Source organism: Lycium barbarum, chromosome 6 (genome assembly GCF_019175385.1).
Source record: "Lycium barbarum isolate Lr01 chromosome 6, ASM1917538v2, whole genome shotgun sequence".
NCBI lineage: Eukaryota > Viridiplantae > Streptophyta > Magnoliopsida > Solanales > Solanaceae > Lycium > Lycium barbarum.
Window position 1 is genome coordinate 1,594,113 of NC_083342.1, and position 72,089 is coordinate 1,666,201.

General features: G+C 36.0%; 3 protein-coding genes across 5 annotated transcripts; 2 read left to right on the plus strand and 1 right to left on the minus strand.

Annotated features, from left to right (window-relative positions):
• Positions 1-11,458: 11,458 nt before the first annotated feature.
• Positions 11,459-19,764, plus strand: LOC132600409 (CASP-like protein 5A2). 2 transcript variants are annotated; one of them, XM_060313560.1, is made up of 4 exons: positions 11,459-11,676; positions 11,772-12,004; positions 14,607-14,739; positions 19,371-19,764. In XM_060313560.1, the coding sequence occupies exons 2-4, from the start codon at positions 11,793-11,795 to the stop codon at positions 19,560-19,562; spliced, it is 537 nt and encodes a 178-aa protein (XP_060169543.1). In that variant the 5' UTR covers positions 11,459-11,676; positions 11,772-11,792; the 3' UTR covers positions 19,563-19,764. The 2 variants fall into 2 exon arrangements, with proteins under 2 accessions (XP_060169543.1, XP_060169544.1); XM_060313561.1 differs by lacking the exons at positions 11,459-11,676; positions 11,772-12,004 and adding an exon at positions 12,677-12,959.
• An 11,601-nt stretch (positions 19,765-31,365) lies between these two features.
• On the minus strand, positions 31,366-58,381 carry LOC132600410 (homeobox-leucine zipper protein REVOLUTA). Of its 2 annotated transcripts, none has more exons than XM_060313564.1 (18): positions 56,789-58,381; positions 56,147-56,303; positions 55,730-55,815; positions 55,541-55,631; positions 55,345-55,440; positions 55,150-55,263; positions 54,979-55,062; positions 53,975-54,130; positions 53,817-53,891; positions 53,469-53,575; positions 53,167-53,341; positions 52,881-53,069; positions 52,384-52,464; positions 52,182-52,316; positions 51,750-52,084; positions 51,526-51,631; positions 51,036-51,185; positions 31,366-31,479 (listed from the first exon to the last, which is right to left on the minus strand). In XM_060313564.1, the coding sequence occupies exons 1-18, from the start codon at positions 57,019-57,021 to the stop codon at positions 31,432-31,434; spliced, it is 2,418 nt and encodes an 805-aa protein (XP_060169547.1). In that variant the 5' UTR covers positions 57,022-58,381; the 3' UTR covers positions 31,366-31,431. The 2 variants fall into 2 exon arrangements, with proteins under 2 accessions (XP_060169547.1, XP_060169546.1); XM_060313563.1 differs by lacking the exon at positions 31,366-31,479 and adding an exon at positions 50,010-50,454 and having other exon boundaries at positions 56,789-58,377.
• On the plus strand, positions 37,150-48,603 carry LOC132599418 (CASP-like protein 5A2). Its single transcript, XM_060312791.1, has 3 exons — positions 37,150-37,276; positions 38,199-38,431; positions 48,211-48,603. The coding sequence occupies exons 1-3, from the start codon at positions 37,150-37,152 to the stop codon at positions 48,400-48,402; spliced, it is 552 nt and encodes a 183-aa protein (XP_060168774.1). The 3' UTR covers positions 48,403-48,603.
• Positions 58,382-72,089: the final 13,708 nt, after the last annotated feature.

Here is a 72,089-nt window from a genome sequence, read left to right on the forward strand (position 1 = left end):
CGGGCATGAACACAGCGTCCCCAGGCAAAAGGACGTCAGTACGGACAATGTACTGAGTATGTAAGGTGGTAACAAATCATAATCATAATTTGATTTAGGATAGAAGAAATCACAATCTAACTCAATACTTGCAGCCTTCGCTGGAAGAAACATAAATGTATACACGAAGTCTCAAAACAATCTTTAAGTAAATAATGCAATCCAACACACATTTTTATAAGTAAATAATGCAATCGAACACACATGCCGCTTCCGACATGTTAACGAAATGGTCCCTTCGGACAGCCGCTTCCGGCTAGTATCATAATAGTCCCTTCGGGCAGCCGCTTCCGGCTTAATAATAATGATGGCCCCTTCGGGCAGCCGCTTCCGGCTTAATAATAATGATGGCCCCTTCGGGCAGCCGCTTCCGGCTTAATAATAATAATGGCCCCTTCGGGCAGCCGCTTCCGGCTTAATATCACAATCATGTCAACACAAATTTAATCCACAAATATCAATACAAAGAGATGATGCTATGGAATGTAAACATAAATCGTAAATGAAATGAAATAGTAAAATCCCGCACCCCCTTCGGAGTGGTTTTGAAAATATAACTTTATGTTTTCTTTAGTATAAAACTAATTTCCTCGAAATCATTAGTAAAACCATATACACAACTCAACTGGCACCTTATGGGTGTTCCCTTCGGAACAGAATAGGAGTACAATATCAATAAACCATCACAAGAAACATTTAGACCTTACTCGTCTAAGAATGGAATCATATGGAGTACATATAGAATGAATAGCACAAGAATCATGAATCACGTTCGGAACCTATGAATAGAGTTACCCAAAAGTTCATATCATTCATCACTTACATCTAAGACATGCCAAAAGAAAGAAGGGTTAGCCTTACATACCTTTAGCGCTTATCCGCCACACAATATATATACGCTACCCAATAATGTCTCAACCTATATTAAGACGTCAAGAGCTACGGTTAAACTACGGGGAGATTCAAAACGTATTCTAACGTTAGTAACTCCTTTCTAGATGTTTAGACGTCGTTTTCCTTATATCCAAACCAACTACATACAACCAATCCAACATCAATTATCATACGTTCAATACCAACCCGGACAGCCCATATAACATTCCAAACAACCCACATTCACAATATTTAATAACGATTCACATACGGCTACTACATTCTCAAGTTACTCCTAATAGTCCGTAGTCTTAACGTTTTCATGTAACAACTTTACAACAGCCCAAACAACATAAATGCAGTATATATTCTTAGCTATCATTAATTTTCCAAGTGCAACAAGATCAACAACAACGTATCAAAACAGCCCATACCTTCCAACACTCGATAATAGTTTACATGCGATTATGACACATCCAATTCATTTTTGTTAGTCTATAGTCATAATATTTCGTCAAAACGATTATATAACAGCCCAACCAACATTCAATACAATGCATAATATCAATTATCATCAATCTCCCAAGCTCAATAAGAACAACAACGACACACCCAAAACAGTCCCTAACCGATCAACATAGAAGTGCCCGAAATTCTTGCAAACGTTTACGAACATACCAATCAACCACACACGATTCTTACACATTATTTCTTATATTCTTTTCATATAATTTCAGTGAAATACGACCAGCAGTCACACGACAACTACATCATCAATTCATACGCAAATGAGCTACATTGTCATCACTATAATCTTTACAACAACCCACAAATAATTTTAGTTCCAACTCTAACCATTAAATACCTTCATTTCCATCATAAAATTCATGACAACAACCATCAAAATACCAAGTAAAATCAGTTCACTATCTTCCACACAAAACAGTCCACTACGCGGCTTCAATTCAACAAAAATAACAACATGTTCATATCAACACAACTTCACATTTAACCTCCCAATTCTTTTCATTATTTTTACCATGCAATATATGATAGCAATGACCATAATTAATAAATAAAATCAGTCCATTATTCCACACCAAATAGCCCCCTTCGGCTTCCACAATGCTTCAACATCAACACACAATTTCATACATGCAATTCACATTTACACATGCACAACATATCCAAATCACCTTAAAACAGCCCCTATGGCTTCAACAACATTCCAACACCAACATTCATAATTTCATACATGGAATTTATATTTACACATCTACCATACGTTTAAATCCTTACTAAAACGTGTAAAAAAATGAGCAGCCCTTACCTTAACAAATTGGCTTCTTAGCTTGGCTAGAATTTGATGACTTGAACTAATACTTGTTCTTGTTGCTCCAATGGCTACTCCACGTTGCTATGCACCTTCCTAAGGGTTGAAACACCTTGTTTTTTTTTTAATCAAAATGGAGAGCTCAAATCTGGCTGTGAGCTTATAGGAGCTTGCATGGCATGTTTATGGTTTCTCCTTCACTTGAAACATAATGGTGAATGTGTAGAACACTTTAGGGGTTTAATGGTGAGAAAGAAATGGAAGAGATGGTCGTGTTTGGTGGTGGAACAGCCATGGATGGCCGTGGCTCTCTTTCCTCTTCACTTGGTGAAGGTGAGAGCCTCTCTCTCTAAGTTCACTTTGTGGGATTGGGAAGTGAGTTGTGGCTGCAACTTTGGTCAACAAAGAAACCATTTTGCTGCCCAAGAGGGTCTTACACGTCCCCCAACCCAAGCATGGGCAAAAAATCTGATTTTGTCATGTGGTAGTGGGGCCCACATGGCCACTAGTGCATAATTAGTGAATATTTAAGTCTTAATCCCCACTCAGCCCGACTTGCATCGTCTATATCTCCGTATCCCGATATCATTTTGACGAGCGGTTTGTTGCGTTGCAAACTAGACTCGATGAACTTCATTTTAGGATTTTGAAACACCTTAAAACTCCTCATATACTAGGAGATATTCCTCCTACAATATAAGCTAAAATCGGGTCCGAGATTTTACTGAAGTTGTTCCGATTCATTTCGTTTAATTTCTAATCCTCTTCCAACCTCATGTAACCTCTTATACATACATATACACACTCATATACATCCATAACAATCCATATACGCATCTCGAAGGGTCCGGAGAATCACAATAACCTTAAACATAACTAGAGAACTCACAAGGCTTCGACGAAACTCCAATCGCAAAAGTATATTCATATCTTTTGTCCATCTTCTATATCATTACTAATAATCTCAAATACTTTAAAAGGTCACTCACATTACCTCATATAAATACTCATAACGCGATTTCAAATCCTTTAGGTTACCATGTCACCTCGGGATACTTAAGGCAACTATATATATAACAATATTCTTACTAACTCGATTAACTTTCCTTGAACCTTCTTAACTCATTCTTTCTTGTTTTAATTCAAGTAGCACGGATTATTATGGAGTGTAACATATTCAAATCAGATAAAACGACGGCGCGCCGTCACAGATCTGTAAACCCTGAAATTGAACCCTAGCTTTTGGGAATGAAAATAGAGAAAACAAAAAAAGCTAGCTTTTTTTGAAGATCAAAACAAAGTGAAGCTGTAAATAAATATATATATATATATATATAGAGAGAGAGAGAGAGAGAGAGAATTTTTTATTTTATTTTTTTGTAAAAAAATGGCAAAGAGGAGTTATGAAGGCTATAATGTTTTTGTTGAGATTGGGACGGAAAAGTACAACTCAGAAAGTTACACAGTAAAATGTTAATTAAAATTAATTACGTAGGGGACAATAGCTTGTGATTTGTAAATTCTAATTTTACTTGTATAAAATACTTTAAACCTTCAATTAATTAAAATGTATGGTTTTCGTCCATGGAATATGTTATTTTCAAACTATTCTTAAAAGTACGTTAGCTCAAATATACGATAATAGTACAAACTTAAGATAATATATGGGTAACTAAATGGTGAAATGACTAATAATTATGGATATTTTTGAAAATTTACTAGTAAACGGATAGAAAATGCAAACTTTTATGTAATTAAAGGTTAAAAATGCGTACTTAGATATCATAAGGGTTTAAAAAAACAAAACCTATGTCTTTTTGAAGATCAAAATGAAGAGAAGCCTTAAATATCGATATAGAGAAAGAGATAGACAGAGAGAGAATTTTACTTCTTTTTTTTTGGCGCATAAAAATGGCAAAGAGGAGTTATGAAGGCTAATGTTTTTATTGAGATTGTGACGGAAAAGTACAAACTCAGAAAGTTACTTAGTAAAATGTTAATTAAAATTAATTACGTAGGCCGGGGCAATTTTAGGTGCCAAAAATGGGGCACGTGAACACACGGTCTCTTCGTAAAACTAGGTATTTTATGCATATATTTTCTAAACTTAGCATAATACTATCTGCTAGACCACATGCTACAAACCAGTTAAATTGTGCACTTGGTTGAAGGTTGAGTTATTTACCTAAAAGTCTAGGAATTAAGTCTCACTTAATACATTCTTTTTTTTTTTTTTTTAGTGGTGAATCCATATTTCAGAAATTCTAGATTTGCCTCAGACGTAGGGGACAATAGGTTTTGGTTACTCTGGTAGTGGTAAATTATGATTTTACTTAGTGACTCAATCGTTTAACCTCCAATTAATTAAAATGTATGTTTGTTGTAGTGCAGAGGATGGGCTGCTCCTCCCTTCTTCGGGTTCTAGTTGGGCTTCAATGCGGGTACCGGACACCGAGTGAGAAACCAAAAAAAAAAGTGTTATATATGAACTATTTTTAAGTTGTTACAAGGTTAGCGCCCGTTTTGAACATGATTTGAAATTAAAATTTTGTTTGGACATATAATTTAAATTTTTTATGTTGTATCTTTTTCTCATAAATATGAAAACCTCATAATCTTTAAATTACCAACATTTACCTACAATCTTATCAAATGAATAAATCATAATTGATAAACAAAATATTAGATATCTTAAGACACCATAAATATAGATAGATAGAGGGAGAATATTTTTTTCTATAAAAATGACAAAGAGGAGTTATGAAGTACAAAACCAACGTTTTTTTTTTAGATTGGGATGGAAAAGTACAAAACTATTAAATTCAGATTTATTAGAATTCACGTCAAATCAAAAAGTAACTTGATTAAAAAACAATTAAGATTAATTACGTAATTAAGATGAAAAGTTTCCTAGCAAGTGACGGAGGAATTTTTTTGCGAAAATGATAAAAATGATCTTCTATGATTGCAGGTAGGCTCAAAATAGTCCCTTAAGTATGCATTAAATAGTTTTGATCCTATAAAGTTTCCCAAAGTTAACATTTTGAGTCTCCGTGATATATTTACTAAACTCTATCAGTTACATTTGACGTGAACTGTGAAAAAAGTGGAAATTAGCAAGAACTCACATTTCGAGGAACAATTTTGTGGTTTCGGTTATTTTTGATTTATTTCTAGAGTATGGTGCAGTTTTTTGAGGTGTCATTTCTGCTAATTTTCATGTATTTGTTGTGTTGTATATTTCAGGATTTGATAGGATTTTCTTGATGTTTATGGTTAAATCATTTTTTTTAATGTTCTCGTCAAATATAATAAGCATAAACTGTTAAATATTTGACGAGGGGAGTAGAAATGTTAACTTTTGACAAACTTAAAAGACCAAAATTGTTCAATGCGTACTTAAGGCACTATTTGACCCTACTCTCAAACATAAAGGACCTCTTTTCATTTTCCCGAAAAGTTACACCTCTTACTTATACTTTCATTGTTTAATTATATATACGTAATAGTATATTTGCATTTTAATCATAAAATTGATGTGATCTGGTACAACATTTGAATCTGAATAATTATTTTCTCTCTGACGATTGTGTATATACATGTGACAACTGTGTACCAAGTATCATGTACCTCGCATTTGAATTGCGATTCAAAAAATAGCACTTTATTTTTTATTTATAGAAAAGAGCAAAGATGTTCGGAGTACAAGATTAAAATTGATAAATAAATGACCATTTTTTAAGAAAAAACAATAATTTCATATATTTAATAACAATTTTTTCAATTCAAATCATTTAAAAAAAATTGAATAGAATCATATTAAATTTTTTTATTACTCTGCAACTTTCTACTTAATTTTTTTAAACTAAGACCTGCAAAACATATGTTATTTCTTAAATACAATGAGTAACAAAATTATATGGAAAGACCTCATTTTTTAAGGATAGACTATTATACTAAGAGGCGAAATCTACCAGGTATATGGATTTGATTTTTAAGACTTTTAATATGAAATTCATTATATTTGATAATTATAGGTTTAAACCTATTGTTTATTATAATGTTAATGAATTTCTATATATAAATTTAAGGTTTGCTTTAAAAGTATTATTAGATTCAGATGAATTGAATATCGCAATCCACAATCATGCATCCGCTTCCATTTATACCAGAGAATTTTGTATATGTCACAATCCATTATAGACTTGTGGTTGAAAACAAAAAGATTCATGTGGTATTTAGATATGCTAGTCTCTACTTACATGTGTTGTCACGTCATTTATCAGCTTGTTGTGTTAGGGAAAATTTGTAGAATACCGCTGGACGAATACTGCGATGACGCGTGCCAGTAATGGTGAGTCCATTCCAAGTCAACACTCAAGGACTCCAGAGGTAATCTAGTGACATCGGAGACACGATAAAATTCCGGTCCTCAATGGTCTGTTGAAATGACATGGTACTGGTTGAAGAGGCCAACGGTCAACAGGTACAAGAAGACCATGCACCTTCCACGGAGCATTAATAAGCGTTATTACCCTCTTTATTGTCCGTCATTACTGTAATAGTAATTCGTATTTTGATGGGGGCATCATTCATGGAATGTGTACCCTTAGCACGAGTATAAATAAGGCCTATCACTTCATTGCAAAGACACGAATTACAAGAGATATACAACACACAAATTCAATATTCACTTTGATTTTTTACTTTCATTTCTGTTTGGCTGAATTAATAGTGTAACTAATGATTAGCTCGGAGACTCTAGCTCAAAGCTTCTCTAAGGATCAGACATCTACCTCTTTATTTTAATTGCATTTCATTTATATTAATTCTGACTGCAAACTTTATCATCATCTCCTCATATTTGATCCACGCATCCTTGATCATGTAAACAAATTCGACTGTATCAATTTACTGGTAAACATTTGTGTAATTTATTTGAAATTTATTAAGCGAGAAAGGGAACGAGGAAGAGGTATACAAACATGCTATCCCGCCAAACAAGACTCAATCATTACTCGAAGCTTGTTACCAAATCAGTCTTTACATCTCGACTGAAAATTAAAAAATTGGAAAGCATCGTATTTCTTTTTGATAGATCAAGAATAGATATTTGTTCAATTGAAACGAGTGTAGTTTGAGTATATAAATAAAATTTGATAAAGAAAAACATAACACATTAAGACAGAAATGACTTACAAGTCCAAGGCTGAATACATATGTAATCCCTTAAATTTATCCAAATTTTCCATTTAGAGACTTATACTCATTGTTCTTATTGAACATCTCAATCCAAGTCAATATGCGTTTATTATACCCAAAGAGTTGACATGGCACAAAAAGTGAGACTCACTTATGTTTGGGCGGGTGAAGATGTTGAAATCAGCTGATATGGACTTAACAAAAATAAAACCCACCTAATATCTAAAAAAGAAAAGAAAAGAAAAAAGAATGAACTTTAAAGTGTTTATCTCGTCCGACGGCGTAGTGAATTTCTGGAACGTGAAAAGCAATAATCTCATGGTGAAATGCTCAATTAAATTTATGTATCTAATTCTTGCAAGTAGTTATCCTATGGATTCTTAGTTCTAAAGATTAAAACTCACCCAATCGTATTTTTGCTTTTTGACTCGTCGTTGCATGTAGATGGGTTTTCAGCAGATCACTAGAGATTTTATCTTGAATCTCTCTTCCTCACATTTATGTTACCTTCTCTTTGCATTCTTTGTAAAGAAAACTTGCAGAAGCCTCAAGTAAACTAATACCCAGAAAAAAAGGGAAGCATAGATAAAGTGCAAATGGCCAAATCACATAAAAAAAAAAAATGAGAATCGTCAATTGCTTCAAGAAAAACGGTCGAAATTCAACAAAGATAAAAAAAAAAAATAGAAGGCTGGGAATTTAATCGGCGACCAAGAATTGAAGAGAGGGGGAAATTCTGGAAAAAAATTAAAAAGAGGTTTTCAAACAAACTAGTATACTTGTCCGCGCCTCGCGTGATCGTAGAAAAAAATTCTTTGACAAATTAAATACAAAATTATAGATTTAAGGAAAACACATGAAAAATATAAATAAATAAATAAAATTGGCGTAAATAAATAGAATAGAGTTATAAATATTAATTCACACATTTTTAGTCAAAAATAATTGTTTCTACTAAGGAAATGAAATTTTACATATAAATGCGTAAAAGTAGAATTAAAATGCTAATAAGCATAACAATTATAGATTTACCGAAAAGTAACAAAAAAATATGGAGAAAAAATGAGAATAAGAACATAGTATGTGTTTGTTAGCATCAAACCTTTCTCTGAAAGCATCGACTCAATATAAAAACGAAGAAAATCAAGATCTAAGAAGAATTACAACCCCAAATATAGAAAATTACATGCTGATTAACAAAATAAAAATAAAGGCACGCTATAAAAGTAGTCCTCCTACTCTCACTAACGACTAAAGCAATAATTTTAAAGCCTATCCAAGTTTCTTGAAAAGTCGGATGTTTAAACACATAAAGGTATCAAATAAAATATTCTCTCTGAGCGCATGAGCCTGAAACATAAATAAAAAATATTAACAACAAAAACACAAAAGGGTTAATAGAAAAAAATAAAGGCATACTATAATAATAATCCCACTCTTAATAATGAATAAAGCTACTACGTTAATGCCTCCAAAAAAAAATAAAAAATTAAGCTTCCTCATTATGTTCAAATACATAAAAGCATTAAATTAGGGTCGCTCACGTTGATCTGCCACTAATTTACTTTTTGGAATTTTCAGTGTGTAAAAATTGCATATAGTCTTTCTTTAGGTTGATTTATATCAGGAAAGTACTTTTTTTTTAAAATCATTTATTTTCTCTCTACTTTATTTGATGAGTGTGTATTCTTGTAATACAAAATATTTGTGTCAAAATCAATAACGAAAATAAATAGAGAATGTTTGTCCCTAGAACTTGAACAATAGCGAAGATCTCCCGTATGAATCAACTCTCAATCTTCAGAAAATGTTGAACGGAAGGAAAAAAAGAAGAAGCATAAACGATTCTCTTTATACCACAATCAAGATTTAATGCATAAAGGATAAAATTCATTCTAAAGAAGATAATTTGAGAGAGAGGGAGCATCAAAAGCTTTTCATATATTTTTGTGTTGCAAGAATAAAAAATTACTCGGAAACTTCTATAAAAAAAGGTTGGGAATATACAAAGACATGTTTATGAGCCTGTTTGGATGGACTTATGCTTATAAGCTGTTTGCAGCTTATAAGCTAAAAAAAATAAGTTGGGTAGTCTAACTTTTTTTTTTTTGCTTATAAGCTGTTTTCAGCTTATAAGCTGCTTTAGATAAGCTAAGTCAAATGAGCCCAATTATTTTTTTGAGCTTATTTTAAGCACAAAATGACTTTAAGCTGGCTAGCCAAACACTCAAAAAAGCTTAAAACAGCTTATAAGCAACTTATAAGTCAATCCAAACGGGCTCTATGGAAGCTTCTTTCACTAAATCAATAACACATGTTACCTTAAATTCTTCCTTTCATGATCTATTTCGTGCTCCGCATTTATGCTTCATGATAATTTTGTCCTGCAAAATATAAAATCATAGTTCACACTTTATAGAGAAACATGTTTGTCACTCAATTTCTGGAGAGTGTATATAAAAGTAATATCAATTGAAGATTTCTTGTGATATCCGTGTTGAAAAGCTTAACGGAGGTGATCGAAGTACACCTAAATGCTGTTCTTCGTTGTGTACCATAATGTGGTGTGGACTGTGGGCTGCTGCTCTTTCTATTCTCCTCTTCCTTATATTTCTTTTTCTTTAGCAGCAGTTACCATATCAAAGAGAAACTGTTAGGGAAACTATAAGCCAGCAACTGATCACATTCTTTCTTCTTTCATTTCCTTGGATGTTTGTATATTAATTGAGTAATGAATGCAGCAACTCACGTCCTTTCTTTTCATTTCCTTGAATATTTTTTACATTAACTGAGAAATGAATGTAGCAATTCTCAAACTCTTTAAAATAAGATAAGTAGGAAAAATAAGAAGAAAATATCAAAAAAAGGAGGTAAAAGATAAATAGAAATGCTAGCCATAGAGAGGTGTCACATCACCTTATCTATGCCTGCCACGTATTGATTCGCCATATTTGTCATGTCACCGCATGTGAGAATCACACATTTTATTTTCTTACACTCTGTTTGGATGGTTGTTTCCTGCGGTTCATTAATGTACAGTATGGTATGGTACAATATGATGTTGTATAGTATTGTACTGTATTAATGAACATAATGTTTGGATAGATTGTTTCGTTTGTCACGGTTTAATAATATTTTTATTGTTTGGTTTGATTGTATGATACTGCATAATAACATGTAAATTTATTAAACTACCCTTAATATTTAATTAGACTACCCTTAATATATATATATATATATATATATATATATATATATATATATATATATATATATATTAATAAAACTTAGGTAAAGAATAAAATAGAAACTTTAAAAAATAAGTAGGTGGTAGGTGGGGGTGGTCATTGAGTGACGGTGGGGATGGCGGAGGGGAGAGTGGTGTGAGATGGGTGGCTGTAGGATGAGAGTGCGAAATGTGGGTGATAGGGTGGAGGTGAATGGTTGTGGCGTGGGGTTGGGTGGTGGTGAGGGGTAGTGGGTGGTGGTTGGGATGGGTGGCAGAGCGGTGGGGTAGTAGAGGGTAGGGGTAAGTGGTGGGGTGGGGCAAAATGAAAAAATAAAATACGTAACCACACAAAAATCATCAAATCTATGATTACAAAAATTAAACTTTTTCATCATTATATAGTCACGAAATTACAATAGGTTTATAATATCATACAATATAATTTTAAAAATAATTGATACATACAAGATTTTATAGAAAATCATACATTAATGAATCACAGGAAACAACCATCCAAACAAGAGAGTCAAAGATTATCAATTAGGTGTTTAATACATACATATTGACTTGAGTTTAGATATTCCATAGGAACAACTTTAATATAAATGTCTAAATGAAAATTTTGAACAAATACTGTACATGTATTCAGCCAAAGCTTAGGATCTAGTCGCTCAATTAATTGACTATTAAACCTTTAACTTGTCGGTGAAAAAAAAGGTAAAGGGAAAAAGGAAAAAAGTTACTGTAATGAAAAGCATGACGGAGAAGAATATTACAGCCCACTTGCATCTTTCAACAACTTGTGCCCAATTGTCCGTCACTTTCCAGGCCACATCTATACATACATCCCCTGCTCCGATCAGTCTTTGCCGGATCTCTCTAATTGAAGTAGTTGTGGATCGCACAATTAATTAATCAATTTAGGATGATGATTTATTGGTAGCAACAGTGAATTAATTGAACTTGTTGTTTTACTAGTGGTGGTGACAAAAAAAAAAAAGGTACTCTCTCTCTCTCTTTCGCAATTTATGCTACGCAGCTCGAGTAAAACTTTTTAATTTTGATCGTGAATTCGGACATATTGGTAAACTATGCAGGAAATAGACAAATTAAGAAATGAGTGTGAGCAACGCGTCAGTGCATCCAGTTGATGCGCCACCGTTACAAACGGAAGCAGCGAACGTGCCGCGCGTGAGAATGAAAGATGTACAAGGCATGCCTGGCACTATTGGTGGATTCTTCTTACGTTTCGCTCAGTTTGTTTTTGCTGTTGTCTCGCTTTGCGTCATGTCTACTACCGGTGATTTTCCTTCCGTTACTGCTTTCTGGTAATTTATTTGTCTCTTATAACTACAAAATTTTCAGTTTTGATCATGTTTAGATATGTAAATTAAGGCGTAATTGCAATGTTTAGATGATTACGTTTTTGCTTTTGTTTCTCTTTGCGTCGTGGCTATTACCTGTAATTTTTTTGGTTTTTTCTTCACTTTTTAAAAGGACAAAAGCAGAAACTACAAATTTTTAGTTCTGATCATATTTATATAAGAGATAATAGTCAAAAACACACCTGATGTATCACTTTTTTGCGAGTTTCCTACGTGAACTATCAGGTGTCTGCGTTTTCTACCTGCATTGTCACTGACTATTTAAACACACCTAGAAGCTGACTACATCAAGTGTTTGAATACAATCGCCAAAATGCGCGTGCCAACTTTATTTGCCCGTAAAATTTCGTCTGACTCATTAATTTCAAGGTGTGCTTTGATAAATAGTTGGTAATTTTTGTCTCTTTTTAAAAGCACAAAAGCTATAACTAGAAAATATCAGTTCCGATCTATTTGAGCATTGTCTCGCTTATCTTCCATACTAGCAGTAGTAGTATTACTCTTGTAGTTTTTTGTTCTTCGATTTCTATTACTATCTGTTGTTTCTTGTACTTCCATTATCGTATTATTTTGTTGCAGTTACTGTTCCTTTTTTCAGAAAGGCTTTGTCATGCTATTTTAGTATTTTATTTCTTTCACAGCTTTCTGGTAATTTTTGTCTCTTTCTTCACTTAACATTATTACCATTGACAAACACGAAGACTCCTACAAAATTTTAGTTCCGATCATGTTTATATTATCATATATGTGAGTCAGATGCTTAAGTTAGGGCGTAATCGGAAATGTTAGTATCTATGATCAGCGGATTCTTCTTACATTTCGCTCGGTTTGTTTTCGCTGTTGTCTCTCTTTGCGTCATGTCTACTACCGGTGATTTTCCTTCCGTCACTGCTTTCTAGTAATTTTTGTCTCTTATAACTACAAAATTTCAGTTCCGATCATGTTTAGACTTTAGATAATCATATATGTGAGTTAGATGTTTAAACTTTAAATCATATGTAAGTAATTGCAAACCATAGCAGCATTACATCAACATTTTTGTAATTTTGCTGTTGTTTCTCTTTGCGTCATGTCTACAACTGGTGATTTTCCTTCCGTCACTGCTTTCTGGTAATTTTTGTCTTTTATAACTACAAAATTTCAGTTTTGATCATGTTTAGATAATCATATATAAGTTAGATGTTTAAGTTAAGGCGTATTGCTGTTATTTCTCTTTGTATCATGTCTTCTACCAGTGATTTTCCTTCTGTCACAGCTTTCTGGTAATTTTTGGCTTTTTCTTCACTTTTTAAAAGCACAAAAACTATAACTACAAAGTTTCAGTTCCGATCATATTTAGATAATCATATGTAAGTTAGACGTTTAAATCATATGTAAGTACAGTTAGACCTCTCTATAACAACATCCTTATATTAACAACACTTCACTAACCTACCTTTATCTTATTAAAAAAAAAAAAAAAAACAAAACAACACCACTATAACAAACATGTTTTTTTTTTTTTTTTAAATAAACAATAACAACCATGTTTTTCGTGGAATTGATCGTTTATGTTATGTTATACATTGTATGTTCTCTATAACAACATTTCGCTATAGCAAACAAAAAATATCGGAACAAACGACACTGTTATAGAGAGGCTTGACTGTAATTGCAAATATAGCAGTATTACATCAGTTCATACTGAACTGACATTTTTGGATAAAATGAACTGAGAATGTGCTGAGTTTTAGATGATGGTATAGTAAGTGATTTCGCGGTTTATTATGTGGAACAATTGTGCCTGGCAGCTTAATATTTCATACAATTAGAAGTCTAGCTTTTCTTAAAAAATAATAATCTTTGATTGGAGATGGGCTGTGGCCTTCTGATGGAGCAAGTGTTATTCTCCAGTGGAGATGCAAAAATTTTCAGCCTACTGAGCCTATAGCTTATATAGGAAGTATGGATCTACTGTTAGCAAGTTGAGGTGGAATTTGTGGAGACCAAGAAGTCTCAGGTTCAAATCCCGTTGTAGTATGCTGACAACCAACTTATGTACCGGTATTTCCTCACTAGTGTGTGCAAGAGGATGTTAATTTGTACTAGTTGGTGCTGTGTAAATATGAGCAGTTGTTATCCTCCTAGAAGAAAAGGGTAATTTGCAGGCAGAGTTAATGGTTGTCCTGTCAGTAAAATTTGCAGATCAAATTAAGATTTTGTAGTGGTAGGGGGGAATTTCATTTCTGTCTCATTATCTCACTGGATAGTTGTTCGAACTTTATTCAATTCTGTTTATATCTAGTATTTCCTAAATGTGCTAGACAATCATTTGAAATTTAATTGACTTGAAGTTAACTAATTGGAGACTCATCATATCCTGTTAAATATTTGGATGTCTTCTTTACCATCTCAAAAAAAAAAAAAAGGGATGTCTTCTGTATTTTTGAATGAAGGAAATTTAAGAACTCATCATTGTTGTTGTTTTGGCCTCTGATCAAGCACATGCTTATTGGAAGTTGTGTTGCTTTTATGGTGAATTTTTTCATCTTATCTGGTTTCCCAGTTACCTTGTTGCTGCTGCTGGTTTACAGAGCTTATGGAGCTTGTCTCTAGGAATTCTTGATGTTTATGCCCTTCTTGTTGGACGGTGCTTGCAGAATTCTCGGATTGTGAGCTTATTTGCTGTGGGTGATGGGGTAAGTTGCCATTGATTCTTCAAAAACTTGATCACGTAATAGTAACTGAGCTAATTAATGAATGAAGGCATTATTGAAGTAGTATTTTTAAACCATAAAAAAGATGTATGTCAGCTTGTCAAACATTCTGATTTTTTCGTGCGATATCAAAAATGAATCTTCATAGAAAGTTGATAGCTTTTGCTCAGATTGGTACAATCAGACATGCAAGGACTTGATACAACAGGGAAAAGCTAGTTATTGGAATCAGTTCCAATACATTAGTTCTGTAAAATTGTATCGTGATGAGTAAAATATTGAAAATTTCAACTTTCCTCCTTGCAATTGGTACTAAAAAGCTTAATGCGGATATATTGGAATTTGAAAAATATGACTTTTCATTGTATGGTATCAGTTTTTACTTGAGATAGCTTCTATGCTAATACACGATGGACCAACTTCCTGTTTATGCAAAATGTGCCTTTTTCTAACAACTCTACGATCTTCTTTCAAAACGTTCAGTTAGTTTCCTTTATTCTTGGAAGTTAGAACTCATGTAGGCTTAGCGAGAAATACAACACAATGAAAGTAAAAGATCCATATAGGCAATCCAATTTGTTGGGTTTTAAGTTTTAGTTATGTTAGGTCATTTACTTTAAGTCTAATGTTCTCTAGGCTAAGTTACGCGGACTCGAGTGCGGATACCGATACAGGTACGGATTCAAGTGTCGAATTCGGCAAAATCTAAATTTTAGGATTCAGGGGTGCGGATCCAGTTATGGATACGGGTGCGGGGATTCGGCTGTAAATATGAAAAAATATAAAAGGCATATGAAAAAATACGTTCCAAGAATAATCCGTTGTACAAAGGGGTCAATTTTATTATGTTCAACCAGTAAATATGTCCGTGCTTTTGTGCGATTAAAAATATAAATTAATTATCAAAAAATTGACATGCTAATAATTAATTTTAAAATTTCCCTATATTGTATAAGAAAGAAACATTTATAAATAGCATAATTAGGTGCCTTTCAATTTTGTGTCACAAGTATCATATAATGAACTCCGCCTGTGTGAGCTCGCTCACATTGCCGGTCCCAAGCCCGGATAAAGGAGGAGGGTTGCCGAGGGTCAATCGGAAACAGCCTCCCTACCCAGGTAGGGGTAAGGCTGCGTACATATTACCCTCCCCAGACCCCACTATTGTGGGATTACACTGGGTAGTGACCACCAAGACCAAGTATCATATAATGGAAAATAAAGGGGATAAAAATAGCACATATGAAGAATAAAGGGGTCATTTTTGTACGTTAATACAATTAAGACTTTTAAGAGTCCTAATTCAGCTTGTACACGACTACATGTCTCCTCTAGCTGTAAGCAGTCGTTTTCTTCATATTCCCCAAATTTCCTTTTCAAGCTTTTACAGAGCAAAGTTTTCAAGCCTTTAGGTCGTCTCTTTCACAGTCTTTCATTCTTTCCTCAAATAGAAAGAGAAAGCCATTCAAGGCCGAAAATAAACCCTCCATCTATATCACTGCTTCTCCCTGCCATCCGAACTCAACACAACCTTGTATTCTTGGTTTATCTAAAACATGAAGCAGCAAACATGAGATAAAAGTACTATAATATTGAAGGTATGTCATTTTCCTTACCTTAAATCTGTTTGATTTTTAATTTTGAGAAATCAAAATCTCAAATTTTCCCCCCAAATGTCGACGGACTCGGGTCAAAGTATCCGTATGTAATTGATAGTATCTCGGACGTTTGCCGTCACCGCACCCGCACCCGACCGTATCCCGGATGGGGACGGCACCCAAAATGGCGAGTCCGTGTAACTTAGGAACTAAGTCACAACGCACAAGTACCTCAACCTGTGCAACTTGAACTAAGCCTAGGGAAAAAGTTCAAAAAGAATAATGATTCCTTCAACTTATGTTTATAAAAACGGAAAAGGGCCAAAATTACCTCTGAACTTTGGAAAATAGTTCACTCATACCCTTCGTTATGCTATTGGGCTATTAATGCCCTTAACGTTATACTTTGGGGCAAATATGCCCTTATGTATAACGGCGTGCCATGTGTCAAACTCACGGTGGCCAACCCATTTGCCCCTTATATTTTATCCGGATCAAATAAAATGCGGATCCGACCCAGCCAAATTATCACCCAACCCGTAAATAATATATCAAACCCAAATAACCCTAAATCAAACCCAACTATCTCTCTCTCTCTACAAAACAACGCCGACACCTCTCTCTACAGTAAATCGCCACCCACCTCTCTCTACAGTAAACCTAACTTCATGCCTTCAATTCACCGAAATCATGACATAAATGAAGTTAGGTTTACTGTAGAGAGAGGTGTCGGCGTTGTTTTGTAGAGAGAGAGATAGTTGGATTTGATATATTATTTACGGGTTGGGTGATAATTTTGCTGGGTCGGATCCGCGTTTTATTTGATCCGAATGAAATATAAGGGGGAAATGGGTTGATCGTGGCACGCCGTTACACATAAGGGCATATTTGCCCCAAAGTATAACGTTAAGGGCATTAATAGCCCAATAGTATAACGAAGGATATGGGTGAATTATTTCCCAAAGTTCAGGGGTAATTTTTGCCCTTTTCCGTTATAAAAATCCATTTACTAATAAAAACAAAACCGATTTGCTAGCAAGACCTGAATAAGGGTAAAAGATTACCTCCTGCTTCGTTCTTAGGCTCTTGCCACTCAACTGTTTTAATCAATAGTTATCATTGATGCATAAGGCATCATATGGCAAAAGTTTCGAAATAAGACATCATTTCTCTATTTCCTTTTTTCCCCATAATTGACATCATTTCTCTATATCTTTAGTGACTAATCTAGTAGTTGCTTCGTACAATGGGCCTCTTGTAAGTGCGGATTTTCCGGTAAACAAACCTTATCTAAATTTTATGTGCCACGTGAAAGATGCTTAAAACCTCCCGGTCGGCTATGAGGGGGATTATCGTTCATAAGATATTTCTAGTAATGTCGTCTTAATGTTATCTCTAGAAACTTCCTCATGGCTACGAGGAAGATATTTTGCTGTTGGTCACATCTCAAACTATTTTTCTTAAGACAACTTGGAGACAACTAGTGGTCACATATATCTCTATATATTCTCCTAATATTGCAAGAGATGAGAAACTCGAAAAATGTTGCTAACTACTCTATAACAGTCCCAGAAAGAAGGGCACAGCCTCTGATACTTGACTAGTCTTAGTTGTTTCATGAATTCGGGAGTCCTATAAACTTTTTTGTTGGGAAATAATTCAGGAGTCCTATAAACTTTATGATATTTAGTCCTTCCATCCCATTCAATGAGTTAGTTTAATTGGATATTGAATTAGAAATGAAGGACTTTAGACATTTCTTATCAAAAAAAAGTAAAAGAAAAAGGACTCATAAGCAAAACAAATTCAAGTTTCCACATTGCCTTTCTATCACCTAATACTTCGTCATGAGTATGCTGATGCATCCCTCTTGCAAAAGATGAGAATTAAATATTTCCATCTTTGGTTCTTCTTCCTTTTTTCCTTTTTTTATACTTGTGGAAGTGAAGGGCATAGTGTTGAGCGGGTAAAAGCTTCAAAGCATAGTTTTCTTAGATGAAAGTACTTCAATCTTTTCAGGATGCATCAAAAAGGAGGGAGGACAAAGGGAGTAACATAGAGCCTGTTTGGATGGGCTTAAAAAGAGCAGCTTATAAGCTGAAAACAACTTATAAGCAAAAAAAAAAAGGTTGGGGTGGCCTAACTTATTTTTTTTTGGCTTATAAGCTGTTTAACAGATAAACAGCTTATAAGCTGCTTTAGATAAGCTAAGCCAAACTGGCCCAATTATTTTTTTGAGCTTACTTTAAACATAAAATGGCTTTAAGCTGGCCAGCCAAACACTCAAAAAAGCTGAAAACAACTTATAAGCCAATCCAAATGGGCTCATAATCTTATACCGGAGTCATATCTGTAAAATAGTTACCAAAAAGTTATATTGTATGTTCAATTGTATGAAATAATAAAATTCTCTTGGTAGCCTTCACTGTGAAAGACGGTCACATCCTCTTGGTTGCCTTTTACACTTTAGCATGCCCTCTCTCTCGTTGTCTCTCCAAATCACACATACCATTGGTATATCTCATGGGTGATTTTTGACTTTAAGATGAATACAGATGATCTTAACTGTATTTTATTTTGGAATAAAAGTGACGCAATGTTAGATTTAGTGTAGAGCGATAAACTCTTATAGAAGAATAGATTACAATAGCATGCTATGCTTGATAAAGATCAGGGATCCAGAAGATCTTAAGATCTGTGAGCTCAGCCATAAAATTGCTCCTTAACATGGTTTGTTAACTCGTGTGGTTTGATGTGCAAATTACCTTGTAGGAAAGATAAAAGTTCAATTGTCTTTTAAATATCTCATAACGCGTGCCATTGGAGTTCCTTCTAACAGCATTCATCATTTTGTTCTTTTATTTACCCCAATATTATGACTTCTTTTTGAATTAAGCACTCACACACATTTAGCTTTGTGCATATAACCTAAGTTTTTAAATAAGCTTATCATGAAGCATGTCTAGGGTCATGACTCCTTGCCATTAATCTCCTTCGTGAATATCTTTATTGCAGGTCACTTCTACCCTCACGTTTGCTGCAGCGTGTGCTTCTGCTGGAATTACTGTCCTGATTGGCAATGACCTTGGTGTCTGCTCTCAAAATCACTGCTTAGAGTTCGAGACTGCTACCGCCATGGCTTTTCTAAGCTGGTTCTGTGCTTTGCCATCGTTTCTCTTAAACTTTTGGTCGCTTGCGTCCCGGTGAAGAGGGGCTCTCATGGAAATTACTTGAACGACGTCAAAATATCTTGTGAGAGTACTGTTTTTGTTTTGATATTGCAAATGTTTGTCCAGATGATCAATGTCCAAAAAACAAAAAAAACATACAATTGGCTGCTGCGGTGTGTAAATACAGATTGCGTGAAACTGGTTAATATGAAAAATTGAGTTGTGTGTCTGTTGCTAGATATGAAGGATTGCACAAAATTTTGTAGCAGGCACTATTAGCATCACATAGAGTATCCAGACTTTATTTCCTTGAGATCTGAAAGCTAATATTTAGGTTGCTTATGTTTAAGCTACCAGTCCAGGAGATCGTTAAACTTTCGTCCGTACGTCTTATTGCAATATTTTATTTATCCTAATATATGTGACGTATTTGACGAGTTTAAAAGAAAGAATACAAGATTTTAAATCTCATGATCTAAAATAAATTTTAGACATTTATAAGATAGGTGAAATTGCAAATTTACTATAGTCTCACTGAATAAGTAAACAATTGATTTTTTTTTAAAAATTTTTTATAACATAGGGGGTAGGGAAAGGAAAAAATGTAAAGGGGATTTGAACCCTCCCCAATAAGATAAAAGTTCAGTAGCCAACCAATTGAGCTACTAAAATTCACACTACACAGTTGAATTGACACAATTGCACGATCCAATAAAATTGAGGGTTGTCATTGTAAATCATCTCATTAGGAGTCAATAAAAAATTTTGAAGTTCATATTATGGAAATGAAATGTTTTTTTTTGAGTCAGAACAAAAAAAGTGTCGCATAGGAATGACGATAAAACAAAAAAATTAGCACACTGGTACTTTAACATTAAAGTTACCAAGGCCTCATTTGTTTGTACTTATTGGAGGTCTGAATCTGAATGACTCAGACTTTAAGCCATTAAGTGTATTTATTTGCATTAAGATCTAAGCACTTATTGGATCTGAATATGTCTTAATCATTAAGATATTAAATCAAATCTTAATATCATTAAGAGATATTTTTGTATGAAACTTTTTTATCACTAGCTCTAACCCCAACCCCAACCCTCCACCTCAACCCCACCCCCACGCCCACCCTCTCCAGTCCAACCCCACCCCACCACCCACCCACCCTCCACACCAACCCCCCACTCCCCACTGCACCACCAACCCCAATCCCACCCCACACTATCCACCCCCACTCCCTACCACCAATCCCTACCCCACACCCACACCTCCACCCCCACTCCCCACCACCAACCCCACCCCCACCCCTCACTCCCCACCAACACCACCCCTCACCCCTCCACCCCCACTCACCACCCACCATGACTGCAAAACATCTCCACCATTACTAGTGAATATAAATATTTCATTTTTTTTATCAAATAATATTTTTTTTATTAAATTTGTATTTATTTTCTACTATTTAGTTACTTTTTAATTTGAATTGTGTATTTATTATGTTTAAATAAATATATTATGCACATTCAGATATTGAAAAATAAACAATCTTAATCATTCAGTGTTCAGACCTAGAGATAACATCTTAATCATTCAGATTCAGACGTTTAATCTTAATGAAAACAAATGAGACCTGAATCTATTGCAAATGCTAGGAGCTAAATTGATGATTGTCAGTTCTTTTGGACTCGTAAACAAGCATCTTCAATCAAAAAAAAAAAAAACTGCACTAATAAGATTTACAAACAGTATCAAGAAAACAAAATACAACTTTCAGTCTAATTAAATTAATGCAGAAGAAGCTGGGAGTTTTACATATTACAAAACCTTCCGTTTGTCCCAAGATCTTCCAACACTCAACTGTCTTCCTGGCTGTCAGTGTTCTTTGAGAAAGAGGTCAAAAAAAAAAAACACAAAAAGAAGTGACAGCTGTCACGACCCAACTAGGGGCCGCGACGGGTACCCGGAGCTAGATACCGAGCACTGCTCACTCTACTACTCATTTAATGATCTTTTGCCAGTTTTACGCATGAAAGTATAGGAAACATAATTTGTATCAAAACATAAGTACTTTATATACATATGCCTCTCGGCCATCAAAATAATATATATATAATAATAGCATCTTTTGGGACCACCTGACCCACACTACGCATCTACGAGCCTCTACTATCATAATGAATACATAGACGGAACAAGACTCCGTCGTGCCCAAAATATATACACATATATACCAAAGAGAAATCATAAGCACCTCCGAACAATGGAGTGCTCTCAACAGCTGACAGCTCCTAAGTATCTGGATCAAGCTCGCCTCCCTGTCTACCTGTGGGCATGAACACAGCGTCCAAAGAAGGGACGTCAGTACGAATATTGTACTGAGTATGAGAGGCATGAACAATGAAGAAAGGCATCAATAATATAATGAGAGCATCAATATAAAGCATATGAATCTGACCGATAATCATAAATGGAATAATGCATGCTGTCTTACTCATACTTATCATCATAACATGTATGCATCATATGCAAGCTGCTCGCCCATGTCGGAACGGTGTGATAATCAGTAATATAAGCCCGCGTCCAGGCCTCCCGCGTCCGGGGTACCATCTCATGCCGCCCACTAGTGGTGTCTGCCCACGCCCGAAGGTCGTGGTGTATCCGTATCGCCGCCCGCCGAAGCGGTGTCTGCCCGGCCAACTAGGCCCGGTATGCAATGCTCATGCCATGCTTATCATAAAATAATCATCATAATGTACTCATTGTAAAATACTTATCTTATCATAGCACATGCATAAGGTTTGAGAACAACTTTACTCCATCGGGGTGACGTAAGGTCGTGACCCCCCCGATTGCTTTATGGAGAAATTACGAACATTCTGCCTCACCTTGAAAGAACTAGTGCATAAGGTGAGTGTAGGCAAGGACTAACATCATCATCATCCTAGCATCATCATATCGTATAACTTATCTCATATAGGCATTTAACTTTTTGGAATGTAGGAGCTCATGGAAAGATGGTAATTCAGACTATAAGATTCATGCCATTAGAAAGAAAGGACTAGCCTCACATACCTTGCCGTTTAGCTAAGTTGTTGTCCACTTATTCTCCTTCGATACCACGTCGTCACCTTCATGAGAGAATTCGTATTACATTAGTTAATTAACTACAAGAACGAATCGCTAGTTCTAGGAAAATTTGGGCAGTACTTCCTTCGTTTATACTACTTTTCCCATGTTCTATATCTACCCCCAACATTCATAATGCTATTCGCAATATCGCAATCAAAATCATCATTTATGCACCATTAGCAAAATCCACCATTTTCCTCCAATTTTCCCATATTTCTCCCTATAGCTCACCTTAGTGCTTTCGTGCATTTACTACTTGTTTCACGTTATAAACATCATTTATATCGTATTTGTACTCACAACACTTCAACATTCATGATTCAATTCTACTATCATTCATTTATGTCACTATTCACTCCATAATGACCCATTCCTATGTTCTTTTACATTTTAAGTATCGAAGCCTTCCAATACCTTGAATCACGTGGTATAGTCATGAAACATACCTTAAATGATGATTGAACAGGCCTTGAGTTGAAATACTTCACTTAGCCAAAACCCTAGTTCCACCCTTTTAAGGATTTCTTGACTTAGATGATCCTTTGATGTGTTCTTACACTTGTTTTCATGAATTTAGTGGTGTTGATCTTGATGTTCCCTTTGATTCTCTTGAATTCTCATGGAGGAAATATTTGGAATGTTCTAGAGGTCTCTTGAGGTGTATGGATGAAAAATGGAGTGAAATGAGGCTTAAGTCCCTTTTAGTGATCACAAAATCTGATCTTTAATGAAAAATTGTCGGGATGAACAGTGGTCGTAAACCACAGTTTACGGACCGTATTGTGGTTTACGGTCCGTCCTCCGCGATCGTTTTTAAGCATTTCAAAAACAGAAAGTTTGGCTAAGGGACATGGCAGTTTACGACCGAGGTTTACGGACCGTAAACCAGTTTACGGGCCGTCCTCCAAGTCGTTTTTAGCCATTTCAACACTTTGACAGAACTTGAAATTTTTGGACAGCTGGAGGACGATTGCACTATACGGTTCGTAAATCACTTTACGAGCCGTATAGTGCCCTTTACGACCACTGAGCTGAAAATTCTCCGCCACTTCCTTATTTCCAAAAATTCATAATTAGCCATTCCCGACGTAGTAAAACATCATACACTCAAGCCCTTCATTGTTCTACTCATCACCCAAGTACGGAAAAATTTCCGAGGTGTAACATTTTTCCCCCCTTTTTAGAACATTCGTCCTCGAATGTTCGACACTCGGGAGTTCTAGAAATTTTTTGCCAGAGTCTCCTTTGTAATTTGACTCTACCAACCTGTCACAGCAACCCACAATATCATGGCCTTACAGGGCTATATCACACTATCAACACATCCATGGCCACACACGACTAAAAGCATAATACTAAAGTGTACATACCTTACATCTTCGACGTTTCATCTTGAATCCCTTCCGGCGGTTGGAATAAATGCGGGTATTTGGCTTTCATCTTTTCTTCCGCTTCCCAAGTCATTTCTTCCCGGTTGTTGTTTCGCCATCGAACCTTGACCGAAGCGACTTCTTTATTTCGAAGTCGTCGCACCTGTATATCTAAAATGGCAATAGGTACTTCTTCATATGTCAGCTTCTGTATCACCTGCACATCGTCAACCGGGACTATTCTTGTAGGATCCCCGATACACCTGCGGAGCATCGAAACATGGAACACCGGATGGACCGATTCAAGCTCCGAAGGTAGGTCCAATTCATATGCTACCTGTCCCACCTTACGGACAATTTTATAAGGTCCGATGTATCTTGGACTCAACTTCCCTTTTTTGCCAAATCTCATCACCCCTTTCATTGGCGATACCTTCAGAAATACCCAGTCATTTACCTGGAATTCTAAATCTCGTCGGCGGTTGTCCGCATAAGACTTTTGGCGACTTTGAGCTGTTAACAGTCGGTCTCGAATCACTTTAACTTTTTCAACTGCTTGTTGGATTAAGTCGGGGCCTATCAATTGTACTTCTCCGGTTTCAAACCATCCAATTGGGGATCTGCATTTTCTTCCGTACAAAGCTTCATATGGGGCCATTTGAATACCGGAATGGTAGCTGTTGTTGTAGACAAACTCAATTAATGGCAAATGATCATCCCAACTACCGCCGAAGTCTAGTACACACGCTCGTAACATATCTTCTAAAGTTCGAATGGTACGCTCGGCTTGCCCGTCAGTCTGCGGGTGAAATGCCGTGCTGAATTTGACTTCAGTACCTAACCCTTCTTGAAAAGATTTCCAAAACTTAGCTGTAAACTGGGCCCCTCTGTCTGTAATAATGGCTACAGGAATTCCATGAAGTCGCACAATTTCTTTCAAATACAACCTCGCATAATCTTCCGCCGAATACGTGGTTCTGACTGGGAGGAAATGAGCTGCTTACGTGAGCCTGTCCACGATCACCCATATAGAGTCATATTTGCCTCGGGAATGGGGTAATCCCACAATAAAATCCATATTAATCTCTTCCCATTTCCAGGTAGGAATTTCCATTGCTTGCAATAAGCCCCCTTGCTTCTGATGTTCTGCTTTCACATGTTGGCAGTTCGGACATTGCGCCACGAAATCTGCTATGTCTCGTTTCATGCCATCCCACCAATATAGAAATTTAAGGTCATGATACATTTTGGTCGTACCTGGATGGATGGAATACCGAGAATGGTGCGCTTCCTCTAAAATTCGCTGGCGTAAAATTCGCTGGCGTAATTTTGCCACATCCGGTACACACAGTCTGTCTCGGTATCTAAGAACCCCATCTATGGAAACTGCAATTGGAGACTTCTCTTTCCCACGGGATACATCCCTGTGATGACACATCTGTGGATCTTCGTACTGGCGTTCTTTTATCTCCGCATTCAAGGGCGAGACTGCAGGATCATTAACACTAATTCCTGCCTTACCCGAATCAATTACACGTACCCCAAGATTTGGTAGTTGATAGAGCTCACGAACCATTTCTTTATTTTCTGAAGGGACTTCACTTAAACTGCCCATTGATCGACGGCTAAGCGCGTCTGCTACCACATTCGCTTTCCCGGGGTGGTATAAAATATTCACGTCATAATCCTTCAACAATTCCAACCACCGCCTCTGTCGTAGGTTCAACTCCTTCTGCTTAAAAATATGTTGAAGACTCTTGTGATATGTGTAGATATCGACGTGCACACCGTACAGATAATGCCTCCATATATTTAAGGCATGAATAACCGCAGCCAATTCGAGATCACGAGTCGGATAATTCTGTTCATGTTTCCGCAACTGTCTCGAAGCATATGCAATAACCTTGCCATGCTGCATCAGCACACATCCTAGTCCCACACCGGAAGCGTCACAATACACGACATAACCATCCGGCCCTTCTGGAAGTGTTAACACTGGAGCTGAGGTCAATCTATCTTTTAGCTCTTGGAAACTACGCTAACAAGCATCATTCCACTGAAATTTCGCTGACTTCTGGGTTAGCTTCGTTAATGGGGCTGAAATAGATGAAAAGCCCTCTACGAATCTTCGATAATAACCTGCCAAACCCAGAAAACTACGAACTTCTGTAGGCGTCGTAGGCCTTGGCCAACTTTTCACAGCTTGTATTTTCTGAGTGTCGACTCGGATGCCATCATCTGAAATAACATGGCCTAGAAATGCCACAGAATTTAGCCAAAACTCGCACTTTGAGAACTTCGCATATAACTCTCGGGCTCGGAGAACGCCAAGAACAATTCTTAGGTGGTCTGCATGTTCTGACTCTGTGCGAGAATATACCAGAATATCGTTGATAAATACTATCACGAAGAGATCCAAAAATGGCCTGAACACATTATTCATTAAATTCATGAACACCGCCGGGGCATTTGTCAATCCAAACGACATCACTCAGAACTCGTAGTGACCATATCTTGTCCTGAAGGCAGTCTTAGGAATATCTGCTTCTCTGATTCTCACCTGATGATAACCCGATCTCAGATCTATCCTGGAAAACCACTTAGCGCCCTGTAACTGATCAAACAAATCATCGATTCTGGGAAGAGGATATTTATTCTTTATTGTCACCTTATTCAGCTGCCTGTAGTCGATACACATTCGTAGAGATCCGTCTTTCTTCTTTACGAACAAGACTGGCGCTCCCCACGACGAAGAACTAGGTTTTATAAACCCCTTCTCAAGTAAATCTTTTAGCTGTGCTTTTAGCTCTTTCAGTTCCGCCGGAGCCATTCGATAAGGGGGAATAGAAATAGGCTCGGTATCTGGTAATACATCGATAGCAAAGTCGATTTCCCTTTCTAGAGGAAGACCTGGAAGTTCATCCGGGAATACATCTAGAAATTCATTTACTACCGGGACAGATTGGAAAACTGGTGGCCTTGCCTCCGTATCATGAACCCGAACTAGATGATAAATATAGCCCTTGGCTATCATCTTTCTCGCCTTGAGGTAGGAAATAAACCTACCCTTAGGGGATGCTGTATTACCCTTCCATTCAAGTACGGGCTCTCCCGGAAACTGGAATCGAACCATTTTCGTTCGGCAATCAACATTTGCGTAACACGACGCTAACCAATCCATACCCATTATTACGTCGAAGTCTATCATTTCCAGTTCAATCAAATCGGCCCTTGTTTGTCGGTCACATATAACGACTACACAATTCTTATATACTTGCCTCGCTATTACGGGATCACCAACCGGGGTGAACACCTCGAAAGGTTTAATCAGCTCGGGTTCCACCGCGATACAATTAGCAACATACGGGGTAACATAAGAGAAAGTAGAACCCGGATCAATCAAAGCATATACCTCTCGGGAAAATATAGTCAAGGTACCTGTGACAACATCGGGGGAGGATTCAAGATCCTGTCGCCCTGCCAAAGCATATACGCGGGGCTGTACAGCTCCTGAAGTAGATGCTCCCCCTCTGCCTCTACCTGCTGTAGTCTGAGAAGTCTGTGCTATCGGACGCACTGAAGAAGAACCCGCTGCTGAACCTGTGGGCTGAGTCCCTGCTCTATCTCTCACCGAAGGGTAATCCCTCATCATATGACCAACTTGCCCGCAGACATAACAAGCATCGGTACCCTGACGACACTTTCCGGAATGTAATTTACTGCACTGGCTACACCGCGGTACTGGGGGTCTCCTCTAGCTAAAATCTCCCTTGAACTGAAAATCGGAGGCCCTCGAACTCTGGCCTTGTCCCGACTGAAAAGAACGATCGGACCTCCTGTTTGAGAACCTGGGAGGCGCACTGGCCGCTGACTGACCTGAGTGCCTAGAGTGCGTCTGCCTCGGTCCCCCTCTATACTCGCTACTCGCTCCCATCGATCTAGCCCTCTTACCTTGTTTCCTATCACTGTCACGCTCACTCCTTTGCTGTTGTTGTCGTTCCTCAAGATTTTGAGAGTGAGCCTGTATCCGGGAAATATCCATTCCATCTTGCAAAGAGGCCGTCAAAAAATCTCTAAACAAGTGGGGTCCTAAACCACTCACAAATCTGTAGACTCTATCTCTCATGTCGGCCACCATAGTTGGAGCATATCTGGCCAACGAATTGAACTGCATACTATACTCTCGAGCACTCATGCTTCCTTGCTTTAAATTCAAGAACCTGTCCGCTCTAGCTCGTCGGACCTCAGGCGGCAAGTAATGACGAATAAAGGCATCCACAAATTCTTGCCAAACGGGAGGTGGTGCATTCTCTCCTCTTAATATCATCCAAATTTTGTACCATAGCACCGCCACATCGCGGAGTCTATAAGAGGCCAACTCTACCGATTCGGTCTCAGAAGCATGCATAAGTTTCAGCATCCTCAACATCTCATCAACAAAGCCTTGGGGGTCCTCATCCGGCTTCGACCCAAAAAATTCGAGAGGATTTAAAGTCAAGAAATCACGGGCTCTCGTACTGGCGGAACAGTCACTCAGGCCCGCATTCGGCCGCTGTGCCTGGGTGGCAACCAATTGTGTCAGTAGGTGTATGGCCTCGGTCACTTGTTGACCCGAAGCAACTGGCGGAGGAATTGAGACTGAGGCTCCTCTCTGCTCTCCTACATTAGGCGAGGCCTCATTCTGTGATTAACTTTCCTCTACATTCGCCGGAGGCTCCCTTTCTGCCCGCTTCTTCGTCGTAGCTTTGCCTTTCTGGGCAGCTGTAGCTTTTCCTTTCGGCGGCATTCTGAAATCACAACGCACTTTCAGGGAAGGATAAAATCCTATGCATGGCTCTATCGCACGATCTAGTAAAAAGAAAGATGGTCATTTTCCTAAATACCCAGTAGCCTCTTGTTTATTGATGTGGCGCGCAACTGCTCTGATACCACTTCTGTCACGACCCAAATAGGGGCCGCGACGGGTACCCGGAGCTAGATACCGAGCACCGCTCACTCTACTACTCATTTTATGATTTTTTGCCAGTTTTACGCATGAAAGTATAGGAAACATAATTTGTATCAAAACATAAGTACTTTATATACATATGCCTCTCGGCCATCAAAATAATATATACATAATAATAGCATCTTCTGGGACCACCTGACCCACACTACGCATCTACGAGCCTCTACTATCATAATGAATACATAGACGGAACAAGACTCCGTCGTGCCCAAAATATATACACATATATACCAAAGAGAAATCATAAGCACCTCCGAACAATGGAGTGCTCTCAACAGCTGACAGCTCCTAAGTATCTGGATCAAGCTCGCCTCCCTGTCTACCTGTGGGCATGAACACAGCGTCCAAAGAAGGGACGTCAGTACGAATATTGTACTGAGTATGAGAGGCATGAACAATGAAGAAAGGCATCAATAATATAATGAGAGCATCAATATAAAGCATATGAATCTGACCGATAATCATAAATGGAATAATGCATGCTGTCTTACTCATACTTATCATCATAACATGTATGCATCATATGCAAGCTGCTCGCCCATGTCGGAACGGTGTGATAATCAGTAATATAAGCCCGCGTCCAGGCCTCCCGCGTCCGGGGTACCATCTCATGCCGCCCACTAGTGGTGTCTGCCCAAGCCCGAAGGTCGTGGTGTATCCGTATCGCCGCCCGCCGAAGCGGTGTCTGCCCGGCCAACTAGGCCCGGTATGCAATGCTCATGCCATGCTTATCATAAAATAATCATCATAATGTACTCATTGTAAAATACTTATCTTATCATAGCACATGCATAAGGTTTGAGAACAACTTTACTCCATCGGGGTGACGTAAGGTCGTGACCCCCCCGATTGCTTTATGGAGAAATTACGAACATTCTGCCTCACCTTGAAAGAACTAGTGCATAAGGTGAGTGTAGGCAAGGACTAACATCATCATCATCCTAGCATCATCATATCGTATAACTTATCTCATATAGGCATTTAACTTTTTGGAATGTAGGAGCTCATGGAAAGATGGTAATTCAGACTATAAGATTCATGCCATTAGAAAGAAAGGACTAGCCTCACATACCTTGCCGTTTAGCTAAGTTTTTGTCCACTTATTCTCCTTCGATACCACGTCGTCACCTTCATGAGAGAATTCGTATTACATTAGTTAATTAACTACAAGAACGAATCGCTAGTTCTAGGAAAATTTGGGCAGTACTTCCTTCGTTTATACTACTTTTCCCATGTTCTATATCTACCCCCAACATTCACAATGCTATTCGCAATATCGCAATCAAAATCATCATTTATGCACCATTAGCAAAATCCACCATTTTCCTCCAATTTTCCCATATTTCTCCCTATAGCTCACCTTAGTGCTTTCGTGCATTTACTACTTGTTTCACGTTATAAACATCATTTATATCGTATTTTTACTCACAACACTTCAACATTCATGATTCAATTCTACTATCATTCATTTATGTCACTATTCACTCCATAATGACCCATTCCTATGTTCTTCTACATTTTAAGTATCTAAGACTTCCAATACCTTGAATCATGTGGTATAGTCATGAAACATACCTTAAATGATGATTGAACAGGCCTTGAGTTGAAATACTTCACTTAGCCAAAACCCTAGTTCCACCCTTTTAAGGATTTCTTGACTTAGATGATCCTTTGATGTGTTCTTACACTTGTTTTCATGAATTTAGTGGTGTTGATCTTGATGTTCCCTTTGATTCTCTTGAATTCTCATGGAGGAAATATTTGGAATGTTCTAGAGGTCTCTTGAGGTGTATGGATGAAAAATGGAGTGAAATGAGGCTTAAGTCCCTTTTAGTGATCACAAAATCTGATCTTTAATGAAAAATTGTCAGGATGAACAGTGGTCGTAAACCACAGTTTACGGACCGTATTGTGGTTTACGGTCCGTCCTCCGCGATCGTTTTTAAGCATTTCAAAAACAGAAAGTTTGGCTAAGGGACATGGCAGTTTACGACCGAGGTTTACGGTCCGTAAACCAGTTTACGGGCCGTCCTCCAAGTCGTTTTTATCCATTTCAACACTTTGACAGAACTTGAAATTTTTGGACAGCTGGAGGACGATTGCACTATACGGTCCGTAAATCACTTTACGAGCCGTATAGTGCCCTTTACGACCACTGAGCTGAAAATTCTCCGCCACTTTCTTATTTCCAAAAATCATAATTAGCCATTCCCGACGTAGTAAAACATCATACACACAATCCCTTCATTGTTCTACTCATCACCCAAGTATGGAAAAATTTCCGAGGTGTAACAACAGCGTTACACGAATGACCAGTTAATAAACGAAAAGGCCAGGCAGTGGACAATATTTTCTTCAGATGATTCAAAGACTTTCCATGCAATAGCTTGTTCATAAGAAATATGTCATCCTATTGCTGACATGCTGATACCACCAGGCAAACACGCGAAACCCTGAGATCAAGTATCAAAAAATAGTTAAGACCAAAACTACCTCAATTTTGGTTTAGGCTCCGCAATAGCCTGATCACATTCTTAGCGGTTGTTTCGTTGTTGTTAGGAAATGAATTATTCATGTATTAACAAACATAACTAGTATTATGTTTGGTAGTATTTTAGTTGATATGTAGAAAAATTCAACACAAGTACGGTGTTTGGTTACCAATTTGTAGATGATACTTAGTGAATGATAATTAAAGATAGAAGGACATATTAGTCTTTGTATGAATATCAAGGTAGTTAAAGGTAGTTAAAGAATTAGAGGTTTCTAGAAGATAGAGTTCACATAGTTAGTTATAACTAACTCTAAGCTTGTGAGTAGTTATAAATATGATTCATTGTATTCGTGGTTTATTCATCACATTCTAATGATAATTACTTCTTCATCATCTCTTAACCTTCACACGATTACCTCCATTTTTATAGTTTCTATTTTTCTCAGTTTGTGATCATTGATACACTGTTTATCCAGTGTATATTCTGTGTATATTCACACATTATAACATGGTATCAGAGCAGGCTGTTTAGCTTGTCAGTATACTCATATTCATTTCTATTTTTCTTATGAACAATTCAAGATTTTGAGTCTTGCTTCCGCAAATCAATAGTGTTTCAATTTCTTTCAAGAATAAATGGAAAACTTGAATCCTGCAAATGGTGTCTCTGGTGTCTCAACTGGAGATGGTTCTGGTGCGCAACCTGGATCTTTAAATGGTAGTTCATTACCAGGAAATTCATCTGGTGTAAATGGAGTACAACAAGGATCTGGAATTGACTACAATCATCCACTATTCTTGTCACCTACAGATGTAAGTGGAATACAGATCATTTCTTTTCAACTTACAGGTATTGAAAATTACTCCATCTGGTTTAACTCCATGAAACTTGCTCTATTAGGAAGAAATAAGTTGGGGTTTGTTACTGGTACTTGTAGCAAGGAGAATTACCCTGAGACTATGTGGGATCATTAGGAAAGAGTAAATGCCATAGTTCTTTCTTGGGTAATGAATGCTGTTTCAAAGAATTTACTAGGAGGAATTATGTATGCTACTAGTGCTCAGGTGGTATGGCAAGATTTGTGTGAAAGGTTCAATAAAATTGATATATCAAGAACCTATAATCTACATAAAGAAATAGCCACACTGAATCAAGGCACAGCTTCTGTGTCTGTGTACTTCTCAAAGTTAAAAAGTCTGTGGGTAGAGTTTGAGTCAATGGTACCAGATCCTGGTTGTAATTGTTCTAAGTCAAAAGCATTTGTAGAACACTTACAGAAAATGAAGTTGTTTCAATTCTTGATGGGTTTAAATGATGCTTACTCTCAGGCTAGAAGCCAAATACTTATGATGAATCCTATGTCCAATGTAAATCAAGCTTAATCTTTAGTGATCAGTAATGAGTCCCAAAAAGCTGTAGCAGCTAACTCTGGAGTTCTAGGGACTAATCCAAGTGCCACAGTTGGAAACGTTGATCTGGCAATGTATTCAAGGAATAATGTGAGTCAAAACAATGTGAGTCAAGGTGGTTCAAATCAGTATGGACATCAGAATTTTAAGAAACCTTATAACAGTTTGATCTGTGACTTTTGTAAGTGTAAGGGTCACACCAAAGACATATGTTTCAAGCTAGTAGGATATCCTTCTGATTTCAACTCCAAGAAAGGTGTGGTAGACAGGAAAACTGGTCAGAGTCAAAGGTATGGTGCTGCTTATAATGTGGTAGGAGAGAGTTCAAATATGGATCTTGGACCTGTCAACACTCAAAACTATAATGCCCAACAAGCATCTGTGCCATATAATATGAATGGGGCAAGTTCTAGTTTTGGACATGGCAATAACATGAGAGGATATGGTTCTCAAAATGGACAAGGTGCTGATGCACAGCTACAGATAGGAAATGCATTTACTAGAGAGCAGTATGATCAGATTGTTCAATTGCTAAACAAAAGTCATAGTGCCAATTCAGCTGTATCTTCAGCAAATGCAGCAGGTGATATAGCGGGTATGGTAGAGGACATGGCACTAGTAGCTACTGATAACAATAGTCCTGAATCAACATACATATAATGGAAAACATATCAGTCTAGCAGTGCAGAATCCTGAGGATACAGTGTTCAATCAAGATATTAGTTTGTGGCATAAAAGACTTGGCCACAGTTCTTACTCAGTTTTAACTAGATTGTTTTCTTGTAATTCTAGTGATGTGAAGAGTAGTATAGATAGTTGTACTATATGCCCCTGTGCCAAACAGACTAGATTACCATTTCAGCCTAGCCATATAAAAACTAATGACAGACTTGAAATGATTCATGTAGATCTTTGGGGTGCTTATAAAATTCTAACTTTTGATGGCAATAAGTTCTTTCTGACTATTGTTGATGATTACTCAAGATTTACATGGTAATGCTACTAAAAAATAAATCTGATGTATGCACTTGCTTAAAATAATTCTTCAGGCTGGTCAAAAATCAGTATGATAAAACTATCAAAGTCATCAGAACTGATAATGGCTCAGAATTTCTAAATAATACTTGCATTACCTTGTTTCAAGAATTAGGCATAATTCATCAAAGGACCTGTGTGTATACACCACAGCAAAATGGTGTAGTTGAACGTAAACATAGGCACATTTTAGAACTGACTAGAGCTATGAGGATTCAGGCTCATATTCCTATTGAGTTATGGGGACATTGCATTCTGGCAGCAGTGTATGTGATTAATAGGCTGCCCACTGCAGTGCTTAATGGTGTTTCACTATATGAAAGATTTCATGCTAAACAATCAAATATAAGTCACTTAAGGGTACTAGGTTTCTTATGTTTTGCCAAAGATATGACTCAACATGATAAAATGCAGTCAAGGTCAAAACCAACTATACACATGGGCTATTCTGATGTGCAAAAAGGATATGTGTTGTATGACTTAGCTAAGAATAGTTTCTTTGTTAACAGGGATGTTATATTCAAAGAAGGAACCTTTCCATTTCAAAAGAAGGATACAACATCCACTTATGTTTTCAAAGACACTGCAGTTGAAGATATGTCTCAATGGCCTCAGTATATTCAGTTCAAGAATCTTACTCAGCCTGAATATAGACAAGATGAGGGACAAATACAAGATCAAATGCTAAATACAGACACAGAAACTATGTCACATGAAGATAATGCACAAGAGTCCATAGCTGAGCTACATAGTCAGCAAAGAACAGATTTGCAGGTTGAACAACCAGTACAAGAGTCAACAACTGTAGTTCAAGAAACAAGAAAGTCATCAAGGGGTACCAAACCATCAGTATGGATGAAGGATTTTATCAGTTTGAATATACATGAAGATGCTGCATATGGACTAAATAGATACATTAACTATGACAAGTTAAGTCCCAAATACCAAGCATATATTGCTGCATTCTCAACTCTGACAGAACCAGCTACATATAATGAAGTTGTTAAAGACCCAAAATGGATTCAAGCTATGAAGGAGGAGATATCAGCATTGGAGAACAATCACACTTGGGACATAGTTAAACTGCCTCAAGGAAAAACAACAATTGGTTGCAGGTGGATATACAAGATTAAGTATAAAGCAAATGGTGAAGTTGAGAGATTCAAGGCAAGGTTAGTAGCTAAAGGGTATAGCCAAAAGGAGGGGATTGACTATCAAGAGACATTCTCACCTGTGGTGAAAATGGTAACAGTAAGAACTGTTTTGGCCTTAGCAGCAACACAGAAATGGCACATCCATCAAATGGATGTGTATAATGCTTTTCTACAAGGAGACTTATATGATGAGATATATATGGAATTGCCTAAGGGATTTGCTAATCAGGGGGAGAATTTAGTATGTAGATTGGTCAAATCTTGGTATGGCCTAAAACAGGCACCAAGACAGTGGAATGCAAAACTGTCTGAAGCTTTACTCAGCTTCAAATTTCAGCAAAGCCAGTTTGATCACTCATTGTTTATCAGGAAGAATGATCAAGGTACTGTAATCATACTGGTCTATGTAGATGACATGCTGATCACAGGAGATAGCTTGACAGTGATTGAAGAAACAAAGACAGCATTACAACAAAATTTCAAAATGAAAGACCTTGGAGAGTTGAAATATTTTCTTGGGATTGAATTTGCAAGATCAAGTAAGGGCATCACAATGCATCATAGGAAGTATGCATTGGAGCTCATATCAAAGGTAGGACTTGCAGGTGCTAAACCAGCTGGCACACCCATTGACACTAATGTCAAGCTCACTTCAAAAGAATATGATGAAGGAATACAAGCCAAAGCTAGAGGTGAAGAGGTACAGATCAAGGCCGCATCTGAGGAAGATACTCCAGCTGATCAAGCTGCCTATCAAAGACTCGTAGGAAAGTTACTTTATTTGACTGTAACAAGACCTGACATATCATTTGTTGTTCAGAGTTTAAGTCAATTTCTACAACATCCTAAGGAGTCACACATAGAAGCTGTACTAAGGATAGTGAGATATGTTAAACATCATCCTGGACAAGGCCTGTTGCTCTCAAGCAGTTGCAATCATACAGTAACTGCATACTGTGATGCAGACTAGGCTTCATGCCCCATAACTAGAAGATCGCTGACAGGGTTCATGATTAAGCTTGGAGATTCACTTGTGTCATGGAAATAAAAAAAGCAAACAGTAGTGTCAAGGAGTTCTGCAGAAGCAGAATATAGGAGTTTGGCCGCTACAACAGCTGAGCTGATCTGGCTACTGGGATTACTAAAGGAATTAAATCTGAGCATTGATCAACCTATTGTTATACACACAGACAGCAAGGCAGCTATACAAATTGCACACAATCCAGTGTTCCATGAGAGAACAAAACATATTGAAATAGACTGTCATTTTATTAGGGAGAAAATTCAGAAAGGATTCATCACAACTCATTATATCAACACTAAGGAACAGCCAGCTGACATCTTTACAAAGGGGTTGACTAGAGTGCAACATGAGTACTTGAAACTCAAGCTACGGGTTCTCAACATTTTTACACCACCTAGCTTGAGGGGGAGTGTAGATGATACTTAGTGAATGATAATTAAAGATAGAAGGACAGATTAGTCTTTGTATGAATATCAAGGTAGTTAAAGGTAGTTAAAGACTTAGAGGTTTCTAGAAGATAGAGTTCACATAGTTAGTTATAACTAACTCTAAGCTTGTGAGTAGTTATAAATATGATTCATTGTATTCATGGTTTATTCATCACATTCTAATGATAATTACTTCTTCTTCATCATCTCTTAACCTTCACACGATTACCTCCATTTTTACAGTTTCTATTTTTCTCAGTTTGTGATCATTGATACACTGTATATCCAGTGTATATTCTATGTATATTCACACATTATAACACAATTTACAAACCGCATAACTAGATAATGCATACTCTATGAGTCAATTTACGTTTTATTTTATACAGGGTAGGAGGAGTAACTAATACATGAATAACTCTAACCAGCAACCAAACAACCCATTCACACTAGAAGTGGATCCAACCAATTTACTCGACAAAATGAATTTTGCAGTATTATTCCTCTTTCCTTAAGGGGTCGTTTAGTTCAACACAAGGTTATCTTACATATGGGATAAGATAAGATTTTGGTATATCATGGTTTTGGCTAATTTGGCTATTAGCCAAAACCAAACACCGGACAAATTTGCTCAAACAGACCCTAAGCGATCAAAACTAGGAGGAAGGAAAAATAATAACAACCATGTTTTTCGTGGAATTGATCGTTTATGTTATGTTATACATTATATGTTTTCTATAACAACATTTCGCTATAGCAAACAAAAAATATCGGAACAAACGACATTGTTATAGAGAGGCTTGACTGTAATTGCAAATATAGCAGTATTACATCAGTTCATACTGAACTGACATTTTTGGATAAAATGAACTGAGAATGTGCTGAGTTTTAGATGATGGTATAGTAAGTGATTTCGCGGTTTATTATGTGGAACAATTGTGCCTGGCAGCTTAATATTTCATACAATTAGAAGTCTAGCTTTTCTTAAAAAATAATAATCTTTGATTGGAGATGGGCTGTGGCCTTCTGATGGAGCAAGTGTTATTCTCCAGTGGAGATGCTAAAATTTTCAGCCTACTAAGCCTATAGCTTATATAGGAAGTATGGATCTACTGTTAACAAGTTGAGGTGGAATTTGTGGAGACCAAGAAGTCTCAGGTTCAAATCCCGTTGTAGTATGCTGACAACCAACTTATGTACCGGTATTTCCTCACTAGTGTGTGCAAGAGGATGTTAATTTGTACTAGTTGTTGCTGTGTAAATATGAGCAGTTGTTATCCTCCTAGAAGAAAAGGGTAATTTGCAGGCAGAGTTAATGGTTGTCCTATCAGTAAAATTTGCAGATCAAATTAAGATTTTGTAGTGGTAGGGGGAAATTTCATTTCTGTCTCATTATCTCACTGGATAGTTGTTCGAACTTTATTCAATTCTGTTTATATCTAGTATTGCCTAAATGTGCTAGACAATCATTTGAAATTTAATTAACTTGAAGTTAACTAATTGGAGCTGCAAATGCTGACAGTAACTCATCATATCCTGTTAAATATTTGGATGTCTACTTTACCATCTCAAAAAAAAAAAAAAAAAAAAGGATGTCTTCTGTAATATTGAATGAAGGAAATTTAAGAACTCATCATTGTTGTTGTTTTGGCCTCTGATCAAGCACATGCTTATTGGAAGTTGTGTTGCTTTTATGGTGAATTTTTTCATCTTATCTGGTTTCCCAGTTACCTTGTTGCTGCTGCTGGTTTACAGAGCTTATGGAGCTTGTCTCTAGGAATTCTTGATGTTTATGCCCTTCTTGTTGGACGGTGCTTGCAGAATTCTCGGATTGTGAGCTTATTTGTTGTGGGTGATGGGGTAAGTTGCCATTGATTCATCAAAAACTTGATCACGTAATAGTAACTGAGCTAATTAATGAATGAAGGCATTATTGAAGTAGTATTTTTAAACCATAAAAAAGATGTATGTCAGCTTGTCAAACATTCTGATTTTTTCGTGAGATATCAAAAATGAATCTTCATAGAAAGTTGATAGCTTTTGCTCAGATTGGTACAATCAGACATGCAAGGACTTGATACAACAGGGAAAAGCTAGTTATCGGAATCAGTTCCAATACATTAGTTCTGTAAAATTGTATCGTGATGAGTAAAATATTGAAAATTTCAACTTTCCTCCTTGCAATTGGTACTAAAAAGCTTAATGCGGATATATTGGAATTTGAAAAATATGACTTTTCATTGTATGGTATCAGTTTTTACTTGAGATAGCTTCTATGCTAATACACGATGGACCAACTTCCTGTTTATGCAAAATGCGCCTTTTTCTAACAACTCTACGATCTTCTTTCAAAACGTTCAGTTAGTTTCCTTTATTCTTGGAAGTTAGAACTCATGTAGGCTTAGCGAGAAATACAGCACAATGAAAGTAAAAGATCCATATAGGGAATCCAATTTGTTGGGTTTTAAGTTTTAGTTATGTTAGGTCATTTACTTTAAGTCTAATGTTCTCTAGGCTGAGTTACGCGGACTCGGGTGCGGGTATCCGATACGGGTACGGATTCGAGTGTCAAATTCGGCAAAATCTAAATTTTAGGATTCGGGGGTGCGGATCCAGTTATGGATACGGGTGCGGGGATTCGACTTTAAATATGAAAAAATATAAAAGGCATATGAAAAAATACGTTCCAAGAATAATCCGTTGTACAAAGGGGTCAATTTTATTATGTTCAACCAGTAAATATGTCCGTGCTTTTAATTATCAAAAAATTGACATGCTAATAATTAATTTTAAAATTTCCCTATATTGTATAAGAAAGAAACATTTATAAATAGCATAATTAGGTGTCTTTCAATTTTGTGTCACAAGTATCATATAATGGAAAATAAAGGGGATAAAAATAGCACATATGAAGAATAAAGGGGTCATTTTTGTACGTTAATACAATTAAGACTTTTAAGAGTCCTAATTCAGCTTGTACACGACTACATGTCTCCTCCAGCTGTAAGCAGTCGTCTTCTTCATATTCCCCAAATTTCCTTTTCAAGCTTTTACAGAGCAAAGTTTTCAAGCCTTTAGGTCGTCTCTTTCACAGTCTTTCATTCTTTCCTCAAGATAGAAAGAGAAAGCCATTCAAGGTCGAAAATAAACCCTCCATCTATATCGCTGCTTCTCTCTGCCATCCGGACTCAACACAACCTTGTATTCTTTGTTTATCTAAAACATGAAGCAGCAAACATGAGATAAAAGTACTATAATATTGAAGGTATGTCATTTTCCTTATCTTAAATCTGCTTTATTTTTAATTTTGAGAAATCAAAATCTAAAATTTTCCCCCCAAATTTGTCGACGGACTCCGGTCAAAGTATCCGTATGTAATTGATAGTATCCCAGACGTTTGCCGTCCCCCCACCCGCACCCGCACCCGACGGTATCCCGGATGGGGACGGCACCCAAAATGGCGAGTCCGTGTAACTTAGGAACTAAGTCACAACGCACAAGTACCTCAACCTGTGCAACTTGAACTAAGCCTGGGGAAAAAGTTCAAAAAGAATAATGATTCCTTCAACTTATGTTTATAAAAACGGAAAAGGGTCAAAATTACCCCTGAACTTTGGAAAATAGTTCACTCATACCCTTCTTATGCTATTGGGCTATTAATGCCCTTAACGTTATACTTTGGGGCAAATATGCCCTTATGTATAACGGCGTGCCATGTGTCAAACTCACGGTAGCCAACCCATTTGCCCCTTATATTTTATCCGGATCAAATAAAATGCGAATCCGACCCAGCCAAATTATCACCCAACCCGTAAATAATATATCAAACCCAAATAACCCTAAATCAAACCCAACTATCTCTCTCTCTCTCTACAAAACAACGCCGACACCTCTCTCTACAGTAAATCTCCACTCACCTCTCTCTACAGTAAACCTAACTTCATGCCTTCAATTCACCGAAATCATGACATAAATGAAGTTAGGTTTACTGTAGAGAAAGGTGTCGGCGTTGTTTTGTAGAGAGAGAGATAGTTGGATTTGATATATTATTTACGGGTTGGGTGATAATTTTGCTGGGTTGGATCCGCGTTTTATTTCATCCGAATGAAATATAAGGGGGAAATGGGTTGACCGTGGCACGCCGTTACACATAAGGGCATATTTTCCCAAAGAATAACGTTAAGGGCATTAATAGCCCAATAGTATAACGAAGGATATGGGTGAATTATTTCCCAAAGTTCAGGGGTAATTTTTGCCCTTTTCCGTTATAAAAATCCATTTACTAATAAAAACAAAACCGATTTGCTAGCAAGACCTGAATAAGGGTAAAAGATTACCTCCTGCTTCGTTCTTAGGCTCTTGCCACTCAACTGTTTTAATCAATAGTTATCATTGATGCATAAGGCATTATATGGCAAAAGTTTCGAAATATGACATCATTTCTCTATTTCCTTTTTTCCCCATAATTGACATCATTTGTCTATATCTTTAGTGACTAATCTAGTAGTTGCTTCGTACAATGGGCCTCTTGTAAGTGCGGATTTTCCGGTAAACAAACCTTATCTAAATTTTATGTGCCACGTGAAAGATGCTTAAAACCTCCCGGTCGGCAATGAGGGGGATTATCGTTCATAAGATATTTCTAGTAATGTCGTCTTAATGTTATCTCTAGAAACTTCCTCATGGCTACGAGGAAGATATTTTGCTGTTGGTCACATCTCAAACTATTTTTCTTAAGACAACTTGGAGACAACTAGTGGTCACATATATCTCTATATATTCTCCTAATATTGCAAGAGATGAGAAACTCAAAAAATGTTGCTAACTACTCTATAACAGTCCCAGAAAGAAGGGCACAGCCTCTGATACTTGACTAGTCTTAGTTGTTTCATGAATTCGGGAGTCCTATAAACTTTTTTGTTGGGAAATAATTCAGGAGTCCTATAAACTTTATGATATTTAGTCCTTCCGTCCCATTCAATGAGTTAGTTTAATTGGATATTGAATTAGAAATGAAGGACATTAGACATTTCTTATCAAAAAAAAAGTAAAAGAAAAAGGCCTCGTAAGCAAAACAAATTCAAGTTTCCACATTGCCTTTCTATCACCTAATACTTCGTCATGAGTATGTTGATGCATCCCTCTTGCAAAAGATGAGAATTAAATATTTCCATCTTTGGTTCTTCTTCCTTTTTTCCTTTTTTTTATACTTGTGGAAGTGAAGGGCATAGTGTTGAGCGGGTAAAAGCTTCAAAGCATAGTTTTCTTAGATGAAAGTACTTCAATCTTTTCAGGATGCATCAAAAGGAGAGCGGACAAAGGGAGTAACATAGAGCCTGTTTGGATGGGCTTAAAAAGAGCAGCTTATAAGCTGAAAACAGCTTATAAGCCAAAAAAAAATAAAAAAATTGGGGTAGCCTAACTTATTTTTTTGGGCTTATAAGCTGCTTTAGATAAGCTAACCCAAACTAGCCCAATTATTTTTTTGAGCTTATTTTAAATACAAAATGGCTTTAAGCTGGCCAGCCAAACACTCAAAAAAGCTGAAAACAACTTATAAGCCAATCCAAATGGGCTCATAGTCTTATACCGGAGTCATATCTGTAAAATAGTTACCAAAAGTTATATTGTATGTTCAATTGTATGAAATAATAAAATTCTCTTGGTAGCCTTCACTGTGAAAGATGGTCACATCCTCTTGGTTGCCTTTTACACTTTAGCATGCCCTCTCTCTCGTTGTCTCTCCAAATCACACATACCATTGGTATATCTCATGGGTAATTTTTGACTTTAAGATGAATACAGTGTTAGGTGTGGAATTGGCCAAACAAGTCAATTCTTTTGTTCACATAGTCGTGATGTAAGCGCTTACCTCATAATAGTCGTGATGTAAGCGCTTACCTCATCATAGGAAATTCATTCCTATAAATAGGTAGCTTATGGTTCATTTGTAAGATATCATTAAGATCATTTGCTATACACATCCCAAAGAGAGAAAAAAAAAATCTAAGAGAAATACTCTTAGTGAAAGGCCTAAGTAAGAGAAGGTCTTTGAGAGAATTTTCTGTGGTAAAAATTCTTGAGTGTAATTGGGATTGGGGTTGCGAGGTTGAGTGTTGTAAACACTTGTAATATTTCTTCTTTAATAAGATCTGCAGCAGCAACGTGGACGTAGCTCTCACATTGAGGGTGAACCACTATAAATCTGTGTGTGCTATTTATTCTTCGTTTACATCACGGCGTAAGTAGGTTCTGTCTAAGGAGGTTGGTATTTAAGTGGTCCAGTTGTGACCCTCCAATCTTTCCTGGGAACCTGCTTACAAAGGTCGGATTTGGGATTCAAATCCTAACAACTGGTATCAGAGCAACAGGTTGTGTTGTGATTTAGAAACGATGGGAGGCGAAGATGGTACGACGCACGGCATCGGTAAATTCGATGGTACAAATTTTGCGTTCTGGAGAATGCAAATTGAAGATTATTTATATGGCAGAAAGCTTCATGAACCTCTGAGTCCGAAACCAGAGGAGATGAAGCAAGCAGATTGGGATCTCCTCGACAGACAAGTTCTGGGAGTCATTCGACTGACGCTGTCGAAGAACGTTGCTCACAACGTGACAAAGGAGAAGACCACCGCAGATATGATGAAGGTATTGTCTGACATGTATGAGAAACCTTCGGCAAATAATAAGGTATTTCTCATGAAGAAACTATTTCATCTAAAGATGATGGAAAATGCTCATGTTGCTGCACACATAAATGAATTCAATACCATTGTAAATCAATTGTCATCGGTAAAAATTGATTTCGATGATGAAGTACAAGCTTTAATTTTGTTGGCATCCCTACCAAATAGTTGGGAGCCAATGAGAGCAGCAGTTAGTAATTCTGTCGGTAGTGACAAACTAAAGTTCAACGATGTTAGGGATCGTATCCTTGCTGAGGAAGTACGCAGGACAGATTCTGGAGAGGCATCGACGAGTTCTGCTTTTAATGTTGAAAACAGAAGCAGAAATTATGACAGAAACTACAACCGAAATAGGGGCAGATCGAAGTCAAGGAATGGCAGGGGTCAATCCAGACCAGGACGAACATTTGAGTGTTGGAACTATGGAAAACCAGGTCACTTCAAGAAGAACTGCAGGGCGCCAAAGAAGGAGGACAACAAGGGGGCTGGAATCAACGCTGCTACGGAAGACATTGGCGATGCGTTGTTGCTATCGGTTGACAGCCCGATAGACTCTTGGGTGCTTAACTCAGGAGCGTCCTTTCATACCACCCCACATCATGATATAATGACAAACTACGTGGCTGGGAATCTCGGCAAAGTTTATTTAGCCGATGGAGAGCCGCTAGATGTTGTTGGCACGGGAGACATTAATTTGAAGATGTCAAATGGATCCTCGTGGAAGATTACAAAAGTTAGACATGTTCCAAAGCTGATGCGAAACCTGATCTCAGTAGGTCAGCTTGATGATGAGGGATATGATCTCAACTTTGGTAATGGGTCTTGGAAGGTGGCGAAAGGTGTTATGGTAGTTGGCCGAGGAAAGAAGATTGACACTCTCTACATGACGACTAGCTGTCGTGATACTGTTGTTGTGGTTGACAACACAAAGAAGACAGATTTGTGGCATTGTCGGCTGGGGCATATAAGCCAGAAGGGGATGAAGCTGTTGGTGACAAATGGCTTAATTCCGGAGCTGAAGACGGTGGACCTTCATACGTGTGAGAGCTGCATTCTCGGAAAACAAAAGCGAGTAAGCTTCTCAAATGCAGGCAGGGAGTTGAAGGTCGAGAAGTTGGAATTGGTGCACACAGACGTGTGGGGACCTACCACTGTCCCCTCTCTTGGAGGATCACACTACTACGTGACCTTCATTGATGATTCAACCAGGAAGGTATGGGTTTATTTTATGAAAAATAAATCCAATGTGTTTAGTGTATTCAAAAGATGGAAAGCCATGGTCGAGAATGAAACAAACCTCAAGTTGAAGTGTTTGAGGTCCGACAACGGCGGAGAATACATTGATGGTGATTTCAAACGGTACTGTGCCGATAATGGGATCAAGATGATGAAGACTATTCCTGGAACGCCGCAACAGAATGGAGTAGCCGAAAGAATGAACCGAACGTTGAACGAGCGTGCTCGGAGTATGAGAATACACTCTGGACTGCCCAAGACATTCTGGGCAGATGCAGTCAATACCGCGGCCTTCTTAATTAACCGAGGACCGTCAGTTCCATTGGATTTCAGAATTCCAGAAGAAGTCTGGAGTGGCAAGAAGGTAAATCTTTCATTTCTGAAAGTGTTCGGTTGCTTATCATATGTTCATAATGATGATACGGCTAGAAGCAATCTTGATCCAAAATCAAAGAAGTGTTACTTTATTGGCTATGGTGACACCGAGCTTGGGTACCGATTTTGGGATGAACAAAATCGGAAGATCATCCGAAGCAGGAATGTTGTCTTTAACGAAGAGGTACTGTACAAAGACAAGCTGCAAAAGAATTCAGAATGTCAGGACAAGGAATCGGAAATAGTCGATTTGAGGGACTTTCCGGCACCTGAGCCGCAACCAGGTACAACCGAGGCAGAGGAACAAACAATCCGAGAAGGTGCTGATGAAAGTGCTGATTCTGAAACAAATGAACAGACGCCAATCACAAAGCTGCGTAGATCATCCAGGATCAGGAAGCCGCTTCACAGGTACTCTCCATCCCTCAACTACATTCTACTCACTGATAGAGGGGAGCCGGAATGTTATGAAGAAGCAATGCAAGTCGATGAATCGACTAAGTGGGAGCTGGCAATGAAGGATGAAATGGATTCACTATCGGCAAATCATACATGGGAATTATCCGAGTTGCCAAAGGATAAAAAGGCATTGCAAAACAAATGGGTTTATCGGATAAAGGAAGAACCCAATGGAAGCAAGCGTTATAAAGCAAGGCTGGTTGCAAAGGGATTTCAACAGATGAAGGCATTGACTATACGGAGATCTTTTCTCCCGTAGTCAAGATGGTGACTATCAGAACTGTTCTTGGGCTGGTAGCAAAGGAAAATCTACATCTGCAACAGATGGACGTGAAAACTGCATTTCTTCACGGTGATCTAGACGAGGAAATCTACATGTGACAGCCGGAGGGATTCAAAATCAAAGGAAAGGAGAATCTGGTGTGCAAACTTCAAAAGAGTCTGTACGGACTAAAACAGGCTCCAAGACAGTGGTATTTAAAGTTTGACAGCTTTATGAAGAAAGCTGATTTTTCAAGGTGCGAGGCAGATCACTGCTGTTACTTCAAAAAATTTGAAGACTCGTACATGATACTGCTACTCTATGTCAACGACATGCTAATCGTAAGAGCAAACCTACAGGAGATTGATCGGTTGAAAAAAGGGTTATCGGAAGAGTTTGCAATGAAGGATTTGGGAGCTGCAAAGCAAATCCTTGGGATGAGAATCGACCGAAGCAAGGAGGGCATCAAACTCTCACAAGAAAAATATGTGAGGAAAGTTATCAAAAGGTTTAACATGCATGATGCCAAGCCAGTCAGCACTCCCTTGGCTGGACACTTTCGGTTGTCAAAGGATCAGTCGCCGACAACCGAGGATGAGAAGAAGCAGATGGACAAGATACCTTATGCATCTGCAATCGGTAGTCTTATGTATGCAATGATATGTACAAGGCCAGACATTGCACATGCAGTGGGAGTTGTCAGCCGATTTATGAGCAATCCGGGAAAAGCAACACTGGGAGGCTGTGAAGTGGATATTCAGATATCTGAAAGGCAGCTCGAGTTCAGCTCTATATTTCCGAAAATCAAAAACAGGATTGCAAGGGTATGTTGATGCTGACAACGGTGGTGATATTGATAGCAGAAATAGCACATTCGGGTATGTTTACACCTTCGGAGGTACTGCAATCTCTTGGGTTTCCAATTTGCAAAAGATAGTAGCTCTCTCTAGTTGTGAGGCTGAGTATGTTGCTGTGACGGAGGCCACAAAGGAAATGATGTGGCTACAATCTTTTCTGCGGGAATTGGATCAGGACCACGAGGGAAGTGTGCTATATTGTGATAGCCAAAGCGCCATTCATTTGGCAAAGAACCCGGTTTACCATGCTCGAACGAAGCACATACAACTCCGGTACCATTTCATTAGATCAGCTTTGGAAGATGGAGCGCTGATGCTTGAGAAGATCGCAGGGAGTCAGAATCCAGCAGACATGCTGACAAAGGCAGTGACGATAGACAAACTGAAGCTATGCTCAACTTCAGTTGGCCTGCACGAAGTATGAAAGTAGGAAAGAGCTGCTGCATCGATCAAAGTGTGAAGACAAATTAAAATTAGTCTTCAAGTGGGAGATTTGATAGGTGTGGAATTGGTCAAACAAGTCAATTCTTTTGTTCACATAGTCGTGATGTAAGCGCTTACCTCATAATAGTCGTGATGTAAGCGCTTACCTCATCATAGGAAATTCATTCCTATAAATAGGTAGCTTATGGTTCATTTGTAAGATATCATTAAGATCATTTGCTATACACATCCCAAAGAGAGAAAAAAAAATCTAAGAGAAATACTCTTAGTGAAAGGCCTAAGTAAGAGAAGGTCTTTGAGAGAATTTTCTGTGGTAAAAATTCTTGAGTGTAATTGGGATTGGGGTTGTGAGGTTGAGTGTTGTAAACACTTGTAATATTTCTTCTTTAATAAGATCTGCAGCAGCAACGTGGACGTAGCTCTCACATTGAGGGTGAACCACTATAAATCTGTGTGTGCTATTTATTCTTCGTTTACATCACGGCGTAAGTAGGTTCTGTCTAAGGAGGTTGGTATTTAAGTGGTCCAGTTGTGACCCTCCAATCTTTCCTGGGAACCTGCTTACAAAGGTCGGATTTGGGATTCAAATCCTAACATACAGATGATCTTAACTGTATTTTATTTTGGAATAAAAGTGACGCAAAGTTAGATTTAGTGTAGAGCGATAAACTCTTATAGAAGAATAGATTACAATAGCATGCTATGCTTGATAAAGATCAGGGATCCAGAAGATATAAACCATTCGTTACTGATATTAGAAGAATGTAAAGCAGTTTTAATACGTACCTTTACAGACACAGGATGTAAAGCAGTTTATGAACCCTTCGGCTTGGATAGCTTCACTGATTTGGAAAAACTGAAATACTTTATGAGCCTTCTTTAGTTTTGTTACCTATCTGATGGGAAATTTCCTCATCATTTTGTTGATTTTGTACGAAAATATTGCAATTCTCTTGATGTATTCTTGGACATTTCTGATCCATCTTTCATCTCTTAAGATCCGTGAGCTCAGCCATAAAATTGCTCCTTAACATGGTTTGTTAACTCGTCTGGTTTGATGTGCAAATTACCTTGTAGGAAAGATAAAAGTTCAATTGTCTTTTAAGTATCTCATAACGTGTGCCATTGGAGTTCCTTCTAACAGCATTCATCATTTTGTTCTTTTATTTACCCCAATATTATGACTTCTTTTTTAATTAAGCACTCACACACATTTAGCTTTGTGCATATAACCTAAGTTTGTAAATAAGCTTATCATGAAGCATGTCTAGGGTCATGACTCCTTGCCATTAATCTCCTTCGTGAATATCTTTATTGCAGGTCACTTCTACCCTAACGTTTGCTGCAGCGTGTGCTTCTGCTGGAATTACTGTCCTGATTGGCAATGACCTTGGTGTCTGCTCTCAAAATCACTGCTTAGAGTTCGAGACTGCTACCGCTATGGCTTTTCTAAGCTGGTTCTGTGCTTTGCCATCGTTTCTCTTAAACTTTTGGTCGCTTGCGTCCCGGTGAAGAGGGGCTCTCATGGAAATTACTTGAACGACGTCAAAATATCTTGTGAGAGTACTGTTTTTGTTTTGATATTGCAAATGTTTGTCCAGATGACGATGTCCAAAAAACAAAAAAAACATACAATTGGCTGCTGCGGTGTGTAAATACAGATTGCGTGAAACTGGTTAATATGAAAAATTGAGTTGTGTGTCTGTTGCTAGATATGAAGGATTGCACAAAATTTTGTAGCAGGCACTATTAGCATCACGTAGAGTATCCAGACTTTATTTCCTTGAGATCTGAAAGCTAATATTTAGGTTGCTTATGTTTAAGCTACCAGTCCAGGAGATCGTTAAACTTTCGTCCGTACGTCTTATTGCAATATTTTATTTATCCTAAAATATGTGACGTATTTGACGAGTTTAAAAGAAAGAATACAAGATTTTAAAACTCATGATCTAAAATAAGTTTTAGACATTTGTAAGATAGGTGAACTTGCAAATTTACTATAGTCTCACTGAATAAGTAAACAATTGAATTTTTAATTTTTATAACATAGGGGGTAGGGAAAGGAAAAAATGTAAAGGGGATTTGTACCCTCTCCAATAAGATAAAAGTTCAGTAGCCAATCAATTGAGCTACTAAAATTCATACTACACAATTGAATTGACACAATTGCACGGTCCAATAAAATTGAGGGTTGTCATTGTAAATCATCTCATTAGGAGTCAATAAAAAATTTTAAAGTTCATATTATGGAAATGATACTTTTTTTTTGAGTTAGAACAAAAAAAGTGTCAGCATAGGAATGACGATAAAACAAAAAAATCAGCCTACTGGTACTTTAACATTAAAGTTACTGAGGCCTCATTTGTTTGTACTTATTGAAGATCTGAATCTGAATGGTTTGTACTTATTGAAGATCTGAATCTGAATGGCTCAGATCTTAAGTGTATTTATTCGCATTAAGATCTAAACACTTATTGGATTTGAATATCTCTTAATCATTAAGATCTTAAATCAAATTTTAATATCATTAAGAGATATTTTTGTATGAAACTTTTTTATCACTAGCTCTAACCCCAACCCCACCCCTCCACCTCAACCTCACCCCACCACCCACCCACCCTCCACTCCCCACTGCACCACCAACCCCAATCCCACCCCACACCACCCAACCCCACTCAACACTACTCCCTACCGCACACCACCCACCGCCACTCCCCACCACCCATCCCTACCCCACACCACCCACCCCCACTCCCCACCACCAACCCCTACCCCACACCACCCACTCACTCCCCACTACCCCCACCACCAACCCCACCCCTCACCCCTCCATCCCCACACCTACAAAACATCTCCACCATTACTAATGAACATAAATATTTCATTTTTTTTATCAAATAATATTTTTTTTATTAAATTTATATTTATTTTCTACTATTTAGTTACTTTTTAATTTGAATTGTATATTTAATATGTTTAAATAAATATATTATGCACATTCAGTTATTGAAAAATAAACAATCTTAATCATTCAGTGTTCAGACCTAGAGACAACATTTTAATCATTCAGATGTGCATTCTAACGTTTAATCTTAATGAAAACAAATGAGGCTTGAATCTATTGGAAATGCTAGGAGCTAAATTGATGATTGTCAGTTCTTTTGGACTCGTAAACAAGCATCTTCACTCAAAAAAACAAAACTACACTAATAAGATTTACACAAGAGTATCAAGAAAACAAAATACAACTTTCAGTCTAATTAAATTAATGCAGAAGATGCTGGGAGTTTTACATATTACAAAAACTTCCGTTCGTCCCAAGATCTTCCAACACTCAACTGTCTTCCTGGCTGTCCGTGTTCTTTGAGAAAGAGGTCAAAAAAAAAAAAAAAACACAAAGAAATGACAGCGTTACACGAATGACCAGTTAATAAACGAAAAGGCCAGGCAGTGGACAGTATTTTCTTCAGATGACGCAAAGACTTTCCATGCAATAGCTTGTTCATAAGAAATATGTCGTCCCATTGCTGACATGCAGATACCACCAGGCAAACACGCAAAACCCTGAGATCAAGTATCAAAAAATAGTTAAGACCAAAACTACCTCAATTTTGGTTTAGGCTCCGCAATAGCCTGATCACATTCTTAGCGGTTGTTTCGTTGTTGTTAGGAAATGAATTATTCATGTATTAACAAACATAACTAGTATTATGTTTGGTAGTATTTTAGTTGATATGTACAACACAAGTACGGTGTTTGGATACCAATTTACAAACCGCATAACTAGAAAATGCATACTCTATGAGTCAATTTATGTTTTATTTTATACAGGGTAGGAGGAGTAACTAATACATGAATAACTCTAACCAGCAACCAAACAACCCCTTCACACTAGAAGTGGAACCAACCAATTTACTCGACAAAATGAATTTTGCAGTATTATTATTCCTCTTTCCTTAAGGGGTCGTTTAGTTCAACACAAAGGTATCTTACATATGGGATAAGATAAGATTTTGGTATATCATGGTTTTGGCTATTAGCCAAAACCAAACACCGGACAAATTTGCTCAAACAGACCCTAAGCGATCAAAACTAGGAGGAAGGAAAACTACTTTTACAGTGTGCACAATCTGAAAGCTAATTACCTGTTCCATGATCTTGGGAAATTCTGAGAACAACACTTTCCTCCCGGATTCATCAAATATCTTATCTAGAGTAATGTCTTGTAAAGCAACTAATGTTGTCTCCAGCATGTCAAGCCCAGCCTTATTAGCGAATATGAAAACTGGCGACGACTGCAACAACAGAGAAAGAACTTCATCAACTTACTGACACATTCTTGTAACATGATAGAAGACAAGAACATGGATGGGGGGATTCAGCATTTGAAGTTTAAGGGTTCCTACAGTAATGTCAAATTAATTTACAATATTAAGTGGGTTCACAATCAAATACTTGGTGAATATTTAATTCAAATACAAGATAGCAAAAGCTATATGTTCATGTTCATAACTCAACTTAAACGTATATATGCTCATGTTCATAGCTCAACTTAAACGTACAATATTTCTTCATCACAAACGAAATATGTTATCTACATGAGTTCTTAAAACCGGTAAGCAGGAAAATTCACACCTTCAATGAGCAGCACAAAATAGCATCTTGGTGTTGCCATAGATTCTTTAGCACTGATTCATCACCACTAGAATCAGCTCGAAGTAATTCCGTCCCCATGTGATAACTGGAGATTAAATGCAAAAGAAGATAAATGGAATGTTAACAAATGAAAACCCAAGTACTTCTGAAACCCTCTCTTATCTTTTCTCAAAAAGTTGATAAAGGAATATTTTACAGCTTACCTATAGCTCTGGCAGATCCAGTGCGACAATGTTACAGCTTCTGGTGAGCCTGGAGAAAGCTTGGACCCTAGTGTTGGATTCACTCCGGTAGGAGATATTGCCATGGCAACGCGTTGGACAGATGAAACCACACTGCGAACATATTGGCGGGCCATCGTAGCTACGTTTTCTTGAAGATTGTCCTCAAATGGAAATTGGAAAGCGATTGTCAGTACAGATCGTGCACTGTAACAAGAGGCTGCATCTCCAGTAGCAGCGTTCGTTGCTGGGCCCACTTCAAGACTTGATGCTAGATCCAAAGTTCTATGAGCGTTTAATGTATCCTGGGCATCCCTCTGAATAATAAAATCACAAGCCAAGCTATACTGTCAATGTTTAATTCAGTTAACGCTCTGAATTCAATGGTGTTGTGGATGAAATATTTTACTCAACTGATTTTGATTCGAGAGGAATGATGCGAAACCCAGAGGGAAGCAAAGGTGCATCATCTGGAAACATCTCATCAATTGGAGCAAAAACTAGTTCAGAACAGGCCCCAACTGCATTCTCATCAGTTCCACTACACATCTGGAAATTACTGTTACGTTAGTATTATCCTTCGACAATGTTTGTTTAGTATAGCACGCAAAAGTACCTGGAGAAGGTGAATATCTCTTGGCATAAAAGCATCTTCCTGGCCAATAGAGTGACCTTCCAGCCTAATAACTTCAAGCATCTGGAAATCAAAAGGAAAAGAGGGGGGTAAGTCTCATGTAGGAGTGGCAACCAGGCGGGGTGGATCGGATATGGACAGGTCGAAAACGAGTCAAACAAAAACGGATAAAATATACAACCCGCTCATATTAACACAGATAAAAAAAAATTGGGTTAACCGATGGATAATATGAATATCCATGGCTTCAGGAATAGTCAGGTGAGAAAAAGCTAAAAATAAGCCTAGACTCCCAGAAAGCAACAACTCATGAAAAATTGCAACCAGACAAATGGGTATTCATTGGGATGTCCATTTTTAGAGGATAATATACATATTTGATCCTTTTTTAGAAAGTCAGTTATCCAACCCATGTCTAATGGTCGGATTAGATGGTTACTTGTTTTAGCCTAGCAATTGAAAGAGTGACAAGTGCTTACTTCTTCATGTTCAATTGTGTGGCCAAGTGGCATTATTATCTGGCTTCCGGTAAATCTGGTAGGTCTCATTCCAGGATATGTATATGGACAAGATTTCAATGCAGAAGCTACATAGGCATCAACATTAAAATCCGCCCACTCTGAACGGTGCTCCCTCAGAAACCGAACCAGTACTGCAGGAGGAACATTCTGCCAGCAAACAAAAAAGTTAGGTATATTCTCATTCATCCAATTACAAGCTCATGGAGAAATTGTTTAGTCAGTTCAATAAAGCTCCAATATTCACCTGGAGTAGCATTGATGCTTTGGCACAAAGGATACCTCCAAGAGGGGAAAGCGGAATGGATGAGGTGGGGAGGTTTTTCCTTGAATTGACAGCAACTATGACATCTTCAGTACCATCCGAACTTAACATTGACCAGCCATCATCACTGAATCCATTTATGGCATCATTGAACCCTCTGCAATTATAGTAGAACAAACAACAACATACCCAGCGCAAATTAGACCAATAATGTAGTTGTAAATTTTCTTCAGAATTAGCATCTAAAGAGAGAACACAGAACAAAAACCAGAAATAAACATTACCTGCATAATCTCTGGCTAAATGTTCGAAGAACAGCTGGTTGCCTTCCTAGACCATATACTACCTCGCCACTAGTCTCCTGAGCAATTTGCCTTGCATATCGCAATGCCTTTACGGGAAACAAATTAAAACATGAAATCAGTGCTTCTTTTACTGTGATGGCAAGCTATGAAAAGTGTGGTAATTGCACAAGTACTTCAAACCCGACAAATAAAAAACAAAGCATTCACTGAACAGTTTGGTGGGCGTCATAGCATAAGGTTTCTCATCATCAATATGTTAAAATGCATACTTCTATGCCAACACAATAAGGAAAAATTGAACCGTAAAAAATCAAGGGTTGAACTCACCGCAATAGTCATTTTCTGACCCACAACTTTTGACGATTCATAAAGTGGACGAAGAATCTCAGGGGCACTCCATGCCTGAAAAATTATATGCAGTGAAGTGCAGCTACAACATGGAATAGGTTAAGGAGAAAGGTAGGCGGTACAGTCCGATATCTGACCTCAAGATTCAGGTGATCAACAATATGTATAATGGATCCTCCACCGTCACATGGTCGGATAAGATATCCGGATGGAAGCATTTGAGCTCTTACAAACTGGGAAGCAGCAGCAGGATTTGGGCCGGCTCCAGTACCAGAGAGGGATCTTTCACAAACCTTGGTGGGTGGGGGGGAAATTGATGCCACATATAACAAGAGACCATCAGCAACATATTCAAAATGGTACAGCTAATAGAATTCACTATTTCAAAATCAGCAAATAATGTAGGAGAAAATGACAAAATGGTCCCTTATGTGTGAGGATAGGTTCAAAATAGACCCTTTAGTATGCGCTGAACTGTTTTAATCCTTTTAGTTAGTTAAAAATTTACAATTTTAGTCTCTATCAAATATTTGCTGAACTTTGTCAATTAGATTTGACAACTATGAAAAAAAAGGAAGGAAATTAGTGAGAACTCACATTTAGAGGTGTGATTTTTGTAGTTTCTGCTATTATTGATTTATTTCTAGAGTCTCGTGCAACTTTTTGAGGTGAAATTTCTAAAAAAAAATTAATATCTTTTTAGTGTCTAGTGCAGTTTGATGGGACTTTATTGTGATTTACGGTAAAATCTTTTTTCCCACCATTTCCATCAAATCTAACCAACATAAATTGTTAAATATTTTACACAGACTGAAAGTTAAACGACAAACTTAAAGGACTAAAAGTGTTCAGTACATACTTAAGGGACTAAACCATTTTCGTCATTTTCTCAATAATGTAGCACCAAGTTTACATGTAGAAGTAGCAGGATCCTCAAAGATCTAAAAAGGGGTGGTTAAGATGCATCATTTTTATTAAAGTTTACAAATATGACCCAAATATATTACATTCAAGGCTCTCGTTCATTTAAAGGGGGCTGAGATGTCAAAAGACAAGTTAAATAAGCAATGCCAGAACTACTAAGTACAAAAGTAGCCAGATCACCGATACTAGCTAGCTCTAATGAGAAAGATGTGCTTACCACAAGACTACCATTCTCTAGGGTTGTTGTGTATCTCAGAGTCCAAAAATCACGTGCAGGAGCCAAGGTGGTAGGAGCATATGTCTGAAAGAAATGATTTCAAGAATCCCCTTAACGCTGTCGCTAATCCAATCAGAAGAAAAAATGAAGATTAAAGAGAAGGTATTTTACCTGTGTATACAAAAGCTCAATGGTACCTCCATTTCCTGCAGCAAACATCGTGAAAACTTCAACATTCCGGCAGTCCCGGAACCAAGAAGGTCGATCTTTGAGGATCTCAGCAATCTGTTAAAATTTAAGAAAATATTTTACATAGAAGAATTTGACAACATTACTTCTAAATTAACTTTCCACAAGATTGCTTACCTTTGTCGGCTCTAAACTAACAAGACCACATGCTCGGGCTGCCACTCCACTACAACTGTGTGAGATGGCAAAAATCCCAACTGAATCCGGACCAGGCTGACAATAGAATGAGAATTTTGTTTTTTAGCCGTCTGGCCAATGAGACAGATGGAAATACTGAATTTTTTAAAGTAAATATGATTGACTAGATTTCAACCTTCATCCCAGGCATCGGGACCCAATCGACAGCAGTTCCTGTAGCCTTAGAAAGGAACTCCGCCAAGGTTTCTTCTGCAATTGATAGTAGTCTGTATAGAGGATAAACTTGACTTTAGAGATAAACAACTAGTCCCTTAAATAATGATATATGCCATTTCCCAAGAAACAACTGTTTGTAATTACTTACCCAGCGGGATTGGTAGCATCTCTGAGGGAATGCTGAGGGGTGGTTACCACTGACTCGCAACTTACATCAGTCGTGGCCGCTGATGCCTGCACAAAACACAAGTAGAGACTCTTAAGGAAGCTCTAAATGAGTCCTCTTGAAACACAGATGACTGGTACCATTGAAGTCACAGTACCCCAATACTTCTTGTTTTTTCTTCGACAAATAGCACAGCGAAAAAAAAGGGCAAGTAGTAAACCATAGTACAACAGAAAACAACGGCATACAAAATTTAGTCCCAAATCTAAAGTCATGCATGCCATAATCATAAGACTTACCTAACACAATGTTATCAATATAAAGACAATATAGACTGCTTAAAGTAAGGCAGTCCGTAACGGTGGAATAAGCAATAAATGAAGAATTAATTTAACTTACAGTTAATTGTTGCCGCATATAGCCATTTTCACACACAAGCTGTGAGACTTGTTTCTGTAGGCGATCATTCTCCTCCATCAACAGTTTATTCATCGCAGACAACTTTCTATTCACAGTCTGTAGTCGAGAAGACTCTTTCCTTTGCTTCTCTCGACACCTGAAACGATACAAAATTTACCCTCCATGCCAAACTCTAAGCTCATTTCTCCAACAAAAAGAAATTAAACAACACATTCAATCACCTAAGATTAACCATTACCCCTAGGGTGGCAAAATTAGCCCGTGAAAACATGAACCCCCCCCCCCCCCCGCCCCCCAAAGTAACTTCTGGCCGTATCAATAACCCGCCCATTTAATCAGCCCAAGTAGCTTTTGGGCAGGTTATTTTGACCAGCTCAGATTCAGCCCAACCCGCCCATTTTGACCAGCCTAATTACTCCTACCGCCCAATCCACAAGCCTAAGAAAAAGAACCGCACTGATAAATTCCAGTTTATCATCTGTGATCTACCTTATACAACATTCTAGCAGTACTAAACAAACTAGAATGCAGATCAATAGTACACCATACACATAAATGTATGCATTTAAGAACAAACAAGAAACCAAATTTAAACCGAAAAATCAAACAATGGCAGGGTACCTTCTGTTTTGAAACCAAACTTTGATCTGCTTAGGCTCGATATTCGACAAAATCGGGCATTCACGGATCAATTGTTGTCGGCGCAACGAGCTAGGCTTAGGACACTCAGCATAAACCCTCTCCAAAGCCTCAACTTGCTCAGCTGTATATCTAACATACTTTCCACTACTATCAAGATGTTTAGTAATACTACCACTACTATTCTCCCTTTGTTGGTGAGCCACCATAGCCATTTGTAACCCTCAAAATCTCAAAATCCCAAACCAAGAATAAAAATTCAAGATTTTGGATTTTTAGTACACCCTTTGAATAAATAAAACACCCCGAGTAGATATATTCCCTTGAAACTGTGTTCTTGACAGCTTTTATATATATCTACACAGAGAACTAAGATTCTCTGAAACAAAGGCTTTTTCTTTTTCTTTTTACCCTTTTTTACTAAACCTTGATGCTCCTTTTTTTTCCTAGTGATCTCAGACAAGCTTAAATGAACGATCTTGATTTAACTAGAAGATTCCTATGTGCCACTTAAAAGGCTCAAACACACACTTCACACATACCTTACAAATTAAGGTACAGCCAAAACTGCTCAACTAAAGATATGCCAGAAACAAAGGATATTAATACAGACAAAAACAAATCCTTTGTTTCTTTTTTACCACAAATATTTTCACTTAAGCTGTAAACTACTCGTGTTTGATACACTCTTCACACAAAACTCCAAACTCCTTCATCATTAAGTTAAAAAAAAGACTTTAACTTTCTACTACAGCCCTTTGTTTTTCTCTTCAAAACTCTCTTTTTATAAGCTTATTTTTCCACAAGAATTTCAAGTTTTCTGAGCTGTAAAACTTATCCAGCTGGTTTATACAGAGATCAAATGACACGTTTCAGTCCAAAAATGATAACTTTTTTCCAAATTTCACTCAAAAAAGATGGCTTTTTTTGTTTTTGTTTTTTTTTTGATAAACAAACAAACCCCTTCAGTATATACATAAAACAAGAACTACCCCTCACAAAGAGAAAGAAAAAAAAAACTTGCTATGTTTCTTGATTTTCTCTTCTCTTAGTACACTTCACTGAAAAAAATGGCTTTCTCAAATTAGACAAACAAACCTAAAACAAGAACTACCCCCCCATTAAAGAGAACCTTTTAAAAAAAAACACAAAGAAAACAAAAAAAGATTGAATTTTTTTCTTTGTTTCTTTGTTTTCTGAGGTTCAATATATTAGGAACATCACCCCCTTAAGATCTGAAACTGAAACAAACTATAAAAGACATGTCAACTATTAGTTACAGCAAAAAAAGATTGTATTTTTTTCTTTGTTTCTTGGTTTTTTAAGGTTCAATACGTTAGAAACATCAACCCCTTTAAGATCTGAAACTGAAACAAACTATAAAAGACATGTTAACGATTAAGAACAGCAAAAAAAAAAAAAAAAGATTGAATATATTTTAGAGAGAGAAGTGATGTTGAAAATGGAGAGTGGTGGTGGGTGAGAAAAAGGAAAAAGAAAAAAATAAAGAACTTATGTGTTGAGCTCGCAAATCGAAAATGTGACAGTGTTTTTATGCTGCTCTTGCCTCTCTCTGTACTGATGGTGTTGTGTTTTTCTGTTTTCTTTTTTATGTCCTTTCTGCTACTATAATTTAAATAATATATAAAGTATATTATAATCTATGAATGAATATATGAAAATAATAATACAATAGCTTGTGCTAAAGTATGATGGGAATTAGTATTGAAATAAACATTTAGTACCGTCTTATCTCTTATTTGGTTATTAATTTTGTAATAAGTTATTTTAGGATTAAAAATAGTATCTGGATAAGTTATTACTGTCAGAGAGTGGAATAACAATGCCAGGATAACACAGTGAAATGACAAAAATAGTCATGAGGTCCCTCAAATTCTTTTTCTATTACATAAGGTGGAGGGTATTTTTAAAAACATATTAATTTTTTCTTAAAAATTATGCAACACACCAAACATTTTATAAAAAATAATACATGAATAACTTATCCCAACATAACTAAATCCAGTATAATTAATCCCAACATAACTTCTCTTCAAACCAAAATGACCCCTAATATAAAGGATGTTATAATGTATGAATATAAAAATAATACAGTAACCTGTGCTAAAGTATAATATAACAGAACTCTCTTTTTTTTCTTTACTGTTTGGATGAATTTTTCCATTCCGTATAAACTATAAGCATGAATGGAAAAAGTTCAAAGTACTTCTTTGTTCGTATATGGTCACTACCGGAGAAAAGGCCATAAATAGTACCTTATCTATGAGAGTATGTCTAAAATAGTACCTTAATTATATATTTATCGGTTTTTGTCCTTTAACTATTCAAAAACTTATCAAATTTTATCTCCGTCTATTTTTTATACAAACAGCGTACAAACCCATAAACCACCGTGAGATTAATGTTAAACGATTCCTCAAACCTGTCACTCTCTCTCTCCCCGCTTCTTTTCCCTCAAGTTCATTCTTTAACCTCAACTTTTTTCCTCAAGTTCTCTCTCACTTTACGTAACCGACGGACTGCGTCAGTTAAAACTGACGAAAAACCGATGGAGTCCATCGGTTTTGTAAAAAAATAAAAAAAAACCGACGGACTCCCGTCGGGTTTTTTTTTTTTTTTGAAAATTAAAGAATGAAATGTAGGAACTTGGAATAAAACCCGGGTATGTTCTTTGGCATTAAAGGGCTTTACCACTAGACCACTGATATTCTTTGTTTATATATTTACATTGATTTAATTTATAATGTTTTTTCGCTTTAAAAACCGACGGAGTTAACATAACTTCTCTTCAAACCAAAATGACCCCTAATATAAAGGATGTTATAATGTATGAATATAAAAGTAATACAGTAACCTGTGCTATAGTATAATATAACAGAACTCTCTTTTTTTTCTTTACTGTTTGGATGAATTTTTCCATTCCGTATAAACTATAAGCATGAATGGAAAAAGTTCAAAGTACTTCTTTGTTCGTATATGGTCACTACTGTATAGATTGAATATTTTTACCCGCTTAAAATTTGAGGGGTCGTTTGATAGCTGATTTGAGCTATGCAAATATTAGCAATATAACGATTAGTTATTAGAAAATCTGTATATTATTTTACATAAGGATTAGTTATTTATCTAAAGGGGTTAGTGTTTTATGCTGCTCTTGCCACTTCTCTCTCTCTGTTGGTGTTGTTGTGTTTTTCTATTTTCTTTTATGTAGTACTTTCTTCTATGATTTACTAACATAAAAAATAGTATTACATTTTTTTAAAATTATTTAAAATAGAATGATATATTTTTATATTTAGAAATCATTTAACTTAAAATTTCCCCTTTTACCTTTAAATAAATGATTTAAATTCACACACATATCTAAGACTTATTTTAGATCACAAGATTCAAAGATCTTTCCTTTCTTTTTTAAACTTCGTGTCTGGTCAAATTATGTCACATAAATTAGGACAGAGAGAGTACCATTTAGTAATATAATTATGAAAATTTTATTACAGAAAGTATTATAATTCAATTAATTGAAAATATCAATAAATTATTTGATTTAGTCCGCTTCTCCCATATATGACTTTCCTAGTTTGGTTGTCCAACTGAAAGATTTAAAATACACCTTCTCCTACCGAGTTTCATGTCATCACCTCTTTCTACTCAACAACACTGAAAATCGCTTTCATGTGTTAGCATCTGCTATAGTCTTAAATTTTTAAATATAGACCAATTTCATCATTTTAAGAAAATATGTGTATACGTTTCTTGATCGTTTATATTTCGTCTTTTCGATGTTATTCCTCATTATTTGTGTGAGACGTATGTGTCTAAACTTATACCCAAAGGTATAAGTTTTAAATCTTTTGATTTTATGACTAAATTTAGCGGTTTTTGTGTTCAATTGAAATCGTTATTACTTTTTTTCTGAATTTCTCATCTTTAAATTTTCTCCAAGCGTACCTTTATCATTTTTTGAACTTATTATCATTATTTAAATATCCTATTTGTTTTTCTTCTTCACGTGGAGCCCATCTTATTTTTTATTTTATTTTTGCAATTGTCTGTTAATTCTTCACGTGGACCCCACCTTAATTTTTTTAATCTATACTATTACGGAAGAATGGGCCTCACCTTAAATTTGAATTTTTTAATTTCTATTATTATAGGAAAGTGGGGCCAAACTTAACTTTTTTTTAAATTTCTACTATTATAGAAAAGTGGACCTCACCTTATTTTTTTATTTTTTTTAATTTACTATTATAGAAGACCGTTTATATTTCGTCGTCTTGATGTTATTCCTCATTATTGGTGTGAGACGTATGTGTCTAAACTTATACCCAAAGATATAAGTTTTAAATCTTTTGATTTTATGACTTCTTTAGCAGTTTTTGTGTTCAATTTAAATCGTTATTTTTTTTTTCCCGAACTTCTCTTCTTTACATTTTCTCTAAGCGTACCTTTACCATTTTCTGAACTTATTATCATTATTTAAATATTCTTTTTTTTTTTTGCAATTGTCTCCTAATTATTCACGCGAACCCGACCTTCATTTTTTTTAATCTTTGCTATTATAGAAGATTGGGTCCCACCTTAAAAAAAAATTAATAATTTTTCTACTATTATAGAAGAGTGGACCCACTTTTTTTTTTTTTTTAATAAAGTGACTGACGACGAACTATATAGAAACTCATGTTTTTATATAGTTATTTTTTTAAACGGAGTAACTGACGATATGTTTCTATATAGTTATATAAAAATAATATGATGGGTATTATAATGTACTAGTACCAATATAAAAATAATACAGTAACCTGCTAGAGTGTAATAACAGAACTTCTTTTTCTTTTAAATAAAAAATTATAAAGATTTGATCAACTACTGTTTTGATGAATTTTTCTATAGTTGTATAGTACAAGCAAAAATGGGAAAAGTTCAAAGTACATCTTTGTTCATATATGGTCATTCCTGTCTAGATGAGTTAATTTTACTGGTGCTGCTTATAGTTCTTTCGTTTTGCCTTAATTTTAAAAATAAATATATTTTATTTCTTATTTCTTATTTCAATTTACTTTGAGCCGAGGGTGTATTGTAAACAACCTCTCTACCTCTCAAGGTAGAGGTAAGAATGCCTACACATACCCTCCCAAACTCCATTCGTGAGATTACACTGAGTATGTTGTTGTTGTATAAAAATAAATAATATTTCTTACTCGTGGTTGATCGAATTGATCAAGTCATGTAGGAACAAGGTTTAAGTTTATCGATCTATTAGGATACCTCAGCTTATTAATCTTTGTACTTTTACTTTGACATATATCGTAATGATTGACGGTTCCTCTTATTGTGACTTAATGTTGGATTCTCAAACAACAACAAAAAAAACATCTATTGTTCTATCTTCGCTAGGCAGAGAGTACGTCGTTGTTTCAGTAGTGGTTCCGAGGAAGTTAGAATAGAAGAGCACTCATCTTGGGGTGGCTTATTACTTAGATTCAAATTTTGGAGATTATATTAAATAATTTATAACATGCTCTCTCTATCGGCTTAAACTTTGAATGAGATGATTACATACTTTAACATGGTATTTGTTTTAAGTCTCACCGTAACTTGTTTGATCACATTCTGGTTTCAAGTCTCGCCGTAACTTATTGTCATAAAAATTAAAATATGCTTGCCATAAAAAATATGTTTAAATAAATAAAAATATATTTTCTTCGACTCAAGTTTATAGATGAGATAGCTACAAGCTTCAACAAGAAATAGCAATTGAATTTACAATCCATCAATGTAAATTACAGTAATCTCCTGAACAATCTATTGTTACACTATACATTGATGGTCAAATATTAAGTCACAACTAAATCTGCAATGCATCAATGTAAATTACAGTAATCTCCTGAACAGTCTAGTGGTACACTATGTATTGATGGTCAAATGTTAAGTCACGACTAAATCTGCAATAGTGCAATTTATCAATCAATGTAAATTACAGTAATCTCCAGAACAATCTAGTGGTACACAATAAGTAGATGGTCAGGCATTAACTATACTTTGTTATACTTGTATAAGTCACAATAAAATCTGCATTGCATCAATGTAAATTACAGTAATCTACGGAACAATCTAGTCCTAACAATACCTTGTTATACTTGTATAATACTAAGGGGAAACAGGAAAATTTCAAAAACTTGTTTGTTTACATATGGTCACTACTGTTTACACAAATTTATATACTCCATGTAAATCATAAGAAAAAAAAAAACTCAAAAGCTTCTTTTTTAAAAAGATGGATATAACTGTCTAGGTGAATTTTTCTATTTCTGTGTAGATTCTGACGAATAAAAAAGAAAAAAGAAAAATAACATTGTATAATAGTTTCTATATTCAACCTTACTTTTATATGCTTTTTTAATCAATAGAATTGTAAATATTTATGTCTTGGATTTGGCCTTGGTATGAAAATCACTTTTATTGTGGAGCGTACCCCACATGAAACTTTCTAGCATGAACTTAAATTAAATCGGGATTTCAAAGCAGGTAACGGATAACGGGTGAAAAATATGCGGAGTTGGTTGGTTGCTGGTTAAAGTTATGAAGGTATTATTAACGCAGAAATTAGTTATGAGAGAATATATGTACTATTATTTTATGCGGGATTCAATTATTTATGTATTATTTATTTCATTTTCTATATTGTATACAATTACACATCGATTCTCTGATAACCTATACATGTTTTAGTTACGTGAGTTTTTAAATTGTAAACTAAACACCGTATTAAGTCTATTGAATTTTATACTGCCCCGTTTCAATTTGTTCGTCTTACTTTTCTTTTTAGTCCGTCTAAAATAGAACGCCTCCATCCTTTTTGGCAATTCTATAATTTCAATTTTCACACGAGATGTTTAATACCACAAGATCAAAGGGCATTTAGATACATTTTACGTATTTTTAATTTAACGCCATCAGATTTATAAATCTTTTTTATTTTTTTAGACTTTTGTGTCAAATCAAAATTGGACAAACAAATTGAAATGGAGAGAGTATGTAGCAAAAGAATACTACAATCAAACCTCTCTATAATTGTCATTCATTATAACAACAGTTCACCATAACGACCTGATTTTCTCCGGAATCGATTTTTTATGTTATATTTTACTTCTCTATAACAACATTCTGCCTATAACAGCAATGACATTCATTATAGCGTACACTCTTTGTAAAGTTACTTCTCAATAACAGCCAGGCCACACTCAAATATTGTGTAATAATATTTTGTAAGAAATATATTATCTATAAAATAAAATATTAAAATATTTACGATAATCATCATTAATGTCATGTACATAGTAAATTTCAAGTACGAATAACTAACAATCTTCAATTATACTATTAAGCTCTTAGACAACCTTCAAGAGAAAGCTATTGAATTTCCTTTTGCTGGAAGTTTGAACTAAAATCTTCGTCAGTTCAAACGTTATATTATTACTATGAGGTTGAAATTTATGGAACAATCTACAATTTTAGAATTCTTACATCAAACTTGAAAATTTAAATTTTCAATTAATTTTAAATGCACGTTCCTTAGATTTTAGTTCTTTATCAGTATGGTATAACTAGTTATGAATTTCTTAATAATTTATTAGTTTTTTTCAATTTTTAATGATGAAATATGAAAATCAATTGGGATTTTAAAATTAACAAGTATTTTTTATTTCGTTTATGCTAGTACTAGCATAAAAAGTAAAGTGTACTTTTATTTGTAACAGCTAAATGAAATCTAAATATCAGTACACATATATAGCAACACCTCACTGTAACAGTCATGAAATTTTCGGATAAATGCTGTGATTATAAAGAGGTTTGACTGTACCGGATAATTTATCTACTAGCCAGCTACCAAACATACCCCTAAAAGAGGAATCCACGACTTAAATAGCACAAAAAAAAAGTTGAACCAAATTAGTACCAAAAAAAAAAAAACATAAGTAGTATTCACGCACAAAATTCATGCATTAAAGGACCAAACTGCAAAAACGCAGTTTCGGCCTTTGACGCACAAATTTTGTGCGTGAATAGGGTCATCCAATTTTGTCCCTGAATGGGGTGATCAAAAAGAATTTTGTGGGGTCATAAAAAAAGAACACGCACAAATTTTGTGCGTTAATGGTGTGGGTTTTTTTTTTTTTTTTTTTTTGCGTTACCTTTCCAATCACTTTTTTTTCATACTTTGGGCAAAGATTAGTTATGTTTTAAAATCCCAAAATATCAATTTTTTATATAAAACTTAATATTTTTTTTTGCGTACAATAATGTCGGCTCATTACATCAAGTCCACCTAAACGTTTGGATCGTCGTTTTAGGGGTTCTAAAGTGCACCGAAGCAAGTTTTGAAACTTGTAATATTTATAGGGTTTTGATTTAAGTGTTTTATTATATTTGAATTTAAATATTTGATTTAATAATAATTCATCCAATACGAGGGGTCTATACTAATTAAAAAATAATTCATTCCATTTAATTACAATACTAATTCAAAGCAATACAATAATAAATTATAATAACAATACAATCTTCAAGTTTCTATTACTTCGAGCATCAACAACGAAGTAATAGAGCCTCTAGAACTTGAAGATTGTATTGTTATTGTAATTTATTATTGTATTGCTTTGAATTAGTATTGTAATTAAATGAATGAATTATTTTTTAATTAGCATAGACCTCTCGTATTGGATGAATTATTATTAAATCAAATATTTAAATTTGTACATTCAAATATAATAAAACACTTAAATCAAAACCCTATAAATATTACAAGTTTCAAAACTTGCTTCGGGGCACTTTAGAACCCCTAAACGACGATCCAAACGTTTAGGTGGACTTGATGTAATGAGCCGACATTATTGTACGCAAAAAAAAATATTAAGTCTTATATAAAAAATTGATATTTTGAAACTTTAAAATATGACTAATCTTTGCCCAAAGTATGAAAAAAAAAGTGATTGGAAAGGTAATGCAAAAAAAAAAAAAAAAAAAAAGGCCACACCATTAACGCACAAAATTCGTGCGTGTTCTTTTTTGATGACCCCACAAAATTCTTTTTGATCACCTCATTCAGGGACAAAATTGGATGACCCCATTCACGCACAAAATTTGTGCGTGAAAGGCCAAAACTGCGTTTTTGCAGTTTGGTCCTTTAACGCATGAATTTTGTGCGTGAATACTACTTATGTTTTTTTTTTTTATACTAGTTTGGTTTAACTTTTTTTTTTTGTGCTATTTAAGTCGCGGATTCCTAAAAAAGCTCCTTTTTATTTTTTCTTTTTTCCTTTTCTGGTCAACAGTAACAATATTATACCCATTCGGCGCATTTACGAACTTGTACAGTATGTGAAATGACGTATAAGACCCACGCCACGTACTGTTAAAAAGAAAGAAAACTTTAATAAAATGGTTGGGTCAAATCTTACAGAAATAAAATCTTCTGCCAAATGCCTATACCTATGCCTACTCTGCCCCTTCTGTTTCTCTGCTAAAAGATTTATTGCTTTTTTTTTTTCTTCTTCTTTTGTTTTCAAGAATATCTTTTTTGTCCTTGTGAGGAAAATAAAAAACAGTGAAAATAAAACAAAAAAGGGTTTGAAAAAAAAAATAGTAGCTGCTAAGATCCGAGTTATTCCCTGCAGGATCAAACGTTTGTGTCAGATAGGATTAATTTCTTGAGGGTCTGGTCTTTTGTGTCAAAGGAAATACTAGAACTTTATGAAAATGAACAAAAACTATTTAACCTACAAGGACAAAATAATAAAGATGGTCACTTAGGAGTAATTTGATTCTCGGACTAAATTATTTCTCAATTATAGTTCTGGGATTATCATTTTTGGACTAATTTATCCCACGTAGGAGGTGGGATAAAATAATAACAAGTTTGATCCGATAAGGTGCGACATTCAGGATTAAGTTTGAGATTAAATTTATATTGTGTTTAGTTGAATGTATAAATTTAATCTCGGGACCACCTTATACCACATACGTTGTTAGGAGCTAAGTTATTCATGTATCAAATCATGCATAAGTAATTCTATATTTGATAACATTCTTTTGCTATGTATAAAATTAAACACGCCTAATACGGTGTTTAGCTTGCAATTTAGAAAGCCGCATAACTAATACATGTATAAGTTATTAAAAAAATCTATGTATTATTTTACATAAGATATAAGATGGAATTAATAACTAATATATGAATAACTAATACATGAATAACTAAACTCTACATAAAATAATACATGAATCCCCTCATAATTAATCCATGTAATACTAATATATGTATAACTCTAACCAGCTACCAAACGGCCCCTAAGTTTATAATTTTTGTAGTTTCAATTATTTTTGGTATATTTTCTAGAGTCTTGGTGTAGTTATTTGAGAGATAACGTGCCAGCCACTTCAATTTTTTTTTTTTTTTTTTGTGTGTGTGTGTGTTGTAGTTTATAGCATTTGATGAGACTTTTCTGGTATTTATAGTTAAATCTTCGTTGGTTCACAGTACTTTTCAAATTAGAATGACATAGTTTGTTAAAATATTTGATGGAAAACAATAATGTTCGCTTTTGACAAATTTAAAGGACAAAAACGGCTCAAAATTGTATTCAAGACACTACTTTGAATCTATTCCAAACATAAGAGAATTTTCTAAGTCATTTTCTCAACGTAGATGACTAATTGTCAATTTGTCTTGTAGCTTTTTCTGTTTAATCATTTGATTCAAAGGTTAACGAAACATTAGGGGGTAAATATAGTTCCTTTTTTTTCTCCATAAGATTAGGGCAAGATTGGAGGTTGCTACAACTAGATAGTACTGAACATGTTGGTGAAGGACAGATCAAATCCAGTTAGTTAGTAGTGATTGAATATATAGTGGGAAACAAATAGTCACATGTCTGGACTCAAGGTTTTCAAGTTTTTGATTGACAACACAATATTTATCACTTTTTTAGCTAAATTAAATGACCCCTCCTAATCATGGGATTTCAAAATTTTCCTCCAATCTCTCATGCAAAACAATTTTCTATGCACTATACTCTATTTTTCTCACATATATTAATCTAGTGGGGTTAGTTGGATATGTTGCTGTTTACCATTACTCTTACTCACCTTTTCTTTCTCATAATTACACTAATTTGCAGTCACATTCATAATTAGTAGAGTAATTAAGAAGGTAGGGTTTCATAGAATTGTCCTTTTCAAGAGTTTAGTTTTTTTCACTTAAGTAGACAAATAGCTTCTTGTTAACAACTAGTCCTTTGTTCTTTAATTTTTCACTTTTAGTGGTGTTATGTCTCCTTCCTTACCTTTCACTTATTGTTAAAATCCTGCTATCATTACCTTACATGTGATGTCTTGTTTGTTTATTTTCTTCTTTCTTCTTCTTGTCTTGTTTACAATTACATTATAAATTTGCTAAGTAGTTTCTTTCATGAATAAACCTCATATTTCAACTATTCTTTCTCCATCTTCTCAACATCTGTAAGAAAACAAAAAATAATATGTTTGCCCATCCTTGAGGTGAAAGTATTTTCTAACCAACCCTTATAAAATTTCTTTTTATTTGATTTCACGATGGAATACTCTTCCATGTCCATTTTCAATTTGAATATAAAAATATTTTCACAAGTTTTTTGTTCTATTTACAAATTCATTTGTTATTTTATACGAATTTCCCGTGAAATTGAGAATAAAACTAAAGGATTTTTTTTTTAAAGGACTACAAACTTAGATCTCGTCACTTAGTCCATGCAGTATGTTTTCTTGTTCCCTTTTCGTTTGTTTTCTTTCATGCTGATTCTCTGATTCGTTGCTACATGATTCCTCATTGTTCTTAGTCCAGTTTAAAAGCTACGGGGCATTATATATTACCTTCGTTATTAGAAAAATGTCTCTTTTTTTTACCTTCACCTTTGATTAAGCTTCAATAAGAGGGTGATTTTAAATCCAAGAAAAAGTTCAAAGGTAAAAACAAAATTGGACACATGAAATCCATTCATTTCGCACTATCGCTCCTTTATAATAATGAGAAATACGAGACAAAGTATAATGAACTAAAAATATAACGGATGACAAAATTGAACAATTCTAAATAATAGCAAATTTAGACCTTTTCTACTGTCACGATCTAGAAGTTACATTGAGCTGAGGATCTATCGGAAATCAACTTCTCTATCCTACAAAAATAGGGATAATGTCTGCATACACTCTACCCTCTCCAGACCCACTTATAAGACCACATTGAATATGTTGTTGTTGTAGTATGATCCAGAAGTTACACTCTTTCTCATAAGCTTACAAAATAAGAAAGGTAAGTAACAACAAAGGGGTAATGTTATATTATTATAAGTGAAATAAAAGAAGGGTTAGGATAATATTTGAATGTGTATAAGGAATGTAGCTAAAGGGGGACCATATGGTATAATGTTTATTGAAAATAACAAGTGGTGAGATGCAGTATCTGATCTCTGAAGGCGGTTTCTTAATTCCAGACCAACACTCCCATTATAAAAGCGATATGCGCATGATAACAACTCTCCTTTAATTCCCCTTCTCATTATTCTCAATTTTCTTTCTGCCCCTCCTGTCCCACCTCACACACTATTCTTTTATTTGTTTCACGGAGGGGCGACTCAATAATATCAGTGGCCTAAATCCAAGTTTAACTGGAAGCTTTATTTTTTTTTGCTCAATATTTTTTAAAAGAAAAATTCACCTATAAATCTATTACAGGTAAAAATTAGGCCTCATTCTTCCTTAACTAGAGGTCTTGGGTTCGAGCCTCATAATAAAAAAAAATCTTGCTTGGGGTTGCTTCCATCTTTAATTGACCTTGCGTGTCTCAAAGTCGAATTAATTAGACAATTTAATACATGTATCGAACACCGGGATGAGAAAAAATTGGGCCCCCAAAATTTTGGGGCCTAAAACCCCCGCTTTAGTGGCTTGGCCCTCTGACCGCCCCTGGTTTCAGGTTAACCTTTAATTGGAGGTCTCATATTATATCGGATAGAACTTTTTTATAAGAAATGTTTTATCATTGTAGGAAGTTTATTGAGTGCATACTCAGTGTGATTACATAAGTAGGGTCGGGAGAAAGTAGGTGTATGCAAATTTTATCCTGGTCTTTGTGGGGTAGAGATGTTGTTTCCAGTGGCGGAGCCAGAATTTTCGCCGAGGGGATTCGAAATATAAAAAAGTAAACATACGAAGAAGCCTAAGGGGGTTCAACATCTACTATATATACATAAAAAATAATTTAAACCTTGTAAAAACAGTGTTTTTTTCTGCCGAGGGGGTTCAGATGAACACCCTCGGCATAGTGTGGCTCTGCCACTGATTGTTTCTAGTAGATCCCTTGGCTCAGGAAAAACATTTTGTAGAACAGGTTTTAAGAAAATACAAGAACAAGGAAGCTGAGATGAAAATATCAAAAAATAAAATAAAAATATAGACATCAAAAATAGTACGGATAGCCAATGTAAGAAAATATTGACCGCTAATTCGAGATCTCAAATTTGAGTTTTGAAAATAGAAAAATCATCCGGTAAGTCTAACTATACATGCACTACAACATGAGAAAGACCGACGGATCATCGTGATTTCCTTGATCAACTACTACATACAACTTTAACTAAACGATTAAAAGTAGAAAACATTTTTAACCCTTAACGAAATTATACGTGCGAATTCTAATAAGTATAGGTTTAAATTATAAATTCTCATCCACCCTTTTCTCCCTACCCCACACTCTCTACCACCATCAAAAAATATAAAAAAGAAAATGAATATGGAGTAAACTTTTATGTTAACTTTTAAAATGACATCACATTTTCAAGTGCTTTTAGGAAAGGGCATGCGTAAAAAGAGACGTCACGTGCTTCCCACGGATGACCTAGAAAACATAAAGTCCAGCAAGTGAGGTGTACATAAATCAATTTTATATTTGGCCAAAAAAGTATAAATCAATTTTATATTTTGCAAAAAAGCATAAATCAATTATATATGATAGAGGTGGTATTATCTTATTTAATGTTAGTATGAAACGACATGGCTTAGCTTTTTGAAAAGCAAATACAGAAAAAAAGTAAGAGTCAGTGTGACAATTATTTTGTACTATTTTTATTTTTATATAGAGTCGGGTTAGGATCAATCTTTTAGATTCAATCATTGTGTATTTTATTAGGAATAAAAGGATTTACCTAATTTTTTTCATGTTCTTTCTTTTTGGATATAGCAAGGAAAAAAACATTCCTTTCAAAGAACACTCTTATTCTAGAACTATCGCATTACGGTAAGTTAATTATGATAATATTCTGGTATCAAATGAAACTTTCGAAAAGGAACAGAAAAACATGAATATTCCAGGAATGTAAGACTCTATACTTATGTACATTAGTATTGTGAGATCTATGTTTAGGAGAAAGCAAGATTAATTAAGAGCCCGTTTGGATTGACTTATAAGTTGGCTTATAAGCTGTTTTCAGCTTTTTTGAGTGTTTGGCTGGCCAGCTTAAAGTCATTTTATGCTTAAAATAAGCTCAAAAAAATAATTGGACCCATTTGACTTAGTTTATCTAAAGCAGCTTATAAGCTGAAAACAGCTTATAAGCCAAAAAAAATAAGTTGAACTACCCCAACTTATTTTTTTCAGCTTATAAGCTGCAAACAGCTTTAAGCTATAAGCCAATCCAAACGGGCTCTAACTCATAACTGTAAACAAGCTAAGAACTCGCACTAATTTTGTTGTTATACACTTATATTGCTACATTTAATAATATAAATTTGTTCATGTTTTAAAGTTAGAAGTACTTATTAATCAGATACGATTAATTTTTTAATTAAGGGAGTCACTGCTAACCAACAAGGTCGCACAACCTAATATTTAGACTTTAGAGTACATAAAGTGTAGAAGAGTAACGTGAAGTTTGAGAACTACTATACACTGGCAAATTCAAACTTATACCATTTAGGTTCTCTTTTTAGAGAATATAGCTATATGCACCATATATATACAGACACAACATGATGACTTTTATACTAGGATATGATAGTTCAAAGATATTTTTAACACCGTGTAATACTATTTGGTTTAGGCCAAATTAGCACATTTCTTGTCAGAAAGGCCTCACATCATGTAATTTTCTTTTCTTATTAATTTACAATTAGAGCTGCGATTGCAAATCCAAAATATTGGAACATATCTTGGAGAAGATGGTTGATA

Excerpts from the sequence above, each read along its gene's own strand:
- LOC132600409 (XM_060313560.1), top strand. The coding sequence starts at position 11,793 with ATGAGTGTGAGCAACGCGTCAGTGCATCCAGTTGATGCGCCACCGTTA. Across the intron at positions 12,005-14,606 it reads CCTTCCGTTACTGCTTTCTG|TTACCTTGTTGCTGCTGCTG; the intron begins GTAATTTATTTG and ends CTGGTTTCCCAG. Across the intron at positions 14,740-19,370 it reads TATTTGCTGTGGGTGATGGG|GTCACTTCTACCCTCACGTT; the intron begins GTAAGTTGCCAT and ends TCTTTATTGCAG.
- LOC132599418 (XM_060312791.1), top strand. The coding sequence starts at position 37,150 with ATGGTTTTGGCTAATTTGGCTATTAGCCAAAACCAAACACCGGACAAA. Across the intron at positions 37,277-38,198 it reads TGTTTTTCGTGGAATTGATC|AACTCATCATTGTTGTTGTT; the intron begins GTTTATGTTATG and ends AGGAAATTTAAG. Across the intron at positions 38,432-48,210 it reads TATTTGTTGTGGGTGATGGG|GTCACTTCTACCCTAACGTT; the intron begins GTAAGTTGCCAT and ends TCTTTATTGCAG.
- LOC132600410 (XM_060313563.1), bottom strand. The coding sequence starts at position 57,021 with ATGGCTATGGTGGCTCACCAACAAAGGGAGAATAGTAGTGGTAGTATT. Across the intron at positions 55,264-55,344 it reads TTAGTTTAGAGCCGACAAAG|ATTGCTGAGATCCTCAAAGA; the intron begins GTAAGCAATCTT and ends AAATTTTAACAG. Across the intron at positions 51,186-51,525 it reads TTTTGTGCTGCTCATTGAAG|TCGTCGCCAGTTTTCATATT; the intron begins GTGTGAATTTTC and ends CTGTTGTTGCAG.